Source organism: Colossoma macropomum, unplaced genomic scaffold (genome assembly GCF_904425465.1).
Source record: "Colossoma macropomum unplaced genomic scaffold, Colossoma_macropomum, whole genome shotgun sequence".
Taxonomy (NCBI): Eukaryota; Metazoa; Chordata; class Actinopteri; order Characiformes; family Serrasalmidae; genus Colossoma; species Colossoma macropomum.
This window is the reverse complement of record NW_023494805.1, coordinates 10,623,837-10,684,784: the sequence shown is the minus strand read 5'-3', so window position 1 is coordinate 10,684,784 and position 60,948 is coordinate 10,623,837. Positions and strand designations below refer to the sequence as shown.

General features: G+C 38.9%; 2 protein-coding genes across 2 annotated transcripts; both read right to left on the bottom strand.

Moving 5' to 3' along the window:
• Positions 1-12,971: 12,971 nt before the first annotated feature.
• On the bottom strand, positions 12,972-32,012 carry abcf3 (ATP-binding cassette, sub-family F (GCN20), member 3). Its single transcript, XM_036597186.1, has 21 exons — positions 31,879-32,012; positions 29,358-29,502; positions 26,409-26,485; positions 24,739-24,794; positions 24,257-24,354; positions 23,119-23,241; positions 22,181-22,447; positions 20,546-20,626; positions 20,268-20,327; positions 19,994-20,050; positions 19,150-19,172; positions 19,001-19,056; positions 17,990-18,190; positions 16,959-17,035; positions 16,836-16,880; positions 16,618-16,750; positions 16,290-16,378; positions 15,735-15,826; positions 15,411-15,543; positions 14,056-14,143; positions 12,972-13,650 (listed from the first exon to the last, which is right to left on the bottom strand). The coding sequence occupies exons 1-21, from the start codon at positions 31,949-31,951 to the stop codon at positions 13,492-13,494; spliced, it is 2,133 nt and encodes a 710-aa protein (XP_036453079.1). The 5' UTR covers positions 31,952-32,012; the 3' UTR covers positions 12,972-13,491.
• Positions 32,013-40,396: 8,384 nt separating this feature from the next.
• polr2d (RNA polymerase II subunit D) lies at positions 40,397-46,115 on the bottom strand. The gene is made up of 4 exons (XM_036597773.1): positions 45,882-46,115; positions 44,200-44,380; positions 41,802-41,897; positions 40,397-40,671 (listed from the first exon to the last, which is right to left on the bottom strand). The coding sequence occupies exons 1-4, from the start codon at positions 45,955-45,957 to the stop codon at positions 40,593-40,595; spliced, it is 432 nt and encodes a 143-aa protein (XP_036453666.1). The 5' UTR covers positions 45,958-46,115; the 3' UTR covers positions 40,397-40,592.
• Positions 46,116-60,948: the final 14,833 nt, after the last annotated feature.

Here is a 60,948-nt window from a genome sequence, read left to right as displayed (position 1 = left end):
TTCTCGTAATCCTGCACTGTCTGTTCCAGTTCCTCCTGCTCCTCCTGCAGCGACAGGAGCTGCGCAGAGCACAGTCAAAGCACAGGGGTGGAAAGAAGATCAGGGTGAAGAGAAATGAGAAAATGTAGCATAAAAGTATTTCAAACTATTTTTCCTCACTTTTTTAAATAAAACATTTTGATGTAGACTGTACACTTTGTGAAAGTTTAAAAATATACCTATAAATCATTCTCACATTTTAGAAGACTGAACCTAATTGGACTATTGACATCTCAGTTGTTTCTTAACCAGCTGTCCATACATTATTAAACAGCAAATTGTACAGTGTTAAAAGTTAAAGTTAAAAGTTTTTCAGGGTTAAAATTTTAGTGTTGATGAGAGATGATTGTGGAGTAGCTGATAAATCTCAGAGTCTGGTGTTATAGGGGAGTGTAAGCACACAGCAACTTAACCAGTGCTAAATCTACAGTGAGTGTTTAATTTAACACTGTCTCAGTGCATATTTAGGTCCACACCAATTTGAGTCAAAGTTACGCTTTATGAAGTTTTGGTATTTTACACCTGACAGTGTTATCATTTTAACACTGTCAGCTTAAATAGGGCTTCATTTGTGGCACCTTGAAATGGGAGAATATGTATAAATGGCTGTGATCCTCATTTGCTTCAATCAATGTAAATGTAAATATCAGGTGATATAGAAAAAATGTATTTTCACAATACACAATCAATATTCATCACAATATTTACTGAGGTTTCTAACATGAAACATCTCCAGCAGTGCCACAGATTAAAAATTACTATGAACACAATGATATTTCTTCCACATTTCACGCACTAGACTGCACTAAATCCAATTAAACAGGACTAACTATGCACTCTTTGTAACGACTGGTGCTGTTGGTCAGTGTTCTTTAAGTACTGACTATATCCATGATATGTTTGGAAAAGCAAGCTGTGATGTAATTTATCACAATAATGATAAATGTATTGTCATATTGCCCACTCCTACTGTAAATACCCTCAGATCAACAGTACCAAGAGCATAGTCAGACTTTCATTTCAAATCCACTGTGCTGGTTTATACAGTCTAAAAACACCACGTCACTGTCCATTTAATTATAGACTGCACTGTGTTTAGGAAATACAGAGTATGAGGCTATCACTCCCTGAGTTTTCACAGGTCTTTACTGCATGTTCAACTTTAACTACATCTTAAGGGAATGACGTTTGCTTCTTTGATTCTAGTGGCAGAGGCATTAACTCATTAACCAATTAGATCAGTAAAAAGGACTTGAACGAGCCCCAGGTCAGCGCTACAAGAGTCAGACAGCTTAGACAGCACACAGTAACACACAAATCAGATTTGGCTGGCTGGCTTTATGTTTTCAAGAGAGTGTATGTACACTGAGGCACAGTAGCCTGGGTTTTTTAAACACTTTTTGGCCACTACAGGGCTGTGAAAAAGTATTTGCCCCTGCCTGATTCTCTCTATTTTTGCATATTTGGTTTCATATCATCATATAAAATGTAGTATAAGACAAAAAGAACATGAGGAAACACAAAACACCATTTGTGATGATCATGTAATTTACTGAAGGAAAAAAAATTGCAATATCTATATACCTCCTAAACGTAATAGCTGGTTGTGCCACTTTGAGCAGCAGCAACTACAACCAGACGCTTCCTATAACTGGACATCAGTCTTTCATATCGCTGTGGAGGAATTTTAGCCCATTCTGCTTCGCAGAATTGCTTGAATTCAGCCATATTGGAGGGCTTTAAGGTCCTTCCACAGCATCCCAATGGGATCCAGGTCAGGACTTGGCCACTTCAGAACTATAATTCTGTTTTTTCTTCATCATTTATAGATGGGCTTGCTCTTGTGCTTCGGATTGTTATCTTGCTGTACAACCCAATTGTGCTTGAGCTTCTGATATTTCAGTAGGCCAGGCCACTTCTGGGAAGATTAATCACTCTTTCATGTTTTCTCCATTTGGAGTTCGGGTGTGTCTAGTTTAATGGATCCCAATTATCAACTAAACCTGATGACCTTGTTGATTGAGTTACTATGGGAGAGATTACTTTGTCATTTACACAGGGCCAGTTGGTGTTTGATTACCTTTTTTTCCTTCAATAAAAGAAATGATCATTTATAAACTGTATTTTGTGTTTACTCGGGCTGTATTTGTCTTAAATTACATTTTGTGTTAACATATCAAACATGTAAGTGTGACAAATATGCAAAAGTAGATGAAATCAGGAGGGGGCAAACACTTTTTCACTGCACTGCCTATAGAAATGCCCACCTTGTTGGTGCACCTTGTTAGTGAGCAGTTAGAAACTACAGATCTTTTTCCATGCACAGTTTGAGTTAGTCATCCTTTAGCCCTTCTTCAGTGGTCAGTTTCTGACCACAGGATTGGCTGGGTATGTCACTGTCACTGCAGTACTGAGAACGATCCACCACCTAAATGATATCTGCTCAGTGGTGGCCCACAGGTGGTCTCTTTCTATTGATAGATGATGTATAGTGGAGCTGATAAACTGCAGAAACATATGAGCTGCAGTCAGTAATTGTAAACCTACAAAATGCACCTATATGGTAGGCATTTCTGATAAAATGGCCAATGCCTGTAGGTACATGGTAGGTACCTAATAAAGTGACAACTCAGAGTATATTTGTGTGTTTTGTGTGGGCGGTTCACCAGCTGGCCCTCCTGTTTTCGCTGCTCCTGAATGCCCTCTATTTCCTCCTTCAGTTGGGCTCTCCTCTTAGCCAGGCTTTCCAGGGCCTGCTGGGTGTCCCGGGACAGCGCCCTCTCTTTCTGCAGCGCTCCCTCCTCCATGGCCACCACGTCCTCCAGCCCCTGAGAGCCAAGCAGGAACATGATCACAGACGGGCAGAACTACACAGACAGTTTTGCTCAGGGTGGAATCAGCACAGAAACAGCATCTGCAGAAATAGCTTTCACAACTAGCTTTCTCCTTACGGCAACATCACATATTATTAATTGTGAATTACAGTGAATTATAATGCCGTGAATATCAGCTGGGGTTTGCTACCAGATTTCACAGACCGACTTGGCACTACATTCCTTTGTACTTCTTCTAAAAACAGATAAGAACGTTACGCTGCCTGAGTGTGGTTTTGAAGTGGGGGATTATTTTCAGGACATAAGATCAAACAATGATTTTGGGCAGTAACATATTTTTAGCAATTATTAATGTAGGAGCACATTAAGCTGGACTTCTTAGGAGCAGTTCTGTGGAATAGTTCAGTGAAAAATCAAATTCACTGAATTTTGGACCCTACATGAAATATAATCATACATCCAAGACATGTATCTGAAATGTGCTTCTATAGTGGTTTAATAGAAGCTAATTTTTGCACTGGATCTATGACACTAATGTAATTAACACATAGTGAAAGCTTGTGCAAACTGCATGCCTAAATAATCTCACACCTGTCTCAAACTATATTGAGTTGTTAAGTAATTTCAGATAGACTTGTTAGCGGTTTCTCACCTGTATTACGTATTACTATCTACAAGAATGTAAAAAAATCAGGTTTTAAGATGGATACAACTACTGCTTTTTTAACTATACAATATACTTTTGTCTATAAAAGCTTGAATTTACCACATAAGTGCCCATGTCCTATATTTTATTGAATTTTATTTATGTTTTACTTCTGATGTCCACTTTTTATATGTGTGTGGTTTAATGTACCAAAAATGATCAGAATTCATTTTTACATGACAATTTTCCAACCTCTCTTCATCTGTTAGAATTAAACAGGCTGTTTTTGTTACTGTGTCTTTAAGACCAATATATGTAAATGAGTTCTGTTCTGATTGGCTGTCCTGTATTGTGCCCTATTTAAAAAGCACTCACAGCTGAAACACTTTCTAGAACTTCACTATTAGTAGGCGGAGCTAAACTGCTGTAGGCTGATTAGGAGGATAGATGTAAATGAGTTGGTTCTCATGACAGAACCGGAACAATGAATTTAAAATGTGTTTTTTGCAGCTTATTTTATATTTATATATATTGTATAGACTGGGGAGCAAATTGTAAGATTTGAAATTTGTTTGCACACTACCTCAAACTCCTACATTTAGGGGAAAGTTTAACACCTTTAACAACTCAAGATGATTCTAAGCAAATGTGTGAAGATTTAGACGTGCAGTATTAGCTTCCATTACTTGTTAGCTACGTTAGCTTTGTAACTCCAGTGCAGAACTAAAAAGGCAAACTACAGACACCAAGCATGTCTTGGCTGATCAACATTTGGAGTAAGAGGGAAATTGTGTAAACTGGATTTTTAGCCATACTACTCATTTTTTCTTCATTTACAGGGAATGAAATAACATGAAAAACATAACAAGACAATATTTATTGCTATGGCGATTGCAAGCAATCAAGCTCAACACTACTACTGTATTCAGATGTCACTGGTATTCCTACAGGCTGGAGTTGAGACTATCCAATACCTTACAGAGGATTTCCATCATTACTTTACTCTTTAAGATGTAAACAAAGTTAATGTGAGCGTTAATGTTTGATGTGAAATGCATCATTCTACAGAAAAGTGAGTCAGAATTGTGCACAGTGGTGGTGAGCACCCTGACAGGGAGTTATTACACAAAATAGTAGCAAATACTCTGCCTGATGCCTGAAATGTTGTTTTACTTTGTTTGAAATTGTTTTAAGATATGTGTCTGCCATTAAAAAATATTTTTAAATGAAATAAAATGGCTATGTTTGGATTGTAGATATAGTGACCTCGGGTTCCTATCACCACCATTGAAATGGTGTCTTATCAATGAGTCAGTTAGTTTCTCAATGATGAACAGTTTCACATCAAACCACTCTGAATGACTTTGTTTACAACTCAATGACTGAATTATTGAATTTCTCTTTAACTTTGAGATGGAACAGAGAGAATCATAAGGTGTCACTTTAATGCAGGGTTCTCCAACTGCTGTGCTGCAGTCACAGCCTCTGTTCTTCTGGGATCACTAAATGTTGGAACATTGCTTATTTTCTATTTATTTTTTGACAAATAGAACATAAAGAATTCTACAAATATACAACCAACGGCAGAGCCATACATCATCAGACCACACCAAACTGGAACATGAAAACAATATTCTCAACCATATCTTCAAACCATACAATCTAATATTTTACATAGTAACTTATATACCTACAAAAGGATATACACATCCACACACACACACACACACACACACGCATATAGGAGGAAAAGCCAGTTAATCATTTGTAAATTTCTCCTCATAAAGGAAAATTACTTTCTCAGTTTCTACAAGATGCAAACATTGGAGAAGTGATTTAAACTCCATTAAGAAGAGGGACGGTTTGGCTGAGAATTTAAAGGTTCTGTCTGTGAATAAAGAATTTAGCATGTAGAATGAAGAAAATAACATTGTACTCTAGAGACTTAGTGATGTTATCTTATTTGAACATTGCTGCATTCAGCCAAAAGAGCATTAGTGATGTCAGGTACTGATGCTGGATGATCAGTTCTGGATCACTCCAACTCATCCCAAAGGTACTGGATGAAGATCCATCAGTCCAGAGAACACAGTCCCACTGCCCCACAGCCCAATGCTGGGAGGGCTTTATACCCCTCTAGCTGACACTTGGCACTGGGCATGGTGACCTTAGGCTCATGTACAACTGATCGGGGTCATCCCATTGTATTGGTCAATGCTTTTCTATGGAGCTGTTGTGTCAGCAATAAGGTCCTTAAAGTAGCTGTGTTCACTGAGGTGTCTGGATACTTTTGGACATACAGCGTATTTATTTCTGTGATTGAATAATGTAGAACGAGAGGCAGGAGCAGAAGCAGCTCTAAGAAAGCCTACAGACTGAAACGAAATTCACCAGGACACCAAAACTGTGGCCAAAAAGATGCCAAACTCTGCCTGAAGCCACAACCCAGTTAAATTCATTATGACACCTGCAGTCAGCCAAAGAAGCAATTAGCTTATGATGCACTTTCACCCTCATTTTATCATTGCAGTTTTGCTGCAGTTTCATCAAGTAAAAGCTCTCATTCAATCCAACAGAACTATTGCCTATATTTTAAAAAATAAAATATGATGTACAGTAGGTATAGAACCTGACACTGGGCCTGAAATGAATTTCCAATGCAGACTTTAGGCTACAGTGTTCGTTGAAGGAGAAATCAAGGGGAAATCAAAATTTCTACAGGATTAAATGGTTAAGATGCAAACAAATTAGTTTGATTTTATGTGAATTGCTTCGATCTAGAAAGTGTTACTAAGTCAGAAATGGTAATAAGAACCAGATGCCTGAAGCATAAAGAGGGAAGGGGAATTTCACCATTTTCTCAAAATTCATGCATAATTCAATCAAAGAGATGTAAATAACATCATTCAGAGTGGTTTGATGTGAAAAGCTGCGTTCCAGAGAAACTTTCTGACTTAGGTTTTTTTGCCTACAATACAAATATACCCATTTTATTCGCCATTCAAATCCACCAGTAAACCTACATGTGTCCTCTGAGTTTTATCAACAATTGGATTAGTAATGTTGATGATGGTAAAATAGAGAAATACGAAGAAAGATGTTTTCTTTGGGGACTATTTTGTCATATAAAACCCTGCATGTACCTCTCTGCCATGATTAGGGATAAAAAAATGTGTTTCAGGTCAGAACTTTCACTCATAACGATTAAAAAATAATATCTCAGGCACCACTGTACGTGAGAGAGCATTTAAAGACATTAAATGATTCAGATGTCTGGTTGCTATCACCACCACTGTAAACAATTCTGACTCACATCAAACCACTCAGAATGACTTTGTTAACATTTTAACAATTTAATTTAGCATAAGTTTAGAAAAATGAGTCGAACTCCCCAAATGCCTCTAAAAGCAAAGATGGTTCTTCAAGGGTTCTTTAGCAAAGAAAATTATTCTATATAGAACCTTGAACACTCAAGGAACCCTTTGCATGATTAAAGCGTTCTTTGAATCATGAAATGTTTTTTTCATGTTGATGGAGAATGTGCTGTAGATGGTTATATATAGAACCTTTTTGAAAAGGGTTCTATATAGCACCAAAAAGCATTCCTCTCCTGTTACAATGTCAAGCTTGTTACAATACAAGAACCTATTTGGAACCCTTTTCTGTATATAACCATCAACAGCACATTTCTCCATCAATATGAAAAACCATTTAATGATTCAAAGAATGCTTTAATCATGCAAAGGGTTCTTTGAGTGTTCATGGTTCTATACAGAATAATTTTCTCCACTAAAAGACCCTTGAAGAACCATCTTTTCAAAGAGGGTACCTCACAGAAAGCTATTACATGAAAAGGTTATAAAAAAAAGTTGCCTGAGGCATCATTTTAAGCATAATGTGACAAATAAATTTGTTAAAGAAGAATTTTAATTACTATATATATTTTTTTACTTTATTGGTTTATGATCTAAAATGCTGTTATTGTGACTACATGGTAAACAGTGCTGCTCTGTCAGCACTTTTATTCAGCACTTGGGGTGATGACAGGCTAGTTTGGATCAGTTTTTGACAGAATTTTGTTTTGGGTCAGTTTTAGACTCAAAAGCGTGATGATTGATATTTTTTTCAAAACATTCCTGGTGGAGAATAACATGTGTTGTAAGGTAAAATAGAAAGAAAACATTTTTTTTTCAGATTTACATCTATTTCACAATCATCAGCAACACACATAAAACTCAAAAACATGTATATACATTCACTGGTCATTTTGTATAGCAAATAAAATGGCTATATTTGTGTATATTTGACATTGAGACCCCTGGTTCCTATCACTGCCACTTTAAAGAATTTAGAGTGTTGAAGTTTCTCTACAAACCACTTCACATCAAAACACTCTGAATTACTTTGTTTACATCTCAATGATGGAATACTGATGAAATTTGGAAAAATCAGTGGAATTGCCCTTTAAGATCTGAAATAATATAGCATGTTAAAAGATTTATTAAAAATCTGCCGTGACTCCAAATACACACATACACATTCACACATACAGTCCTCTGTCAACGTCTCTTGAAAACCCTTCTGGCCATAACAGGCGTGCAGCAGAATATGGAGCTCCTCTCACACAGTACAGTAGAGCTGAACTAAATCATCTGACACTCTGTCTGCCATGAGTAGCCCTGTGAAATCCAGGAGGTGGGGCTCGGCTTTGGAGGACCAATCACATTCAACTAGCCACTAAAATAGCATTGTGATGTCATTGGTGCTGCTACACTGGTGCTCTGCCTTTGCTCTGTAATGTACATAAAACCCGGCAAGCGCAGCAATGGACCAGCTCCTGCGCTGTCAGTGGATGACAAGGTTCATTCCTCACATGCGCCTGTACGTAACTGATTAAACCCAGTCAGCCCATCAGTCATATGACCGTCGTTTTTCCCTTTATGTCTATTACATAGTCTTCTAGCAAGGAATGATCAAATAACTGTGCATCCAAAGCCAAGATGAAAGATTCATCACAGTGAACCATTTTCCCCATGAGGCACTTGCAGTGCCTGCGTACAAAGCATACCTTGATTTCATTATCGTTGGCAGCCTCTTTTTCCTTTCCTTGTAGTTCCACTGAGTTTTCTCTGGAACACAAACGGAACAGAGCGATATATTAATCAAAAGCTGGAGCAATGCAAAGTCTATGGCTCTGAAGCTCCACAATACTACATGACATCTTTTTTGATTAGATATTAAGAGCTGCATGTGAAAAGCATTTATGTGCAACAATGATCCCGTTTTCCAGTGTGTCTTAGTGAAACAGTTTAGGTATGATTGTTATTTATGGCAGTATTAAATGAAGGAGAGAGAGAGAGAGAGATCGTGATTTACAGTCGCCAATATTCTCCTTAGTCTTTTCTGAGGGCCTTAATTTTCTGTCTTTTGTGAAAATCACTGACAGTGATCAGACCTGGGCATTTGGTTTGAACTTATGGGTTTTTTTTTTAAATCAGAATCATTATTTGCCAAATACCTGATAAACAAGTAATTTGTCTTGGTGCACATCAACATAAATGAAAAAAGCAAATTATAATATGTAATATGTATAAATAATCAAATACACACACACATTATATATATATATATATATATATATATATATATATATATATATATATAAATAAATAACAGTATGATGGACATCCATATTAATATATATATATATATATATATATATTATACTTATTTTTCAGTTTTTGACATAGTTTGAAAAAGTCTGTTGCCCTTTACATTGTATGTAAATCTCATGATAATTGGACCAAAAGAAATGACCCAAAATGACTTGGAAAAAAATTCTGGTTCCACTGACTTACATTAAAAGTAAAGTAGGTTTTTTCCTTCTCCTGTAAAGTTACCATTTTCTAGGTTTACAAGTCTGAAGGATTATGGAGTGTTATATAAAGTGCTTATGCACAGCGCAGTGTGCCTTCTGCATTACACCACCTGATAAATAATGCAGGCTATCCATACTGTGAGGTATATAATGAAAATTAATAATAATAATCTCTGTAGGATGAAGACATTGACAAATCACATAAAAACCACAAAAACGGAATCAAATCTTGATCTCAGGATGTAAAATCATATGAACCCCCCCCAAAAACCGTGTATCATTGCACCCACGCTGATTCCACTGCATAACTGAATTTCCTCCACTGGCCATTTCCCCTGTTACAGAGATGTAGCTCAGAGCAGCCCTTTTCTAAAGGATGCGTGTAAATCCGCCTCCTGCCTGCTGTGCGAGAGCCGTGAGTGACTCCAGCTTTACTGCTGAGCTCAGACGATGTGTAGCATCCATTCAGAAAATACCCAGAGCCTTCAGTACACTCAGTACACCACACCATCCATCATGCAGACAGGGCATACATGCGATAGGAGGAACTGCAGCTGCTCAGGAGTTCTTAGAGTTCTATACAGAACCAGTTCATGCCTAATAGGTTGTTTGCATGGTGCCGTTGCTCTCGATGTGTTGTATATGGTTCTATATAGCACCAAACAGGTCTGCGTTTGTTACGATGTCAAGCCTGTATGCAGTAGGAGAACCATTTATGGTGCTATAGAACCAATTTCAGCACATACAACACATTCTCCATCAATCTGAAGAACCGTTTCACCATGCAAACAACCAATTAAGCATGAAATGGTTCTGTACAGAACTCCAGGTTCTAAATTGCCTTTTCAAAAGAACCTCAAAGACAAATAATGATAATGATAATAGGCCACTTATGAATTCACAGAAGCACATCTGTAGCCTGTGGACATTATCTATGCATCCATGCATATTCATGTTGAGTAATTAATGCCTCAGAATGTCAAACGAACATGAAGTATCTTTTTCAGTCTAAAGCATTTCCCCCTTAAACCTGGTGCAGAGCCTGCTCGCCCTTTAAGGCAGTAAATCTATGGCTGTGCTGCTACAGTTTGTCACAAATCACAATTATGAACAAAATAAACATGATCAGATCTCAGTCACGACATCTCCCTCTCTCTCTCCCTCTCTCTGCATTGCACTGAGAGAAGATGGAGCGCAGGAGGGGGGTGTTGCACTGGTCAGTAAGCCCATTAGCGTGTTAGATCTGCAGAGCCACACATGCAGTCCGAAGGTAAAAGTGAATAAATGTGAGGGCACCTGGCGCAGGCTGCTCTCCGCCGTCCCGCCCTCAGACAGTCCAGGATGAAGCGCATCATCTTCGCGGCCTTATTCAGTCTGACCGATCATGCTAGGGGCGTCTCTGTGCGCGCGGATGACGGAGGTGGGCTGTGTCCGTGCTGCTGCTCCGCTCAGGGCCGCTCCGAGCTCTCCTTGAAAAATCCATTCAGCTCTCCTTGAGCGGCACGGGCGAGTCACGTGGTCAGAAAACCCCGTCTGCGGTGGAGACACAGAGAGCGCGCTGGTTCTAAACCCATCCGTATTCCGACCAGTGCCGCCTGTAGAGGTGGGCGGATCCGCACTGGCTAATCGATACTGCTGAGCTACTTTTTGAAGAAGTATCGACGCTAAACGTTTAAGAAAGAATCGAAATGTTTATCTTGTTATGAAACTGAATGTGTTTATTGCTGAAAAAGTGTTTTTTTTCCTAAACTGTTTTATCTTGGTAGACATGGCCAAGCAAGCTCTCCCATTGGTTAGGACTTCAGGAGCTGAACTGAAGTCCTAACTAGCCACTAACATGGTGAGGAACTGACAGTGAAATCAACCAATCATGTTTTTGATTTAGAATGGTTGGGACTAATTTTATATGTGTCTGTGTTTAGTTATTTTTTTATAAAATTAAATTATTCAATAAAACAATTCATAACAATTTTGGGTATAATGAGTTTTTGAAGAGCAAAAAAAAATCTGTCTGATAAAGAAAAAGACTTTTATTTCTCTAATAAAGGTGATATTCATCACATTATAGCATCAATGTTTTCTGTAACATTTTTTCAATCGCTCCCAACAATGTATATAATGAAAAAATTACAAGATTTTAATTCAAAGTGGTACAAAATCTGTTTTAAGTCAACTTTTGTTTGAAACATTTCTGTTATGTTGTGACTGGCTTTGCAGCGTTTCTCTATTTGCAACCCCTTTTTTTTTAATTGTACTGTGCATGGGGTCTTGTCAGTCACCACAGGTTTTACAACAAACCCTTCAATCATGTATTATTACATATTAAATTAAAAGTTTAATTCTAAACTATAATTATTTAGTTAATTTGTTTAATATATTAATATCATTTTAGTTGATTGTTGAATATAATCCATTTAGTGTCGTATGCACTGCAGGTATTGCCGCGAATCTCATTTCATTGTTAAGTTTTGGATAGAAACGACAGGATTAAACAGCCAACAGAAAACTATCAGTTAGGATTTTTTCCCTCTTTATTATCTTGGTAGACACAGCCAAGCAAGCTCTCCCACTGGTTAGGACTTCAGGAGCCTAACTGAAGTTCTAACTAACCACTAACATGGTGAGGAACCGACAGTGAAATCAACCGGGTTTTTGATTTAGAATGGTTGGGACTAAATTTGTGAGCAGAAAACATCACTTTAGGCCTTCTGGATGTCCTGGATGCTTCACCGACTGTGAATATGAGTGGTAGCCTTACGGATGCCTTTCGGTTACATGGGAAACAGCGGCTGTCCTGTGCCTGGGCTCTGAATCACTGTAGAACTGCTATGAGGTAAAATGTACATTAATGTCTGTTACAAGCTTCAAATAACACTGAGTTTACATACTTCTAATGCCAGTATTTAATCTAGAATGGCCAGATACCATTAGCTTAGTGCTAACGCACTAATTAAGTCCCATAATGGTGATAACAGAAATGAGCATTACCGTAGAGGTGATTTAGTCTTTTGAAGCTTCAACTGTTTCCATGTCCAGGTGACTGGTCGGCTCAAGAATGTAGAAGTTAGGACTCAAAATGAAGGAAACCATGTAGTCTTTTGAAGGCCTAGCTCTAGTTGTCGCAGTTCTCCATTTATTTCACTGTACTGATTGACTAACAGTGTCCTCTGTCCTTTGCTAAGATTAACTATTAGCCAATTCAAGCACAGGAGGCAGGGTTTGTCAGAGTACGAGTGGACTACCTCGACTCAATGTGCCATCTAATGAAACGAAACAGGGATTTAATGATTTTAGGAGGAAAAGGCCTATCAGGTATCAGGTAGTTGCTAGAGGGGATCAATTTACCTGCTTTAAATTTAGATGTTTCCCCTCCGTATCACGTAGTATAAAACCTGTTGGATGCCCTTGCTTTTCCTTTTCTGGTGATACCGTGTTTTTATTAAACATTTCAAGTTGTATTTGAGCAGTATTACTGGGCTCTAGTGTTACTGACAATGGGCTATACCTGAAAGCCCTACGAACAGAGCATTTTATTAGTCGATATACCCAAAGAAATAATTACAAAAGACAGAAAGCAGGTTAAAACTGATTGACTGACTGCTATGTTTTTATTAGCATGTTCTAAAACTGCCGCTGATAAGTACATCATTTGCATTGAAACACAATGTTAATGTTTATGTCCTCTTCGCTTTGCATTAACTACACCAGGCTCCGTTCCTGTTTGTGCGCAGAATTAAACAAAAGAACCTGTGCAGAAAAGTCCAGTGCATGCCGCCCAGCCTGCCCCCATGTCACAAAACCCATTACGGATGTGGCACGAACTGCACTGGGCGACGACAACATGATTTTGGTGCAGCAGCAGAGGCAGGTGGACTGAGCTGGTAAAAGAAGAGGACAGCAAACAGCGGCATAGGTGGGAGAAAGGACAGCAGAGATGGCACCAATTCGGCTTCCTTCAGTGGAGCCAGCCAAGTTGCTGGTCACTGGAGTTCAGATTGTATGCATGGAGTCAGTTAGCAGGTTGGGGTGGTGGCGATGCAGAGTCAGTTTAAATGGTGCGCAGATGACATAAGGTGCTTTGTCGGTCTGAATGTTCACAGGTAGCCTTCCCTCCGGAACTGCTCCTGCAGGATGTCCTTGTACTCGTCAAAGCCGCCGTCGATGCGATGCACTCGGCCGGCCTCGCACACCCAAAGCTCCTTACACACGAGTCGGATTAGTCTCTCGTCGTGGGAGACCAGCACAACACCGCCCTCAAGAGAACAACAGACCATCATAAATAACTATTGCATTATATTCTCTAAAGCATGGTCAAAAGTATTTTTCTTTAGTTATAAAATTAAAATCACATAAATAATTATTTCTCAGTTTTACTTTACAGTGTCAGCAAAAAAAAAAAAGAAAAAGAAAAAAGTTTTGACCCTTGAAAGGCCACGACTGAATGACTATCAAAATGTTCACTGGCCCATAAGAATATGAAAGAACAAGCACAAAAGCCTTGTTCCAGTGCAGACTTTTCTTTAGCCTGTTTTCTATTCTGTTCTGTTTCTGCGCCTTTAGAGTTACACTACCTGTGAAGGTGGTGCAATGGACAGACTTGGCAATGGGAGAATCAAAGTGATTTCAGTAAAGGAAGGTTAATACAAAAGTGGACTTACTTTGAAATTATTCAAGGACTTTGCAAGAGCTTCAATTGTTTCCATGTCCAGGTGATTGGTCGGCTCGTCAAGAATGTAGAAGTTAGGACTGAAAATGAAGGACAACATGTGAGGGTTTACAATGGGTCAGGATATAAACACACTCATAGCTTTGAGGAGTATCACTTATGGCATAATAATATGGTACCAAGGCCACTTTATAGCTCTGCTTATGGTGCAACAATGGCATAAAGTAATACCCAACAATAGTTAACAAATCAGGAGTGGGGAAAAATAATCAATTCTTGGATGCATTGCAAATCTCTCCTGAAAGATTCTGAATTGATTCACAAAACATCAATCAATTTTTATACAGGCTCTGTGTTTCCTCTACGGTAAAATAAACTCATGTGCATCCAGAGATACTGCACAGTGTGACTTGGAGAAGGGGGAAAATGTGTAATTAAAAAAAAACAAAAAGCAGTGTCTCACTAATGCAAGCATGTTTGGTAAACATGATCCTACAAATGCAACTTAGTTTAACAAAGACCTTTGCAACCTGCTGACAGGCTAGTCTAGTAATATTCAGAGTTGGACTTTAAGAAGGATTAACTGTAAAACTGCAACACACTAAGAAAAGTTATGTTACCGGAATGTCTGTTACAAACTCCATATGTCCACATCTAGGCTAGAACTGCTATGACTAGTGATAAAAACAGTCAAGGTCCAGCTTGGTACTAACATAATATTAAAAAAAACATCATTAGTAATAGTGTAGTGGTGTTATTTAGATCAAAAAAGCTTCTTATAAAGTTAAGGTAAAATTTCTACATTAAACCCTGATGAATATTCATGTGTGTACAATCATATGACCAAAACATTTCTGAAAGCTTATGAGATGACTGGTATATCCGATGCTTCACTATGTGCTTGAACGTCAGCTTCGGTGTGTTTCCACGCAGTGCTCTATGGCAGGAATTCTCAACTTTTACTTTAATATTTTATTAGCACCCAACATTTCCGATAAACACTTAGACTTATATAGATTATGTAGGCAGAGTTTAGGCTATGTTCAAATTAAACCAAGCTATTAATATTTGTTAATGACCTACAAGAAAAAAATCTTAATGTAGGCATCAAAAATCAAAATCTGAGATGCATCAAGAGGCATTTTATAATCTCATCTTGGCACTTAGAATTTAAATTTAGCGACTCATGAAGTGCCTAATTATTCTCATTAACAATTCTATTCTAGAACCATACTGAGATCTAGAAAAGCCAGTGCTGAAAGGGTTCATTTAAAACTTAACCATACTATTCTATAAATCATATATGAGTCCTTGAATCGTCACATCTGAAAGGCAGGGTCAAATTACCAAGGCATGGTCATCTGGGCAAAAGCCACACGGCTCTTCTGTCCTCCCGAAAGGCTGGCCACCGGTCGGGTTGCCAACTCTCCACTAATACCATATCTACCAAGCTGACGCCTGTATTCTTCCTCTGTCCGACCTGAATGCCACATGAGAGTTAGCAGACACAAGGAGGAGTTAAAAAAAATAGTTTATAACAACAAAATCAACAGCTTAAAAAAAAAAAAAAGTGAGTAGCCACAACGCCAGAGCATCTTGGCACTACCTGGATGTTCTCCTGCTATGATTTGAGAGCTACAGAATGAAAGCATTTTTATGGTCATACTGTACCAGGGAACTTGCTGAGAAGAAGCTCCACTGAACAGACGTTGAGGTCCAGCTGATCTACATGGTGCTGGCTAAAATAGCCAATCTTCAGGTTTCTGTTGGAAAAAGAGCAAAGTTCAGAACAAATGTTACTGTCTGCTTTTAACTTAAAAACAAAGAAAAAAAAAATGCTGCGGTTCACTGCTACAGAAGGAGAGATCAAACTTTTAGAGGCTTTGCTCAAATATGCATGGCTGACCCAAAATCTAAATTATAAATGAGGTAAAATGGCTTTTTTTAGTTAGCATGGTATTTTACTTTGTCCAACTACCTATTAAACAGCACAATGCTCACACTCTGCTTAATTCATATACAGGGGCTGGGCATAAAAACGCTTGATAGGAAAAGTTACAAGCCCAATATTCGGTTCAGTGCTCCCAAAATTGAAAATGTTTAAATATTTATTTAATCAAACAAAAAAAACGAGGAGCATGTAAAACAGTGTGTGGTCTTTCCACCTTCTTTCTTATTCTCACAGATTCTTAAACATCAGAATCAGCACTGTGGGTAAATCCTCACCTGTGGGCGTGTCTGGTTCCACTTAGGGGTGTGAGCTCACCCATCAGCAGCTTCAGTAATGTGGACTTACCAGTCCCATTTTCACCTACCTGCAAGGATATAACAAGAAGAAATATAGTAAGAACCATTAAAAACTATAAATAAAAGAAATAAAAGAGAAAAGAAATAAAATCATAGAAGTCATAACACACAAAAAAAGTGTTGTAATTTGTGGAACATTTACATAAACTCTATTTGGCTAAACTTAAGCATCATTGAAGTTACTCATTAATCAATCGTTGTGGAAACAGCATTTTCTTCAAGTTAAAGTCTCAGTGTGACCACTTACAATGCAGATTCGAGAGTCCAGGTCAGCAGAAACGCAGAGGCCTGTGAACAGACGCTGTTCAGGGCTGTAGGAGAACTCAACTTCATCTAGCTGCAGGATGGGAGGGGACAGCTTCTCAAAGTTATCTGGAAAACTGTCAAACAAACCAAGATAATGATCAGTGTTTTCTGGTTGACGGAGTAGAAAAAAAAGCTCATAAATGGACGATACAAACTCACCGTAAAACTACTTCAGATTCCTTTTCTATAGGCTTAAGTTCAGGGCTGCAACATACAAGATAAACCCCATAAGAACATGGTGCTGAACAGTACTGAAACACATGTAGATAGATACTGACTTACAGCTTCTCCAAAAGCTTTAGTTTGCTCTGCACCTGTGCAGCTCTGTTGGCGTTGTACCTGAACCTGTCGATGAACACCTGTTCAAACAAACACAAACAATTAGCCTGTGATTTCTACAAAACCATGGCATTGACTGGTATGCTTTAAACTGCCACCTGGCATGTTCACTCACAAAGCTAATTAAAGGGCCCCTATTCTATATTTATCCATATAATAGATATTTCCATTCTACATGTATGTATTTTTGCCTCTGAAGTCATCTTAGTTAAGCTGCCCTTTTTAGTCCCACAACGGGGAAATTTCACCTCCGCATTTTAACCTATCCATGCAGTGAAACACCCACATGCCCACTAGTAAAAGCACACACACCAGGGGCAGTGAGCACACTTGCCCGGAGTGGTGGGCAGCCCTATTCATGGTGCCTGGGGAGCAGTTGGAGGTTACGTGCCTTGCTCAACCTCCCGGTCACAAGGCTGGTTCCTTGACCTCCAGCCCACAACTACCCACGACTTACGACATTTGTCTATTTCTATGTACCAAAAACGTCGGGTACAAAAAAATTTTACATGACTATTTTCAACCTCTCTTCTCTCTTATATACAGGCAGTCTATTTTTCTTACTGTGCCTTTAAGACTGATATATGTAAATTACCTCCATTATGATTGGCTGTCTTGTAATTTGTCTTATTCAAAAAGCAGCCTGGGAGAAAACCACTTCTTACAATGTGATTTGGTGGGGCTAAACTGCTGTACGCTGAACGAGCAGACTGCAAATGTGCTGGTTTTTGTGACATCACATACACGATTCAAATCAATCTGTTAGCTTAGACCCCATACATGCACTGTACGGACTGGAGAGGGAACAGTACCCTTTCAAACTTTAACACTGTTTACATGCTTCAGCAAACTCTCAATGCAAAAATGTGAGAAAATGTGTTTTTTCATGATTTGGGCCCTTTAATGCATTCCTCTGATTTTACTTGTGTGTACATGTAAATCTATGTTACCTGTGCATGTGTAGGCGCTTATACCTGTATATGTTCTCTGTACTGTAACTGAGCCTCGTACTCCCTTTGCTGGTTCTTCAGTCTATCCTCTTTTGTTTTGATAAAGTTCTCATAATCACCACGGTAACTGTCTAGACGCTGCGAGTGCAGATGGATGATGTCGGTTGCAATAGCGTTCAGGAAGTTCCGGTCGTGAGACACCACAAGGATGGTTGACTGCCATGTCTGAGTTAATAAGTATAAACACACAAACACTCACCAGGTAAGGCACAGAAATAAAACTAACAGCAAATACAGCCTGGCTACTTTAACGAATGGCACACAATGCCAGTCAGAGTAGTTTATGACTTAACCTGGCACTATCTGAGTAGCACTTAAAGGGGAATTCCACCAATATTTCAACATTTCAGCACAATGAAATATATATGATGTTTAAGTCATTCAGTGGTTTGGCATGAAATGCTCAATTCTAGAGAAACTAGACTCATAATTGTTTGCAGTGGCAGTTATAGGAACCAAATTTCCGAAGAGTTTTTATACCTCTACAAGTTCCCAGAAAGCTATTTGTTGCCAGATGCCTGTTTTATGATAGTTTGAAATAAAGCTTTAGCATAAAACATTATATACAACATAAAACAGTCAGTAAGTAAATAAATCTGAGTCAGTAAGTTCTTTATGCAATGCTCCTCGCATCAATCCACTCTGAATGATCTTGCTTACATCTCGAGTGAATTATGAAGAAATTTTAACTAAATTGGTGGAATTCCCCTGTAACCAAGCACACAGCTGTTACTGTTGTCACAGACGTTGTACAAACAGTGCACAATGTGCTCACAGTGCACTGACTGGCTGAGTAGGAACATAGTCAGTAAGAATGCAGACCGCTTTGTGCCAAGCGGCTATTTTACACAAAAGAACGGGTATTAACTGCCCTTCACCACTAAATAGGCTAATGATTATTATGGGGTTAAATGAGCAGCTGAACTAGACCCAGAGAATTACTAAAATCACCAATCTTGGTTAGCAGAGACATACTTGTAAATAATTCTCCAACCACAGAATGGCTCGGACATCCAACATGTTCGTGGGCTCTGAAAAGTAGACCAAACAGTGCTGTCAGCGCTGTTAAAGGATCACCTCAGTAACAAAAACATTCACATCCACAGAAATGAGTATTTACTCACCATCGAGTAACAAAAGGTCAGGCCTGTAATGCAATACCAGAAACAAAACTGAGTTTGGTCACAGAAATGATCTTAATACTAGCCAAGAGCCTTTATGAGAAGAGTTTACTCTAAACTGTCTCAGTTGGTCAGTTTGTGTTCTACTTGTGCTACGAACAGAAGACAAAAACACATTACGGGACTCAGTCTGTACAATACTATCATTAAATTCAGCAATAGAACATGATGGTACTATAACAGCTTAGTGACATACAAATAAATAAATAAATAAATAAATAAACAATAATATTAACTTTGTGTTAAAAGGAACAACTTTGTATTAAAAAGCCCCAAATCACACATTTTTCTTGTGTTTTATTTTTTCCCAATAACTCAAGACATTTAAGACATTTGTGTGGTTTTATGCACCAAAAACAGTTTTTATTTATGACCATTCTCCCACCTCTTTTTATGCCTTAGACTTAAACAAGCTGTTTTTATTACTATGCTGTTGAGAATGATTTATGTAAATAATCTCTGTTCTGATTGGCTGCTCTGTAGTGAGCCTCAATCAAAAAGCAGTCTTTATAACTTTCGTGTTGTTTTATAGCTTCGTTAACAAATACAGACAATATGGACCAGAGACTGAACGGAACACTGAAACTAAAACAGTGTTTATGTAACGCAGCGAACTCTTACTTCAAAAAAGTGAGGGCAGCTTAGTTTTCCGTGATTTTGGCCCTTCACATCCAACAAGTTCTAACATAAATACAAAACGCTCTAATGCAGGATTTCTTTTGTAAAAAGCACTGCAAAGAAAAATAAAGACAAAGCAATAATTGAAAAGAAGTAAAAATGTACTCACTTGGCAAAGAGAGCTCGTGCTAATGCTAATCTCATTCTCCAGCCACCAGAAAACTCTCTGTGGAGGAACAAAGGTCAAGAAAATAAATATACTGAACTTAAGACCGGTAAAACTATCAGGTTAGTTGATTGTGCTGTCATTTAAAACACTGAACCAATAACAGCTCCACAGAAAATCACTAAAACCTTACATTTATAAAACAGAGCAATAAGTCAGCAAACAAATAGAAAATTAATTTATAAACATGTACATGCATTACAATTTTTTCCCTCACTTGGTTGGTTGCTGTTGCATCTTGGGTGAAAAACCTAAACCTGCAAGGATAATTGAAGCTCTGAGGAGGCAAAGAAAGACAGAAAGATTCATAAGTGCCACAAATTAAAACACATATTTGAGCACCATATCCGGATACAGACTGTTACAGATTATCTCTTCTGCCAAATGACTGAACATTACAGTCGTTTAATGGATAAATCAATTAAAAAGGTACACAGAGATGGATGATAAGTAAACTGAGCTGTGAACTCAATAGTACAACCAAATCTGCTTTACCTGGCTGGTGCCTTGTCTGCTTCAATTTCTTCCAGTCTAGCATAGATTTCTGACAGACGCACGCTTTCAGACCCGTCTGCCCTGAAGGGAGAAAGATTACATCAGACAAAATATTATCAGAAAACCTGACAGAGTTAGAGAGCAAGAGAAACTGTCTGCTAAGAGAGCTGCAACTGTGATTATTTCTACATTCAATAAATCTCTGGACTAGTATGTAAAGGAAGACACAAACTATAAATTATTTAATGTGTTCAATTGTTTAATAGTCAACCTGAAATCAAAACTGATCTTACTTTACTGTTAGTTCACCTTCCTGGTCATATTAAGCACAATTCTTTTAAAAGACACAATTCTTGTTTTTTTTTTCTGTTACCTTCCATCAAAATGTAAGGCGGCTCTAAAACTACTTGTTCTAATTTGGATTACGTCACCATGAACCAGCAAGCGGGCAAAAAACCTCCCCCTCCCACTACTAGGTTTTTAGTTTCCTGTTCCTCCTTATCAAACCTCAGTAAAACTAAACACAGTGATAAATACTGAGTAGCGTAAAAAACGTCAAGTACCTTGATGTGAAATTTTTGCCTCACTGCCCACGTCTAGAGTCACTACAATGGCTATTTTTATTTCTAACATATTTTCATTAAACATTTTCAGTACAAAAATAGACAATCCAAGAAACAAACAGACACAGGCAAGGACTCACAATTAATTAAAACTGATTCAACTGAACACGGTCCTGTCCCAAACTTTTCTGACTGCCGCAGACCAAGCGACCACAGTACCAGCCTTTGCTCGATTCAGTCAGCGGCCACTCCGTTACCATGACATCCATAAAATAGAGCGCAAAAATGTAGATCTTAAGTCCATGTTCAGTTCTGCATGACATTTCAAAATTGCTTTCTTCACTGCTGTCAGAGAAGCCATTACTATTTTCTTTTGACTGGGTTTCAAGTTAAGTACTGAAATATCACCGAGCAGAAACAAAGCTGGAGATAAAAACAGATCTACTTCTAAAAGAGAAGCGAGCAAGTAAGCTGTCATTTCCCAGAGATGCTTCACTGGAGGGCACTGCCAGAAAACATGAATATATGTTCTGAGAGCTTCTGAAGAGCATTTCGAGCAAAGTTTATCAGTGGAAAGTGCTAATTTTAGGAGTTAACTGTGCCTTCACAGGTGCTGCATGTTGGTCAATATCATTGTGTGGGTGTTGAGAGAAGTTTGGCCTATTCAAATCTGCATGACTAAGCAGTGCAATTTAGGAATTATATATATATTATATATATATATATATTTTTTTTTACTCATGAAAATAATCATCAAAAATTTCTGCCTACCCACCAAAACACAGTTTTACCCACAAAATCAAACCAAAAGCAGCTCAATTTGGCAGAAAACCACACAATCTGGACATGACACCATTATTAGGCACAACAACGCCCCCTGTGGTGCTCTCAATCTGTCAAAACGACTGCATGTATTACACCATACAATTATATGCAATTAAAAGAAAAAACCCATGTGACTGTTTTTAATTTGGCATCATCTACTTTGCTACAATCCTAACATTTAAAGGGTCAATGGTGCTCTCTTCTTGAAAACAGTACGCTCTGTCATAAGTCAGGGTTATAAACTCACGTTCCGTTGGAGATGTGGGCGTTGAGCTTGCGCTCCTCTGCAAGCAGCTCCTCTCTAACCGTGTCGCTCTCCAGGACGCTCTGGAGTGCTGGAGTGTCGTCTCCTGCCACCTCCTGCTCTACGTGCAGTATGGAGATGTGCGCAGGCACGCGCAGGCTGCGGCTGGCCAGCATCTTCAGCAGCGTGGTCTTCCCCAGGCCATTCCTGCCAACCAGACCGTACCTGCGTCCACTCGCTAAACACAGCTCAGCTCCCTGCAGCAGAGACCTGCAGCAGAGAACAACTCTCAGTACATGCAGCGAGTGGGTCAGCATACAGGACACAAACACATCAGAATTAATAACAACAACAACAACAACAACAACAATAATAATAACAAAACAAACAAACACAAAATATTGCAACATTCATAAGTATTAATAGGCAAAAAGAAAAGCCATGTCAAACCCAAAAAAGGCCACTAAAAACAAATAAATACCTTGCATATATTTAAATATATATAAATAAGTAATTATCACATTTATATATTACCAGGCAAAGGTTTGGACACACCTATCTATACAGAAGGTTTCATTTTGTCCATATCTTACAATAATAATAATATAATAATAATAATAATGATAACATTTTGACCCCACTTGTCACAACACAATTGACTGGCTGAAATACATTAAAAGCAGACATTCCACTAATTTGCGTTTAACGAGAAACATTGTAATAAGAATGATGAAATGATTGTGGCTCCAAAAGAAAACTAAAAACTATGTGCATAAAATTATTCACTTACATTTGTTTTAGACATAAATTAATGCACAGGCATCATTTTATACTTGTGTTAGTAGCACTGGTAGTGTATATGTATCTACCGAAACAACAGCAAAGATTGTCATATGGTCAGCATGTATAAAGTATCCAACAAATACAGAAATTAGACTCACCTCTCTCCAAAAGACACATCGAAGTTTTCTATGCGGATGTCGTAACTGCGATTCTTCCCAGACATGTCCACACGGCTCTCTTTCTTACTGCTAGCCTGGCTGGCAGAAGCCTCCTCCAAGACCCTTGATGTAAATTTATAGAGCATTTAAAATGCATGCCAACACATATTTATAAAAGGTAGAAGCTTGGACTAAATCGACCTGCATTATAAATACAGAAAAGCGGTATTGCTGAATTACAAATGCAGGAAAATTACACAACAACACAACTGTGGGTCAACGTTGATGTAGCCGATGCCAATCCATAAATATTTATAGATTTTTTTTCCTATTTTTTTTAAATAAGACTAAATCTATTTTTACCTTACCTCTGCTTTACAGAGAAACGTAACGTGTTTCTGTAGGGCTACAAATGCGGTTCATTTAACTAAACTCACATTTTAGAACAGTACTCAGGCGTCACCTAAACATTCTGCTCTTCCGAATGATAATAAACACATCATCAAATATCGTTTTTCAAATATCTGTCAAATCTAAACATCTCTCCAATGCAGACATTTTATTTTTGAGCAAATACCTCTCAATGCTGATAAGATTCTGAGATCATCGTGTATCACTAAAGAAAATTAAAATATTTACCATATTAGCTCAGTGTCGCCTAAACGCTCAGTTCTTCTGAAGTACAACAAAAACATCCAATATTAAATTTAAAATATTGGTTGAATCTAAACATCCGTTAAATGCCAGTATGATTCCAAAATCATCAAGCATCCCATAATCGGTTAGGATAATCAAAGTATGCCCAAAAAACTCCTCAGGATATTTTTAAACATATAACAAATACAATAAAAGCGTTGTGCACTGTGTTATTCTCTATATTCTCTATTTACACATTAATGTGTAAATAGTCCCTCCAGTCATTTATGTGTTCAGTTCATTTTTAGAATAACTCTTAATCCTTCCAAACTAATCTAATGCTACTGTGAAATCTGAGGTTGCACTGTTGCCTAAAGAATCACAACAAAAGAGAAGCATTGTGTGATTTACATTCCTTCAACAAACACTTCAGTACATTGATATCAATTCAACTTACTAAAATCTCATCTACAGTGTACAATAACAAAAGTGTGGCACTTACAGTGGGTTTGAGGGTTTCTGAGAGTCTTTTTCATTTCTCCGCTCATGCTTTGCCCTCAGTTTGGCCTCCGCCTTCTCCAGCTTCTTGGCATCCACAGTCTGAGCTCATGTTTTTTTCAGTGGGAGGAAACCACAGCAAGATGAGCACCAAAAAGCATCTTTTCAATCCAGGAGGCCACATTATGAAGCAGAATTCACTGGTTAATGAGCCAAGTGTTTGGATATAAGAAGCGGCTTTGTTAGCACCCTAATTTTAACCCATATGTTAGCTTGACAACCTTGTCCCAGAGGACGGTACACTTCATAATGTAACGCTCTCCTCCCTGCAGTTAATCTAATAAAGCTCTTGTGTTCAATCAGGTATTTCAGAGAAAGGAAATGATTTAATTGTGCATACTAAACCAATCTAAACCTTTAGGTTAGGGCAGACAGAAATTAAGAGATGTTTTTCCAAATAACAGAAGTAGACAAAGTTTATCTTACCGTACTCTGGGTTCTCTTCACCATCCAAATGCCCTGCACTTCGTTTGCAGCTGATCCTTATAAAACACAGAGCAGATGAGAAAGATAGAGTTGAGCATTTTGTTTTAACTTTGTAAGCAGCACAGGTAATCTTTCATTTTTGTACGCTGAGCAAAACTGCTTTATATTCAATCCTCCAAAAGCCTTGTTCTAGTAGTTGATTTTTAATGGTGTGTGAATCCATGAGGGCTAAAAATAACCCTCTGCTCTCAGACTGATGCCTGAAACATCGAGTGAGTTTACATGGACTCAATAATCTGATTTCTGCAGTTATCTGATTACTCAAATGGTCATGTAAACAGCACACTGCAATTTCTTGGATCGGTCTAGAAATCCGATTAAGAAATCCGATAAAGAGAGCTGGATTTTAGCTTAGTAATCAGATTTCTCAGTGCATGTGAACTCTTACTCTGATTTCTTTTGTTTCTCTCAGTCTGCGCATGTACGAAAACAGACAGCAGTACCGGAAACAACCAAGCAGCATTGCCGCAACACGGCAGCAAAACACTTTTGGGGCAATGCTGAAACCGAATACATGCTTGATGAAATGAAGGATTTAAATATTCTTTATCTTCTAGATGTATGATCATATTTTCAAGTAAAGCGACACAATGTTTACTTCTTTATTTTTTTTTAAAGCCACAGCTTGAAGTTTGAGTTTTACGCCACGTCGTCTTCTGTGAGTTTACTGGCCGGCTGCAAAGCAGAAATCCAATTACTGTCTGACTCATGTAGACCTAGAGTTTTCACATTATCTGATTACTCAAATGCATATAAACGTGTTGATGAGATTACTGACAAAATTTGATTCTCTGCAGTTATCGGATTAAGTGCATGTAAACACACTCACTGTTTTATTACAGTTTTGAGATAAGGTTTTGTCCTAAAACATGCTTTTTCAAAATCCATTCATGGCAGAGAGGTCCATGCAGGGCACTACAGGGACAAATAGTATCCAAGAACAAAGTACTTTATTAAAGAACATAAAAAACCCAGAAGACAAGCGTAGTTTTAGATATAAAATGGCGTATTTGCAATGCGGACATCACAACTCCTGATTCTTATCACCGCCATTCTAAACAAATGCAAGCTGGGAAAGTTTCTCTACAATGACCCATTTCACATTAAACTACTCTGAATGACTATTTACATCCCAAAGATTGAATTATGCATAATATTTGAAAAAAAAACTGGTGGAATTCCCCTTTACACACTTCAATAGGAGCTCTACAAACCTGTTCTTAGCATGGATGATTCAAGACAGGATAAACCCTACTCTGAAGCAGACTAACCTACAGTTGCACTGAGCAGATCTGTTTCATCCTGTCTGAGATTTAATAGCACATTTCAAAGTTCACAATGTGACCCTCACAAAATCAAATTTTAGGCATCAGCACTGGTACAAAACGTTACTAAACGAGAATTCTGGAGCAGCTCCAAGAACTACAAGAGATATGACTGAGCCAAAATGATCTGACAGAGAATGACCAAGCAAACAATGTAAGCACTGAAGTTAAGTTTTGCTGACTGTCTTCAGTTTTCAGTACAGTATGTGTGGCCACAATACCCTGTTGTACTCACTGGAAATGTACAAAAACCTGGTAAAATGGATGAATAGATAATGAGCTTACCAGATTCCGCAGAGATCTGAGACAGCTGCACAGGAGCATCGAGCAGCACCTGCCTTTGGTTTGAGTGGCAGTTAGTCCTGCAAGAGATACAGAGAGATGACGCCAAGCCACAAAGAGACACTATACCAAGGATCAAGTGTTGTTCTGGCTGACCAAGGAACAACTGTAACAGTTAACTCATGCCGCGGAATTCGACTCTGTCAGCCTGGCGTGAGGAACTTTGTGTAGTTATTCCTTGAATGAACCTGTAACGGTACCAGCGGTGCTCTGCTCTGTGTCGGTGTTTTCCCTGCTCTAACGCCGCGGTCATGCTGGACTGTTTCGTGTTCAGTGATTTTTTAAATACATTTTAAAGCCTGCCAAAAAAAAAAATAATAATACAATTTCCAGTCCAAAATAACCCAAACTCAAATATGCCACATATTAAAATACAATGACTCCTTTCAATCTGATCTTCAGACATTGTCTCAGAATTTAACACATCTAAAAAAAGTCAGATATGCCACTATATTTAGCACCTAAAATAACAGACTGCTTATTGTACCATACAATTCATTTGTGAAAAATAAGCTGCAAAAACCTGTTTTGAATTATCACTAATAGCAGCGCATTTATGTATGTCCCCTATTCAGCTTAAAGCAGCTTAGCCACAACCGTTCATGTCAAACCTATAATGAGTGTGGAAAATGGCTAAAAAAAGAAAAAACAGAAGTAAGTCTGTTTTTTATACATAAAACAACAATAAAGGTTGTAAGTGGACCTAATAGGGAAAAAAATTAATATGCTGAAAAATATAATGTAAAATCCTGGGCCTTTAAAATGCATTTTAGACTTTTTAATTATCCAAAACCTTTAGAGATGTCAGATGAGTATGGGCAGCGCTGATGTGATGTGGTTTTGGAAGGGAACTAGCTAATTAACTAGTTTGTTTTTCCAGCTGTTAGCTATAAGTGATATTATGTTGCCTGGGCAGCACTTCCTCCATTTAGGTGTTTTTCAGAAAGAAGACACCACAGATGGTCCTCTTGTTTTCTAGTGGCTCACACATCTGAGGTTCACAAATTTGCAGGGTTAAAGTCCACCTGGATGAACTTGGAGTGACTGCAGCTTAACAATTCCACATCAAGGAAGAGCTTGTTAATTAGTTCATTATTTGCATCAGGTGTGTTGGGAGCAGAGGAAACTCTTAAATGTGCAGGGCAGCAGTACACCTGGGCCAGGACTGAGGCCCAGTCAACACGTACATGGGTGCTTTTTAAAACAGCAGTTTTCCTCCTTCAGGTTTGAAAAAAAACATATCATCCACGCACTGTTTTTAAAAAAATATCCAGCCACGTGAAAAGCTGTCAAGAACAGGACAACACTGACGTCCTTAACAAACTACAATTTTCTCGTCATTCTTCTGCAACAACCACTTCGTTTTCAGTGTTGTCCCAGCAACTAAAGGTGCGACTGGGTCTGGTCCAAAACCAGCGACTCTGACGGCAGGGTCTGTGTCGTGGGAGTGCTGGAAATAGCAGTGATCTCTGATGCGCAGTGGCGTCAAACTCAACCAGTAAAAGGGCCATATTAAAAAATCTCATCAAACCCATGGGCCAGAGAAATTTTTTTTTTATTTGATTTTTAATTAAAGTTGTGCTGTAACCCAAACTGACCGTTGCTTATTCTAAATGTGCAAAAACTTCAACAGTAAAATACAGACACTTGTAGTAGACCTTGAAATATTACATGAACACTTGAAATACTCAAAATTTAAATGTCCCCAGGATATCAGTCAGTTTAAACCTACCTATTTGCTTAAACTAGACCCCTGGCATCCTTTCTTTGCTGCAAGTTCATTAAGACTTAAGCTCAGTTTCTGAGCTGCTGAGATGATAAGTGTTTATGTTGGTTGAACTGCAGCTGAAATGCATTTTGGTGACATGACTGGTATGGAATTGTGTACAATTGTGTAGAATTGAGGCGTAACTGATGTCCCCTAGATTGTTGTTGGGGTAGGAGAGTCGGAGAACATTATGCTGCAGTGCATACTGGGGACTGTAGTGCAGCACATTGTTAAACAGGCTAATATTAATAGAAAATTAAAATACTTCTGCTGGCTGGATAGAATTGTGTGGCAGGCCTGATTTGGCTCAAGGGCCTTAAGTTTGACACGTGCTGCAGCGCATAAAATCATCCTCATGTAAACAGAAGAGATAACAGTGCACACTCTTGATGATATAAGCCAAAAACTCTGTCTTCCTTTTCTACCTGGCAACACTGAAATCTGAGTTTCTGAATATTTTCACCCTGGAAGGAACTTCGCAAAAGATCAGTTTTCAGCGACCTAAAATACAGTTTGCATGTGGACGAAAGGCCAAAATGCACAGAAAAACCTGTTTTAAAAAAATACCTGTGTATGTGTGGATAAGGCCTACGCTTTGATAAATTTGTAAACAATTCTTCAGATTTATAGTTAAGCAAGCTTAGAGAACACAGGGGCCAATTAAAAGGAGACAATAACGGGTCAATATAGAGCCAGTAAAATTTCTAAATAAATGAATGCAAAAGGCAGCTACTAAAAGTTAATTTTACAGGATGCAACAGGATCCAAGGCATCTCTTCCCTGCATTTTTACCTTCGTAACTAAAACACTAGTCCTTACAGAAGAGAAGACAATGTGTAATCGTGTGAATTACACTAAAAGTGACCAGTTGTTTGTGTATCCACGACTTTTTGAACCTTATCAATGAATCTCTCTTGAAATTTGAAACTTTGTACATTTGTTTTTACACTAATATAATATAGTATATTGATTTGAAAAGTATATATTTACATTGTGATTTCTGAAACCTATTTAAAGTTCTATTTGGTAGACATATTAGTCTTGTCTTGTGTTTCACTTTGATGTATAAAACATTATTTCATGCATTTATGTGTCCCAATGTTTTAATAAACTTAAACACTTACAGCTTGAGGGTGTTAAACAACTGGAGACAGATACTTCGGACGTCATCTTCATTTTTATCAGCAGCTACCTCCTGGAGAACCCCACCGATGGCATCGAACACTTCCTCTCCATCTTCAAAATCAGAACCGCCACTGTCCAGCACTCCTGCAGCACAGCAAGACACACAGCAATCACAGGGCGTCCAATAGGATGTATTGCCTATAGACTATATGAGGGTTACCTTCTGGTCCTTCTGTTCTTACAAGCAAAACTGATTATAAGACTCAGGCAGTCTTGTGCACGCAAAGCAATGATGGCCCTACGGTTGTTGAGAAGTGGGGATGTTATTCAGAACTCTGGCGGAGTTTCTTCCATCAGTTAGAAAGACCTTTAAATTGTATAAACTGACTTTCGCCAGAAGAAGCTATTCATATTCCTCAATTCTTCATTATCGAAGACCAGAGACAAGCTCCTCACTGGTGCCCTTTCCTTGAGAAACTCATTTAAATCGAGGAATTCAATTAAAGTAAAACCGATCCCATCAGGGTGGGCAGAGAAATCAAGAGGAAAAGGTCATGGATGTTGTTAGATCTACTGCTTGTACTCTGGACTTCCTTTATTAGCTTCTTAAATAACTTGAATGCCACACTTTGGCCCACTGGTGACCTGATATTTGTGACCATCAGGAGCAGAACAATCGTGACATTTCACTGCAATTTCCACATCTGCCCACACTAATTTCAGTTCTGTTAATCAACGATAAATTACAAAACTTCCTCACAATCCATGGTGGATTAATCATTGTGAACTTCCACGCACACAAACGCAGCAGAGAAGAAATCAGTCGAGTTTTCATCATCAGCTATCCGCTATAGTTTTTAAAATATAATGACAGACCTAGAGGTCCAGCTGAAAGGAATGATTCACCAAAAAAAATTTTATTACCCTAAACACAGCCAATCAGCCAAGACATGTTCGAAGTCTTGACATTTGCATCTTTAGTTTTGTGCTGAGGCTACAACTATAATATAATAGGAGTCTAATCGGACCAAAACAAGTTTACTATTAGTACAAAACTGAAAAAGCAACTTTGGATATGTTTTTTTTAACTGCACATTTTATTATTTCCTTGTTTTTTGAACTGTTTGCTGAACTGTTCCTTTAAGTAAATGTACAATACTGACTCAATGAGAAGCAAATGTTGCCACCAAAACACTATATTCAAATGGAAGTAAAAACCATAAAACTCCTCCAGTACTGAGCTCCCTACAGAGCTGCAGTGGAGCTTCTCAGCACATCCAGCATCTATACAGCTCATCAGCACAAGGACTTGAGTTTGTTAGATGGTGTTGTTCTCCTTATGGCCTATTAAAAAACAGATAAACCTCAAAAGTGAGAAGTACAAGCAACCGTAAATGAGTCCTGCTGCTGAACCTACAGAACAGAATGAAATTAATCCCAAAAAATGAATAAGAAGCTGACTAACTGTGAAGGATTCAAACGGAACTGAACAAAGGGCAGTTTTAGAGAATCTGACAGCTTGTCTTGTGGGAGGTAACGTAATATCTGACGAAATGGCCAGACACTGCTGTCTTAAAGAGGAACTCCTGTGATATATTTTTTTTTAATTCGACATAATTAACGGTTGAGACATAAAGACAGTCATTTAGAGTGGTTTGATGTAAAATGCTCCGTTCTAGACAAACTTGCTGAGTTCAAACTGGCAGAACTGTTCATAGTGGTGGTGATAGGAACCAGACGTCTGAAGAGTTTAATGTCTAATGTCTAAAAGCTCTCTCACAGAAAGCGATTACATTAAATATTTAGATGTATGCTGACTGATGTCTGACACACTGATTTATGATAAAGTTTTGGCTTAAATGTATTTTAATCATTTTCTTTTTGTTCATTCAAAATAGTCAGGCAAAATAGTCCCCGAAGAGAATTTATTTTTACCATTATAAGCATCACATATGAAGACTCAGAAGACACGTGTAGGTCCACTGGTGGTTCTGGATAGTATAAAAATGGCTATATTTGTGCTGTAGACATCTGGTTCCTATCACCACCACTGTAAAGAAATTTGAATAGATTTCTCTATAATGAGCCACTTCAAATCAAACAACTACTTCGTTTCCAGGTCAAATACTGAATTACTCAGAAATTTGGGAAAAGTGGTGTAATTCCCCTTTAGTCAGAAAAGCCCTGCCTGACTAACCTCCTCGGGCTGCCTGACGTTAGTTACTGAACGTTAGCGAGCTAAGGGGCTAGCTAGCTGTCTGCCAGCTCAGTGACCATCTAACAAGGCACCTCCTGACCTCTACACAACCCACACTCCGCGTGGATTTGGTAAAATACCGGTTTAAAGACCCCCGAGTCTCTCTCTGAGGCGCCTGAACGGTCCGGCGCCGCTGACTAACGTTAATACGGCCATGTAGCTTAGCTTAGCCGGCTAATCCGCGCCCACAGACCGAACCGCTCTACCAGACCGTGTAGACTTTCGAGGCCCGGCGGAGAGCGGGCCCGCGGAGCGAGGCTTACCGGTGATATAGTCAAATACTTCGGTGTCAATTTCGGGGAACTCGCTCTTCAGGATGTCCACGTAGGTCGCCATGATACGAACCGGTCCCTGCCGCTGTGGAGCCTCACTCAGCTGCGCTCCCACACCGCGCCGCATTGTGGGAAATGTAGTATTACTGACAGCGCAGCCGTGCTAGCTGAGTAGCTAGTTAGCTGGCTTTCAGAGGAGTGGCCAACACACATCCTCAAGCGAAAGTAGTCTAACGTTGGTGAAATAATGAAATAATGAATAAAAATAACGCATCTTTGAGTAGGAATGCAAAAGTACCAGGTCAAAAACACCCCTTTTTTGGGGTAAAATAAAATCATAACCCAAACAAAAATCTGATCTATGTCAATATGAGTTTTAAATATATGGCATATATTAGTATATATGGATTTCCCTTATGTTTAACTAATATTAGTCACATATGGACATACTTGTGACATATATGTGACATATATGACAACTTATCTGAAATTAGCCATTTTCAAATATGGGCCATATATTGCAGCCATACATCAACATATACAAACATACACGTGTATCACACATATTTATCAATATATGATAGAGATCATTATTCATATATAATAATTATTCAATCAAGTGGTCAAATCTAAACTCTCATGTGAGTGCTGTTGTTAAATGAAATAATTCACCTCACTAATAAAACTGTATATATATATTATGTCACTCATATATACTGTGTTACATGACATAAGGTTTTTGTGCATCTTCTTTGTTTCTTCTACATTTTCTAATGATGTGAAAATTAGCACAAAGGCTACATAACTGAATTCTAAAAACATACTATCTGTATATGGCCTAATATATTCTAATTTACTGTTGGTTGTCATAGTTTTTACACAATGCCCTTCTCCCTCAGCAGGAGAACCAGGTTTGCCAGTAGAGGGAGCCACACACTAACCGGCTAATCCTTTTATTGACAGTATTGATCCTGGAAAGTCATTAATCCTAATACTGATAGTATTAATCCTAGATTGTCAATTAATATAGTTGATGACTAGATTTATTGGAGGGTCAATACAGTCATAAACTGTTACAAGCCAGTTAATGACCGTATTGATTCTGGATAGCCAGTTAGTCATATTATTGACTGTGTTGATCCTGGATAGCACTTTAATCCTGTTGCTGATGCTATTGATCCTGGATAGCCAGTTACTTGCTTTATTGATTGTGTTCATCCTGGATAGCCAGTTAATCTAGTTCATGACTGTATTGATCGTGCATAGGAAGGTAATCCAGTTCATGACTGTATTGATCCTGGATAACCAGTTAGTCATATTATTAACTGTCTTGATTTTGGATAGCCAGTTAATCCAGTTCATAGCTGTATCCATTGTGGACAGCCAGTTAGACCTTTTATTGACTGTTTTAATCTATATTATTGGGTTAATCTGGTTTTTGACTGTATATATCCTGGATAGCCAGTTAGTCATATTATTGATTGTATTGATCCTTGACAGCCAGTTAATCTAGTTCATGACTATTGATCCTGGATAGCAGTTTAATCCTCTTACTGATGGTGTTGATCCTGAATTGCCAGTTACTTGCTTTATTGATTGTGTTGATCCGGAATAGCCAGTTAATCTATTTTATGACTGTACTGATCCTGGATAAGCACTTAATCCAGTTTATGACTATATTGATCCTGGATAACCAGTTAGTCATATTATTAACTGTTTTAATTTTGGATAGCCAGTTAATCCAGTTCATGTCTGTATCCATTCTGGATAGCCAGTTAGACCTATAATTGACTGTTTTAATCCTTGTTAATGAGTTAATCCAATTCCTGGCTCTATTTATCCTTGATAGCCAGTTAGTTATATTATCGATTGTATTGATCATGGACAGCTAGTTAATCTAGTTCATGACTATTGATCCTGGATAGCAGTTTAGTCCTGTTACAAATGGTGTTGATCCTGAATTGCCAGTTAATCTTGTTCATGACTGTATTGATCCTGCATAGCCATTTAATCCTGTTACTGATAGTGTTGATCCTGAATAGCCAGTTACTTGCTTTATTGACTGTGTTTTTTCTGGATAGCCATTTAATCTAGTTCATGACTATGCTGATCCTGGATAAACAGTTAATCCAGTTCATGACTGTACTGACCCTGGATAAGCAGTCAATCCAGTTCATGGCTGTATTGATCCTGGATAACCAGTCAGTAATATTATTGACTGTTTTGATCTTGTTTAGCCAATTAATTCAGTTCATGGCTGTATCCATTCTGGATAGCCATTTAGTCTGTGGGTTCCAGATTCAGGTGGTCAAATGATTTGTGTCCAAGTATTAAAAATGACAAAAAAGCTCAAAATGATAAAGCTGAAAATCTGCACTTTGAGCTTATAATCAAACTTTTTAAATATATTAAATATTAATATAATATATGATAAAAATAACCTTATTGACAACAAAATACCTATAAACCTGACTCTATATCATAGTGGAAATATACATAAGTTTAACATCTCTTCATTCAATTGCCAGCCAAAGCATTCTTGTTTAGAATATGCATACAGCCTTTACCTTAAATAGGACATATTGTGCATTTGCTACGTTAAAATACATAAGGCTAATCAGTTCAAAAAGTGTAAGGAAAACTCATGGATATTATTAAACGTTTCTGTTTTAACAGTAAAACTGTTGAGAGAAATAATTGTAGATTTTTTAGGAAGATAAAGATAAATAGGAAGATAGTAATAGGCCTAGAAAATAGCTTTGTAATGCACTATGTGTATTCTTTTTCCATTTTTAATGCTGCTTGTAAAAATGTTTAGTTACACTTTATTTAGATAGTCCACTGTAGATGCTGTAGCCTGTGTGTTGTCATGCACATTTTATCAGTTGTCTTTAACTCCTGTAATTATTGGTCAGTTTCTGGGACTGCTGTTGACCAGACAGTGGTAGATCAGTACGGTAGAGACACTGATATGGTACTCGTATGGTGGCCCTAACAGTGTTGCTGGATTTTTACACATCAAGACCACCACTGTGTTGAGAATAGTCCACCATCCAAAAAAGTTACAGTTATATAGGCCTAGAGGATGGCTCACACACGCATTCCATTTTACATTGATAAGCTGTAATCTCTGACTACATGATGGTGATTCTCAGTGATGGATGTACTCTGATCAAGCATAATGGTATCATGTGTTTTCTTGGGTATTTAATTATCATACAGATTGGATCACATTCCTAGTGGAATGATGATTGTGAAGACATCGCTCCAGTCATTTGAAGATGGAAGATGGCTTGATAACATCGTAATGGATGCTCAAATGTGGTATATAATTTTTTGTTTGTATGTTTTTAATTTGTTAAAAAAATATATTTAAAAAAATTGAGAAATGTGTAAAGTAGGCTTATAGTCTTCATCAGCCTTCATGTTAGCATTTCTTTTTATAAAATACTACAGTAATCAGACCTAGACATGCTGTGAAAAATCTTTATGTGTGTATCTCATAAAATTAAACATACCTGAAGAACACGGAGCCAATAAAGGAGATCATTGATTTCACTTATCTCTGTCAACTATGAATAACCTGAAATTATCAAAGGAGAGCCCTCCAATGGACTGGTGACCTGTCCAGGGTGTATCCTGCCTTCCGCCCAATGACAGCTGGGATAGGCTCCAGCACCCCACTGCGACCCAGAAGCATAAGCGGTTTAGATGATGTATGTATGTATGTATGTATCAAAGGAGATTCAAAAAATGTAGCTGTAAGCTTTAGACACTGTATAGTATATATATATATATAATTGTAGTGCATATTATATACACAATAACATGATTCAGTCATGTGCAAAAGTTGGAATGCTCTTGTTCAGATGAGGTTTTGTTGACTTTCTAAGTGAAAATAAGGTAACACATCTACAGGGAACACAAATACAGGGTAAGCACTTAATTTCTATTTATTTGCTGAGTTTACTGTACTGAAATGAAATAAAACAATATAGATATTTGCGCAATTAAAAAGGACAAGAACATTTTATGTTTGTTTTTCTTTTTTTAAGTGTTGAATTCAGCAAATAAACAGTAACTGTATAAAATGTGCAGAAATGTGTTCTCTGTGGAGAATGTGTACTTATTTTCACTTAGAAAATCAATAAAACATGCAATTTGACAAGGGGCACCCAAACTTAAATAAATAAATGATACAGTGACTGTTATTAATTATTTTGTGACTATTCTATTATGACTTGTTTAGTAAATACTATGAACGATACAGTAACTAATGTGAGTGATTTAGTAACTTATATAAATTATTCAGTAACTATGGGGAATATGTCACAATATTAAGCTCAAAATATGACAATAACGACCCTGTACAGTTGCACAGCTGAAGACTCATAAAACAGAAGATTGTCAAAAAATTACACTTTCAAAACTGGAACAATTTGTGTCTTCAGCCCCCAAATGATGAAGTGTTGTTAAAAGGAAAGGTGATTTAACACAATGGTAAACATTCTCCTGTCACAACTTTTATGGAATATATTGAAGGCATCACATTTGAAATGAGCATTTATTTACAAAGAACAATGGAGTTTATCAGGTACAACATACAACACTGTTTTTATACCATTTTTATTTAATACAGGTCAAACATAATTTACAAATCACTGCTTTCTGTTTTTATTAGCATTTCACATACTGGAATTGGGTTTGTATTATTATAAACCATAATCTCAAAGTCAGATCCTGGAGGGCCAGAGCTCTGCATAGTTTTGCATTTTTCTGTTCTTACACAACTCATTGTTTTGTTATACTTAATCAATGTCATTCAACTGAATCAATAAGTCACCATTCATTCCACTCAGTAATCACTTGATCAACTGAAAAAATACTTTTAAAATCAACAATCAATTAACGATTCAATATAAGAAGCACACATGGAATTGCAACTTGATAATATTGAATGATTCATGGAATTGCAAGTTGATAATATTGAATTATTAATCATTAAAAACAAATCACTACACAGAATAATGGTGATGAATCTGACTTAAAATGCATATTTCAGTGGATTCAGGGTGGTTTGATGTAATATAGTTCATTCTATATAAACTTACAGACTCAGATTTATTTACAGCTGTGGTGACAGGAACCAGGGGTCACGAGGTCTACAACGTAGAATATAGTCATATTATTTACAATTCAAAAATCAGTGAACACATCCTCTGAAATTTTATAGGTAATGCTTACATAATGGTCAAACCAAATGGGTGCCTTGAACATTCATGAACTGAATTAATAGACTATCTAGGATTGATACAGTCATGAACTAGATTAACTGAACATCCAGGATCAATAAAGTTTTAAATGGATTAATTGGCTAACCAATTGTCTAATCAATAGTTATGAACTACATTTATTGGTTATCAAGAATCAGTACACTCATTAACTGGATTGACTGACTATCCAGGATCAATACAGTCAATAACTAGGTTAACTGACTATCCAGGATATATACAATCATGAACAGGATTATGTGACTGTCCAGGATCAATAGAGTCATGAACAGGATCACCTGACTCAATTCAGTCAATAATAGAATTAAAAGGCTATGCAGGATCAATACAGTCATGAACTGGATTAACTAACTATCCAGGGATGGATGCAGTCATGAACTGCCTAAACTGACTATCCAGGATTAATACAGTCTTGAAATGTATTAACTGACTATGCAGGATCAATAAAATCAAGAACTGGATTAAGTGATCACCAAGGATCAATGCAGTTAGTAAGTGGATTAACAGGCCATCCAAGATCAATACAGTCATGAACTAGATTAATTGACTATCCATCATCAGTACAGTCAGATACTGGATTTACTGACGTTCCAGGATCAATGCAATCTTGAACTGGATTGAATGACTATCCAGGATCAAGGTAGTCATGAACTGGATTAAATGTTATTCCAGGATCAATGCAGTCTGTAATACAATTAACTGGCTGTCCAAGATCAATACAGTTATGAACTAGATTAATTGACTATCCATCATCAGTACAGTCAGATACTGGATTTACTGACGTTCCAGGATCTAAGCAGGACTGAGCGACTATCCAGGATCAATGAACTAGATTAATCTACTATCCAGGATCATTACAGTCATTAACTGGATTAACTAACTATCCAGTATCAATTCTGTCAGTAGTAGGATTAACAGGCTGTCAAAGATTAATACAGGATTCATTAGCTAGATCTAAATCTCAGATTAACACAGTCATTAAAAAGGATTTCATGCAGGTTCCAGAAGAAATATAGTCATGAACAATGTCCAGCTGACTATCCCGGATCAGCAGCTATTGGCTACACAGGACAAGCAGCTCATCATACTGTGAAAAGTACTACTAAGTTTGCTAGCATACTAACTAGATAAGCTTTAGGTAGATCCTAAATTGATCTGTTAGGTATTTGTGAATGTTGTCAAACATATCCTTAAAAAAATAACACTTTTCTTAGTTTTACTGTTTGCTAAACACAACCTAACTAGCCAGATAGCCGGTTAGCAATGCTACATGGTAAGATAACTGACTGGCCTATATGAGAGACTCAACATTATCTATCCACACTATCTCATAGTTGGTGAAATGACTAGTAAAATTTTGTACCCATTTGTTTTATCATAACACATTTCAGTATAGAAAAAGCTCATAAACAATGTATTTGTGGAGTTGCCTGTTGCTCTGCACGAGCGGGAGGCACTGGTAGGAATTTGAAAAACAGCAAAGGCACAGGCTGATGGTGTCCCAAATCATTGATTGGACGATAGCGGTGTTTATCCAGGAAAGGAGAACAAATGATTATCCAGGATGGGGCGCCACATAACGTGCCTGGGGGAGTTAGGAAAAGCTGGGTCTTATTTAAGAATGTGTTGTGCTTGGTTCAGTTGAGTATCATACCAATACTGACACTGTGCATCACGTCCTCATTCTTCTTTCTCAATGTTCAAGGGCGACATCAGCAGAGGAGACAGGGGGGTAGGCAGGAACAAAGAGTCAGTTTGAGTGCCAGAAGGCATCATGAGTAAGGTTTGTCCAAGAAAAAAGCAACAAACTACTTATATTCAACGATAATGGTTATCTCCCAGAAATGTAATACTCTTCCACAAAATATACTAGACACATCTCCACTAATATAAACGTCCTAACGGAGCTTGTTATCTGCCCATTACTCAACATCTTCCACCAAATAAACCACTGGATATTAAGTTGTGGGTTCCTGTCCTTTGCTTCTGTTAACTGTAAGGTGTCTTACCTGTTTTAGAAATGTGTGTTACTTATTGTCTCTGAAATTTTTAGCTTCCTCCATTTGCCTCCTGGTACTGTGACAGCACTTAACACAGAAAGCTTTCAAGAAAAAAAGGAAATGTGTTATTTCTGGCATCCAAAGCTTTGTCTATGGTAGCGTACCTCCACTTTTCCTGGATAAACTCTTTTGTAATCAGTAAAGGCATTTACATGCACTCAATAATCGGATTTCTGCAGTCATCCGATTATTCAAATGGTCACGTAAACACCATACTCCGATCTAGAAATCCGATTTTAAAAATCTAATAAAAAAATCTCATTTTGGAGCGACGCCGAAACCAAATACATTCTCGATGGAATGAAGGATTTAAATATTCTTCATCTTCTCAAACTGTGGCCCGCAGAGGGTGAAATGGGATTGGGCCCAAAAGTCCGGGGAGTGGAGTGAGGTCTGGCTTTTTCACATGAATCACAAAAATCCTCAAAACCAGACAGACATCTCGAGACCAAGCAGTGACTCCTGTGGGAAAGCCAGTGGAGTATTTTCAGTGAAAACACGATAGACTGCAGCTCCAATTCCCGGTCCACATCTACCTCGTACATTTCTATTCCCTCCCTCTTTTTTTGTAACATCACTGCAAGCTCTTTTATTTTAACATGTTACGTTATGGTTTTAACATAACTGTAATTTTGGTTTCTGTGATGCTTTGAGGCCCTAATTCTCAGGTTTTCAGTGCCAGCACTTAAAAAACAAAAATAAAATTGCATTTAAAAAGCTGATTTTAGTTTTCCTGTGGGCCGCTATGCTTTGTATGTATGAACAGGTGGGCCTTGGGGTGGAAAAGGTTGAGAACCCCTGTTCTAGATGATGTATGTTCATATTTTCAGGTGCAGTGGCGCGATGTTTTAAAAAAAGAAAAGCCGCAAGTTTTACATTCTGTTTACGCCACTTCTTCTGTGAGTTTATTGGCTGACTGCAAAGCAGAAATCCAATTACTGTCTGACTCATGTAGACCCAGTTTTTCATGATCTGATTACTCAAGTGCATATGAACATGTTGATCAGATTACTGACAAAATCTGATTTTCTGCAGTGATCGGATTATTACATACATGTAGACGCACTCACTGTTAAATCATGCATCAACAATACAGATCCCTTGTAAGGACTGCCAATGACAAATCGGCTTAAAAGTGGTCACGCAAGGACATCAAACTCTATGAAAACATATTTATTTTGTTAGCTATGCAACACTGCTGCAACAAAGAATGTAGAATCCAGTACTAGGAAAGAAATGACCTCTGAATGGAGATCAGGGAGAACACTCAGTCTCTAATGAAACAATACAAAATAATGGCTTGACGCACTTTGTGGGTTATGGCCTTGACTGCACAACAAAAAACAGGAATGACTCAGTACTGAAAGCTCCGTTTCGTCTGAATATCATCCAGAATCTGCTGCAACTCCTCGTCCTCAAATCGGCCTTCCAAGCTAGAAAAGAAGGAGAAGGAAAGTGAGTGAAAGCTCAAAATATTTCATTAAAATCTTTAAAACTCTAAGGTAAGAAACAAAATCAGCTCAAAATAAAGCTAGATAAAAGTCACATCACTTTGCCCATTTTTGCATTTTTATTTATTCAGTTTATAAACGTCCTTGCATTGGTGGTTCAGTGGTAGAATTCTCGCCTGCCACACTGGAGACCCGCGTGCGATTCCCGGCCAATGTAACCGCACAGTGGTTTCGGGGCAGTCATGGGCTGGAGGCTGGGGAACCAGCCTTGTGACCGGAAGGTCGCCGGTTTGATCCCCTGAGCCGACTGTATGTGACTGAGGTGCCCTTGAGCAAGGCCCCTAACCCCCAACTACTCCCCGGGCGCCGTGGCTAGGGCTGCCCACCGCTCTGGGCAAGTGTGCTCACTGCCCCCTAGTGTGTATGCAAGTGTGCTCACTGCCCCCTAGTGTGTATGCAAGTGTACTCACTGCCCCCTAGTGTGTGCGTCCGTGGCGTTTCACTGCACGGATGGGTAAAATGCGGAGGTGAAATTTCCCGGTTGTGGGACTAATAAGGGTCAATTAACCTTAATCTTATCCAGAGCAACCTCCAAAATGAGAAAACAGAGCGATAGAAAGTACCTGAAGACAATGCAAGCATCCATAAACAAAGAGACAGGATCTCAATCACAGACTTATTAGCTCCACTGATTTGGTTAAACAAATAAACCAGGTCAACCAAGATTTTTTAAAGTAAAGAAAAAATAAATACAGAATGCAGAAAGATCTTAATCTAGGCGAGTCTTCACCCCAGCAGAAGGAACTACGTGACTGTACAATGCGGAGTTCAGGAGGAAGAAGCAAGCAAACTAAAGCAGCAAGACCTATAGCCATGGCTAGATTTTAAGGAAAGACATGTCAAGAGCCCAGAAGAGGAACACCAAAGCTGGTGTGCAGGTGTGTAGTTCTGAACCAAAGTGCAGAGTCAGTGACGAGCTGAACCCTCTGATATATATAAAAATCCTAACAATGGAAATGTTTTTAGATCCTGATCTAAAACCGTCTTGTGTCAAAGAAAAACCATAAGCACTTTAAATGACGATGTTTTCACATAAAATGAAAGGGACTCACCTTGGAATGAGTGCTTTTGCTTCTTCTGCAGCCTCTGGACACAGATTGGCTAAACTTGCCAATTCAAATTTATGTAGTTTCTTTTGCAAGAGTAAGCTGTAAAACAAGAAAAAAAGTTGAAGAAGTGGCTCTGAAGTGGTTTCACTGACAGAATAACATCAGTTGCTAGGTGTCAGTAACTGCCAATAATTTTTGTAAGCAAATTCTGTGATGATATTGCGTTATCAGGAAATTAGGAAGAACCAGAGCATTATATTAATGCCTCAGTGTTTCCCAGTCATTGTGCTGGAGTCTCCCTGCTCTAACAAACAGAGTTTTAACATAGAAACTGACTGATAATAACCTGTGCTGGGTTTCCAAAGCATTTTAGTGTTAAAATCATCTTAACTGGCAGAGAGTGCATTCGGTGTGATGCTCGCTCGCCATTTAAGAATCAGTTTTGTACTAAGATGGCTGCTTTATATAGAGATACTTTCCAATGCAAAGAGATTTCGTTTGGTAACTTCATTTCTTTTGAATACCTCAACTTCATATTAAAGAGTGCTCTCAGAATTTTATTTGTAGTCATTCACAGACCCCGAAAATACTCCGCAAACTTTACTCAGCTGAACTACTGTCAGTTATCTCCATTGACTACAACTTTATTTTAAGGGTGGTTTTAACCTTTATAAAGTTAATAACATGGACAATAATGCCAAAGAACTTTTTGCCCTGCTTCACACATTTGGTGTTATGCAGGATGTGAAAGAGTCTACACACTCGAGGCCACACACTGGATCTGGTTATTTCTAGAGGGCTCAATATTTCTGCAATTACAGTTAAGGGCTTGGCTCTTTCTGATCATTTCTGTGTCTTCTCTGACTTAATGATTTCTCCAGATATTCAAACAAGCTCTGCTTCTGTTAAAAAAAGGAACCTGATTGAGAGTACTAGTGCCCAGTTTATGGAGGCCATAACTGTGTCACCAAACATAATTGCTGAGTCAGTTCATGTACTTGTAAATTACTAATGTCATGGATGTTGTTGCACCAGTAAAGGCCAAGACAAACTCTGAGCAAACAGTAACCACCATGGAGAAACATCATGATGTTAATAGCTCTGAAAATAGAATGGAGGAAAGTTGATCGCAAGTGGTGAAAAACTAAACTTTGAATGCATAATGATTTCATAAACAAAGTTTTTCTGCTTTTAACTTAACTTTAACTTAACTTTAACTGTAGGAATAGACTGTTACATTTCTCTAAGATGATTAACAGTAAAATCAACAACACACTCGTATAAAGGTGTTAAATGATAAGGATTAAACACTGAAAATATCAGTTCTAGTATTACCAAATCTTAGTGCAGCATTTGACACTATAGATCACAGAATATATGTCTCTGCATACTTTGTTAGCCCCCTTTTTCCCTGTTCTTCAGTGGTCAGGGCCCCCATGGACCCTCACAGAGCAGGTACTATTTGCCAACAGAATCCTGTGGGCAGCGTCTTGTGACCACTGATGAAGGTCTAGAGGATGACCAACACAAACTGTGCTGACACACAAGAGCTGCTGTCTCTGACTTTACATCTACAAGGTGGATCAACAAGGTAGGAGTGTCTAACAGAGTGGACAGTGAGTGGACACAGTGTTTAAAAACTCCAGCAGCACTGCTGTGTCTGATCCACTTAGCCCAGCACAACACACACTAACACCCTACCACCACGTCAGTGTTACTGCAGTGCTCAGAATGATCCACCATCCAAATAGTACCTGCTCTGTGAGGGTCCATGGGGGTCCTGACCACTGAAGAACAGGGTAAAAGGGGGCTAACAAAGTATGCAGAGAAACAGATGGACTACAGTCTGTAATTGTAGAACTACAAAGTGCACCTATATAGTAAGTGGAGCTGATAAAATGGACAATGAGCGTAGAAACAGAGGTCATAATGTTATGCCTGATTGGTGTATGTTGATGTCAGTGAATCATTTTTGCCAGAGACTTGTCTTAACTGCTTCTCTGCTATGACAGCTGACTGGGAGCTAGCATGCTGATGGTAAGAGATAGTTTAGCCAGGCTTGGCAACACACAGAATGTAGCTCATGCTTGTGCTGTGTTGTAAATTTCGTCTTGACACATTTTAGAACGCAATGGCAATGTGAAACCCTGTGCGTGGCTGGAAGTGCCTTCAATCACGTACTCACATGAAGTAAGTTTCTGTTCTTAAGGTGCTGGAAAAGACTTGAGTAATACTGCCCATTTTACTTTTTATGTGTATTGTTTTTCTCTCTTAAGCTTTTTGCTTTTTCTTCTTGTCATTTTTTTGCACTTTAAATTTAACTTTAAATTTTATTTAAATTGACATTAAATTTAACGTGAACTGAAATGCAACATCCCCGCAATAGAACTCGGCCCCTGACCTGCGCACACTGGCGATGGTCTCACGGTTCTTGAAGCGGCTGAAGCGTGCCGTGTAGTTCAGCGTTTTCATGAAGACCTCTGAGAGCTCCTGCTCGTCCTCCGCACTCTCGTTCTGCTGCTTGCGGTGCTCCAGCAGCATGTGCACCTCCGAGTTCAGGAGCGTCTCTGCATTTTCAAATTCTGTCCAAACAAATGTGGAACACATCATCAGTTAAGCAGAAAAAAGCGACACACTGCAGAGAACAGCATCCCTCCAACTTCAGTGCAACACTGCCTACATACAAGCCAGTGCTGACATTCAGAGAAGTGGCTCAGATGTAGGGTGCGGAATACTTACCGTAACTTTTACATCACAATATGTTTTTCTGAACATACTGTGGATGTTTTCATGCCTAAAGAACACTGAACAACTGCATTTAGACCAATTCAACCCAACCAATTATGCTGTCTTTATGATGAAACATTTTCAGTGTTCTTTAAGCAAGAAGACATCCACAATGTTTTTCTGAATTGCATGTTTCATCATAAAGACAGCATATTTTGTCTGGTTTAATTGGTTTAAATGCAGTGCAGTGTGTAAAACTCAGAATAAAAATAACTGTATTCATAGTTTTTGACAGTATTTTTTAAGTGTAGCATTACTAGGATTTTTTTCTGTAATTTCTCAGGTTGTCTTCAGCTGGTCTCAGCTCAGACCAGGGTGAGATGCTCTAAATCATGTCTAAGAGATGTAAATGAAGAAATGAATTTATTTACAATAAGGACTGACACAATCTGCATCAGACGAGATTGGAGTCAGCACATTTCTGCTCAAAACATGATTTTTTTTTGCAGATCTGTTTTGCAATTTTATGACATAAACAATGTGAGGCACATAAGTGCTCTTGCACTGTATGTGAATACTGTGGCTACACCTGCACTTAAATGTTTGAAGCATACTTATACAGGCCCAATTATGCTAAATAGTCTGTTGTTTCTTACTGTCAGTGTAGCACTTCATTTGATTCATGTTAACAAATTAAGCATGTGACTTCACACCGAACAACTGAAAATGCCAGTCTGGCCCATTAAACCAAATAATAAGGTTGTTTATATTACAAGGCTGTCGAATAAAATGTCCTGATATCATGTGTTCATTTACCCCACACAGTGTTTATAAATTGGCCCAAGAAAATCAGCCACTGGCCAACTTGGCTATAAAGATATCGGAATCAGCCATTAAAATTCATGATCAGTCAATCTGGGTTCATTCCCTCTTGATAATGCGCAGGCATTTTTCCGTTTTTTGATGTGCACCACTTTGTGTTTTTGATGCGTTTTGATGTTTTGACTATCTCAAAGATTCTAGCTTATTATGTGCATAACTGTAATGCAAATAAACTCTCCATTACAGCAATGTTAGCTAACAGTCTTTTGTTTGTTTTCAGACTTTTAAAGAAAACTAATTCTATGGTTAAATACAACTCTGTGTTATAAAACTGTAAACACTATACTTGTGTATTGTTTTTCAGATTTTTGAAGAAGACTGACTCTACAGTTAGATATAACTCTGTGTTATAAAGCTGTAAACAGTGTTTTTGGGGTGTTACTCTCAGACCTTTGGGGAAGACTGACTCTACAGTTAGATATAACTCTGCGTTATAAAGCTGTAAACAGTGTTTTTGGGGTGTTACCCTCAGACCTTTGGGGAAGAGCAGCTGGGACGCGTCCTCCTCCACATCTCCGACGCTCTGAGGTCCCGCCGAGCCGGTCGCCATAACGCTCTTCGGGGGGAGAGGAGATGAACAGACGGTGCCGAGTCCGCCGGAGGTTTAACGCTGATTTTAAAGCAGTTTTCGGTTCAGTTTCGGAGGAGAAGAGTTCAACCGCAGCGCCCAAACCCAACAACGCACACACAGGATCACGATGGCCCTTTCCGTTTCCGCAATGGACACAGAGCTGATTTCAAATTAAAAGTCCCTGACTCAAAATTTAAATTTACGCTTGGGCGAAATTAGATTTGAAAACACTAATATAAAATAAACACAAACAACACACAAAGACAATAAGTGGTGTTTTCACGTATGTCATTGTGTTCGTTTAACCGCTTCCAGCCCTCTCCTCACAGCAGCCCTGTATTATTAGTGATTCCCATCCAATGTTTAATTTGGATAAACTCCTCTTTATGTTAAATCGGGTCACTTTTTGAAAGGCAGTCTCTGCGACGCATCGAAGAGATATCCATCATATAGACATTTAACCAAATGTTTTTTTTTATGACAAATTATTTGCAAAAATAGAACATGTTTAGGTCAAGCTCAATCATCATGGATGGATAGATGAATGGATAGATAGATAGATAGATAGATAGATAGATAGATCAGTTTATTAATCCCAGAGGGAAATTCTTTTATTCCAGCACACTGTAATCCCGCATTTTTGTTTTACTCAAATAAATTACGTCTGTTGTACATAAAACTCGGTATACCCCACACATTACTCAACAATTTGAAGTTAAGGGAACGTTTTTGATGATTTTGTACACTCAAATGGCATTTTTGAGTTGAATTAACTTACTGCTATTTAGTTTAATCTGTTGCTATGGCAATTTTGAAACCCCTCATTCAAAAGATGACGACATTTCTGTTGGTTTTTAATTGTTTCTTTCTCATTAAAGTTGCTAAACAAATGTGTGAAACTGAGTGAAGCTAAGTAAGCTGTGAAATACAGTTACATGTTCGTTTTGTTGACACGACCTTGTTGGATAAAATGTGCTTCTTTCCCATTGGCTCTGGGCTCCATCTATTTGCACATTGAGTGTTTCTTTCCATTTGTTTTACTCACCGTCAGTGTGCTTTCATTCCACCCAGGCAGCCTTTCCTCAGGCCGTCGTCTTTCATACATGTTTCACTTAGCTGTCTGACATTGAGTTGTTGGTTAAACGTGAAGGGTTTTGTTCTCGATGCTGATGAGTGGGTTTGTGTTGGTCAGTGACCGCGTTAAACAGTAAAAATGGACTCTTAGCTGTTTGGTGGTCAATGTCACTTAGTTAGGAAACAAATCTCAATTGCTTAATCAAACATACAGTTCAATTGCAAAAATTATAGTTAATCTAACGCAAGTTTTCATTACACGTTACTTAGTTTTTTAAAGGCAACCGGTTTCCTCAAATCTTTCAAGTAAATTCAACTTATCCGGGCTTACAGTGTAGTACAAAGCACAGTAAAGAGCAAAACAAGAGCAAAATGAACAGGAGCAAAGTACCGTCCTACAGTATTTACAGACACATAATAGAAAGTAAAGATAAATAATAGAACATAATAAAAAACATACTAAAAACAATAAAAAATAACGTGCAGTATAAAAATAAGAAGTAAATTGTTAATGAATACCATGCAGTTGACAGTGCAGTGGCGCATGTCCCCTCCAGTGAATGAACAAGTGACTGTAACGACAACCACTGTTAACAGTTGTGCCATGTGACATTATGGATTCGTGGACAAAGTGACAGTGCAGTGTGTGATATTTGTGGACAAATAAACACAGTGGCAGTGCAGTATGGAGCAGCCTGGCCTCCAAATAGAAAACGACCACATGAGTCGATTGTGTTTGTTCGTTTCTTTGTGTGATCATTGAAATGAACATGTAAAGGTGTTTCGTGATTCAAATTGTGAATTAAAGTTATTTTATGTGACAGTTAATTCCGGCCCCGCAAGCTGATTGGTTGAGAAGCGTTCAAACCGCGCCGTTGTCAGAGAACCTGTAGAGAGGAGAATTATCCCTCTGCAATGTCTTCCTGGTTTCTCAAACGCTAGAGGGCGCTCCCGAGCGAGTCCAAAATGAATGGGTTGATATGGAGCATTTGAGCAAAATCATAGTTTATAAATGCTTAAACATTTTTAATGTAAAAGAAATCAATCATTTCCTGAATAAAGAATAGCATAAAACATTTTAACACCACTGTTACATTTTTAAGAGCTTTTAAACTCGAGCTATAGGAGTTTAAAATGGCGCCTCATCTACGTTCATGACGTCAGTGAGCGCGAACAGCCAATGAGCTGCTCTGCTCGCCAATCAATTATCACGCCCTAGCAGTAAAACCCGCCTCCTGCTGCTCAAAACCCGTTTGCTGTAGAAAAAAGGAAACATACAGGTGAGATTTCTTTGTTTTTTTAGTGAAATACATCCTTCTGCCTTCTAAAATTAAAGAACAGTTCTGGGCGAGTGATTAGAAACTACTTTAACTGTTCGTTTTTAGCCGTTGAGCTCCATTCACTCCCATTCATTGAGGACTCACTCGTGGGCGCCCTCTGCTGATTAGCAGTCCAGTTTTGATATAACGGGGGAAATAGGAAGTGGCCAGGCTCCTCATAAACAGGTTCTGCTGTTGTTTCGCCATACAGCACGTTTTTTTTTCACAAACACTGTATCACTCCGCTGAGAAGCAACAACTTTGACAGGATTTAGTGCAGTGAAAGCATAAATAATATAATGAACCAAGAGGGGAGGTAACTGCCCTGAGACAGAAATAGAAGAAAACAAGAAGAATAGAATAGAAGAAAACAAGAAGAATAGAACAGAAGAAAACAAGAAGAATAGAATAGAAGAAAACAAGTGGTCGAGGAAAAAACCGAGTGTGAGGCGAGGTTAATGTGTTGGTCTGTGTGGAGCTGGAGAACGGACTCCTGGCTGCGCAGCGACTGAGCGGAGTTCGTTACTCTGACGTAGCAACGAGCTGCTTGTTGACGAACTATAATTTGGCGGAAGGAACCAAATCACAGCCGTGATGTTATTTCGCGATAACACCATGTTCTATTGCTATTACAACAAACACCACTTTTGAGGCAACATCTCACTTTTGTTTTCTTTGATGAAAAGTTGAATACGACAACGACTTTTACACACAAAGGTGTAAAACAAGAAAGCTGCATTCCAAACAGGTCCAAACAGATCCAAACAGGTCCAAACAGATCCAAACAGGTGCTCTCTCCAACTAGAATATGATGGAAAACAGCTTCAACATTCAGTTTAGTGAAATTGAAGGAACAGTTCAGCAAAAATCAAATTTATACCATTTTCCCCTTACCCCATATGAAATTGATCAGTCAAGACATGTTTGGAGTCCAAATTTTGCTTCTTTAGTTTATAACTGGAGCTGCTATGTTAATATTGCTAACAAACATCAGAAGTCAGTTGTCACCCATTTCATCTCCACTAATCCGTGTCCAAAACATCTCTTAACCCGCTTCAAACACATCCATCTTTATACACACGTCTCCCAGATTACTCAGTGTGGCCAAGCACAAATCATGGTTTTGTTTGTTTGTTTGTTTGTACTTTCTGTCTTTTTTTGGATTTGACCTATGCCTACGGCTACGATTTTGGATCACAATTCAACAAGTAAAGACTTTTTTCTCTTTTTTCATCCGTGAGCATCTGAATCCTTCTGGCACTTTACAAATGCAATGACGAGCAAATCATTTAAACCCAATATTCAATTGACAATGGAACAAAGAAAAGATATCCCATGTTAAAAATGAGATTAAAAAAAATGTTTCTTGAAAAATATATGCTAATTTTGAATTTGGTGGCAGAAACATGTTTCAAAAACAGTTTTGACAGAGGCATGTTTACCTCTGTGTTTCATCACCTCTTCTTTTACCAACAAGCGTTTGGGAACTGAGACCAATTGCAGTAGTGTTGAAAGAGAAAGGTGCTCCTGTTTTTGCTTGATACAGGATTTCAGCTGATCAACAGTTCGGGGTCTCCATTGTCATATTTTTCATTTCATAATGCATCAACTGTTTTCAGTGGTGACAGGTCTGGACTGCAGGCAGGTCAGTTTAGCACTCTTTTACTATGGAGCCATGTTGTTGTAATTGTGGATGGCATTGTCTTGCTGCAATAAGCAAGGCCTTCCCTGAAAAAGATGTTGTCTGGATGGCACTCCTGTACAATCATGGATGATGAAATCCCCAAGTTCTTTGGTATTTAATGTTGAGAAACATTATTTTTTAAACGTTGCCCACACAGACTTTCACAGAGTGGTAAACCCTCCCCAACTTTACTTTTGAAAGACTCAGCCTCTCTGGGAGGCTATTTATAAACCCATTCATGTTACTGACCTGTTGCCAAATTAACCTAATTAGTTATGAGATGTTCCACCAGATGTGTTTTTTTTTAGGCATTACATGACTTTATCAGTCTTTTGTTGGCCCTGTATCAACGTTTTTTTTTTAAAGTGTTGCTGGCATCAAATTAAAAATGGGCATATATTTTTCAAAAAACAATAAAATTATTCCGTTTCAACATTTGATATTGTGTCTTTGTACCATTTTCAGTTAAATATAGGACTTTAGGTGTGCCAGACACCAAATATGTCGACATTTGTGGTCAAGGGAAAATCTTTTTTTTCTGTTATTTTCTATCTAATCAATACATCTGATAAATTCGATTTCTTACACCTCTGCTTGAAAAACTGGTAGCTAGATAAGTGCTATGAGATGATTGAAAACCAAATGTCATGTCATATATCTGTTTGATTGGTCAGTCTCTGCTATATTATCTTTAGATCTAAAAGGCCTTTCTATAACCTCTACATTAGTTTTATACATGTGTGTGAACTGGGCTATTCACAAACAGTAAAACAGCCCAAAAAATGGGGCATCTCCCCAAAACCAATTTTTCCAAACCACTACAACAAAAAAGCCCAATTGTGCAAATTTGGCAACCCTGTTAGAAAGAATATAGTGCTAAAGTGTTCGTAGAGGTTCTGACAGTTAGTTCAGAACGATAGTACAGAGACATGAGAAACATGAAGAGAACTGTAACTTTATTGTTATTATCAAATTCCAGGACAAAGTGGATTACACCATCAGCCCTTAAAAATCCATCTTGGATTAAAAATATTGGTATGCCAATTAGGCCCTTGAAGTCATTCTGTTGAAAATATATATGTATTGCAAAATATAATTATACTTTGTTGCTTTAAACACAGAAGTAGACAGAACAGAATCACACTTCAGTTATTGTTTAGTCTTTGAACAAAACAGAGCCTGTGCTTGAATAAAGGATACTTTTGGAAATGAAGTAATGAGAGAAAATGCTATAAAAAGGAAAATAATAACGAAAATGAGAAATTGTTGTAAATAATAAAAATTTGGCCCTTTCACCAGGGGAGTATTCCACAAAACAAGATTTCTCACTTAGCCAGATAACTTAAGCCCAAAGATGACAACTGTCCAATGGGAAAGTCCCTCAGCTCTTTTCCCATTGCACAGGCTTGACTTGGGCTTAAGTTTCTTGCTAAACAGAGAAATCCTGCTTTGTGGAATATCCCCCAGGTATGACATCTATCAAAACAGAAAAATTGCATCAAATAATCCTGCATGTTTTTTTCATGCAGTACAATGTTTGTTACAGTGTAAATAAAAATAATACAAAAATGAAAACATTTATTCCAAAATTAATACCTTTATGTTTCAAGAATGAAATGTATTCCATAAAAGTAAACAAAACACTCTGATAATCACTTGAGTTTGATAACCACTTGAGTGCTGAAACAGCGCCACCGATGCCTCATTTCTCGTACTGCAGTTCCTGACAGAGAGCCTAAATGAACCTGCTGAATGCTGGAGTGGAGCTGTTATTTAAAACCTCCATAACTGACCTGCACAATAGAGTAAACCCTAACTGAGGTTTCCAGGTACACACGATTAGAATTACTTGACAGTCAACACTCAGCAAGATTCTTCAGCTTCTGTTGCTGCTTCTGTTCTGTTAGTTTCCTCAGGTTTAGCTGTGAAATACACAGTAAAGATAATTTCAGAAGATCCTTTGTTATGATTTAGGCAATTGATTATGTTTCAGACTAAAATAGAAAACTCTGTCTCAGTGAAGCTGAAAGTTTGTCTTTCTCCCACAGGAAGACTATCGATTCTCACCTCGAGCTTTGTAGCATTTGAGCGCCAGTATGATGGACACCAGCAGATACGGAGACGCTGCCATTAAACTACTGAGCAGACTGAACACTGAGAATGAAGCTCCTGAATTGGACAGACCTGATACACACAAACACAATACAATCATTATTATCTAGTACAGAGATTAGTGTTCAAATCAAATCAGATTTATTGTCACATCACAAGAGTACAGGGACACAGGTGAGTGAAAAACTTGAGTGCGAGTTCCACAAATTATGCAGAGAACAGTATTTACACATAGATAAACAAAACTATAGATAGGATAGAAGAATAGATAAAACCAATTAAACTAAAATATATACATATAATCTTACACAATAACTTAAAAATAATAATATTGCACCGAGACATATAATATTGCACTGGGAATGTAGAGTGAGTGTAATCAACTATATACTATATATAGTAATGGATATTACAATGCTATGTAGATGTGCAAGTAATCACACTAGGTGTGGAGGTAGAAGATGGTACAGTAGGTGGCAGAGTATTTAGTAAAGTGCAAGGTACAGGAAGTTAAGTGGAAGCGCAGGGGGAGAGTATTGTCTTTGGATAGGTATTCAAAGTCCAGCTATGCAAGTAAAGTGCGGGAGTACAGTGGGTGCACGTACGTGTAATGGGAAGGGTTGGGCTGGGCAGAGCAGTGATTACTGGCTGTTCAATAGCCTGGTTGCATGGGGGAAGAAGCTGTCTTTGAGCCGACTGGTTCTGGCTTTTAAGCTTCTGAGCCTCCTACCACTCGGCAGCTGAGAGAACAGACAGTGACTAGGATGGGAGGGGTCCTTCATAATCCTTCTGGATTTCCTCAGGCAGCGACTGGTGTATAAATCCAATAGGTTAGGGAGCTGAACCCCGGTGATGGACTGTGCTGTCCGCACCACCCTCTGCAGAGATTTCCTCTCACGAACAGTACAGTTCCCGTACCAGGTGGTGATGCTGCCCGTCAGGATGCTTTCCACAGTGCAGGTGTAGAAGGTCTTAAGGATGCTGGGGTTCAGGCCAAACCTCCTCAGCCTTCTGAGGAAGTAGAGGCGCTGGTGGGCCTTCTTCACCACCTGTGAGGTGTGCACTGCCCATGTCAGGTCCTCGCTGATGTGAACACCGAGAAACTTAAAGCTGCTGACCCTCTCTACCGCAGTCCCATTGATGGAAATCGATGGGTGTACTGTCTCCTGCTTCCTGAAGTCCACGATCAGCTCCTTGGTCTTACTGACGTTTAGAGAGAGGTTATTCTCCTGGCACCAGTTTTCCAGGATTTTAACCTCCTCTCTGTAGGCCGATTCATCATTGTTGGAGATCAGGCCCACAACTGTTGTGTCGTCAGCAAACTTTATGATGACGTTGGAGCTGTGTCTAGCAGTGCAGTCATGGGTGTACAGGGAGTACAGGAGCGGGCTGAGCACACAACCCTGGGGGGCTCCGATGTTGAGGGTCAAAGAGGAGGATGTGATACTTCCCATCCTTACCACCTGCCGTCGGTCCGTCAGGAAGTTCAGGATCCAGCTGCACAGTGTGCTGTTCAGACCCAGATCCCGGAGCTTGCAGTTGAGCCTCGAAGGAACGATTGTGTTGAATGCTGAACTGTAGTCTACAAACAGCATTCTCACATACGTGTCCTTCTTTTCCAGGTGGGAGAGGGCAGTGTGCAGGGTCAGGGCGATTGCATCGTCGGTGGATCTATTCCGCCTATATGCAAATTGCAGTGGGTCCAGGGTGGCAGGCAGTGAGGAACAGATGATATCTCTGACCAGCCTCTCAAAGCATTTGCTTACGATGGAGGTCAGGGCAACAGGTCGCCAGTCGTTCAGACAGGTAATACTAGCTGTCTTTGGAACTGGCACAATGGTGGCTAGTTTGAAACTAGCTGGCACGACCGAGAGAGACAGTGAGGTGTTATAGATGTCTGCAAAAACTCCTGCTAGTTCCCTGTAGCAGGCTTTAAGCACTCTCCCGGGAATGCCATCTGGTCCTGCTGACTTGCGTGGGTTCACCCTCTTGAAGGCTTTGCACACATCAGCTACGGAGACGGAGGGGGCGTTGGGATCAGCGGTGGGCGGGGCGCTCTCCAGTGGTGCTGCGGGAATTCCGTCGAAGCGAGCGTAGAAGTTATTAAGCTCGTCCGGCAGATCAGCGCTGGTACTGGGCAGAGTGCGAGAGGCAGTTTTATAGTCAGAGATTGTATTTAACCCCTGCCATAAGCTTCGTGTGTTGGCTGTGTTGAACTGTGCTTCCACTTTCATTCTGTACGCACGTTTAGCTGCTCTGATGGATTTACGGAGAGCGTAGTTGGATTGCTTGTACTCCTCCGTATTTCCCGCTCTGAATGCAGCGCTGCGTGCGCTGAGGGCGGAGCGAACCTCACAGTTCAGCCAGGGCTTCTGATTGGGGTAAACGCGGACTTGTCTGCAGGGCACTACGTCATCAACACACTTGCGTATGAAGGCGGTGACTGTGTCTGCGTACTCGTCCACGCTGCCCGACGAATCACGGAACATTTCCCAGTCCACATGATCAAAACAATCCTGCAGCATAGCGTCTGATTGGTCAGACCAGCGGCGCACCTCCCTGGTAGTGACCGGCCCCCGTTTCAGCTTCTGCCTATAGGTGGGCAGGAGCAGGATGGAGGAGTGATCTGATTTGCCGAACGGGGGTCGGGGGAGGGATTTGTAACAGTTCCGGATGCTGGAGTAAACATGGTCTAAAATCCTGTCTTTCCGAGTGAAACATGTTACGTGCTGGAATAATGTCGGACAGTAGGTTCGCAGGTTATTCCGATTAAAGTCCCCCGCAACAATAAGTGCAGCCTCCGGGCGCGCGGTCATCTGCTTGCTGATAGCCTCGTGTAGCTTCCCGAGCGCGAGGTCCGAGTCCGCCTGCGGGGGGATGTACACCGCGGCCAGACAGAGTCCCATTATCTCACGGGGCAGCCACGCCGGCCGGCAAAACACGATGAGATATTCCAAATCCGGCGAGCAGAAAGACTCGATGAAATGTACATTCCTCCGATCACACCAAGCGTTATTGATCAGAAAACATACACCTCCTCCTTTGCTTTTCCCGGAGAGCTGCTTGGTTCTATCGGCGCGGTGCAGAGAGAACCCGGCGGGTTCGATGGCATTATCAGGGACCTCATCGGATAACCACGTTTCTGTGAGGCAGAGAACGCTGCAGTCCCGGATCTCTCGCTGGAAGGCGACCCGTGCATGAAGCTCACACAACTTGTTTTCCAAGGACTGCACGTTAGCCAGTAATATGGTGGGAAGAGGCGGCCGATGGGCACGGCGTCTGAGTCTGACGAGCACGCCGGCTCTCTTGCCTCTTTTCCGGCGTCTTCGACGGGTGCGTGGCCGGGCGGCCCAGATGAGTGGCGCCTCTCCAGTGTTAGTAAACAAAGGATCGGCGTTATGGAACTCAAAGTCCGGTTTCCGGTGAGTGATCGACGATCTGATTTCCAGAAGTGTTTGTCGGTCGTAGGTGATAAAACCAGTAACATTTAGTGCAAAAAGAGTTAAAAACAAACACAAAAACAACAAAAAACTGCAAAAGTAAGCGGGAGCTCGCAACACGGCAGCCATACTCGGCGCCATCTTGAATCCACCTATGTTGGATGTCCATTTTTTTAGTGTTGGATGCATTCTCATGATAAAATAAAAATGATGTATGTTTTAGATGTTTTTCTTTTTTTGAATGCAGCAAACCTCTGACTGAGATCCAGCTCTGTGGTGACTCTCCTTTCTCTGGGTGTTTACAGTAGTAGAGACCTTCATCTGACTTTGAGACAGTATGGATGGTCATCTCTCCTGTAGTCTGAGTCTGGAGGAGTGATCCATTCTTATAGAACTCAGCTGTGAGGTTTGAGGGCTTTGTGTGGCGATATAAACAGCGCAGAGTCAGAGGATCTCCCTCAGTCACAGGATGAACAGGACTGTCCAGAATCACAGCGCCATCTACAGGAAAGTGTAAGACAGTGGTCACCAACCCTGGTCTTGGAGGTCTACCTCAAAGCGAAGTCTAGTACCACCCACTATCTGCCACACCTGCTCCAGCTAATGAACTTCTTTAGAAGTCTTCGCCTGGCTGGATCAGATGCGTCTCTGTTAGGGGCGCAACATTTATGATGCAAATTGGAACTAAACTCACTCATACTAAACAACAGAAAGTGTTGAGGATACATTAATATATAATATGTAATATATAATAACAGATACCAAAGATTAAGCACTGGAATTGATCTGTGTTCCTATGTGGAGAGTGAAAACAGAATATACTAAAATGCGCTCCATTTTTCAATTAAAAGAACACTCACTGTGCACTGTGATGTTGACAGGATTGCTGCTCTCTCCAGACTCAGACTCACACCAGTACTCTCCAGTGTGGGATGTGCTGAGGGAGCTGATGCTGCATGTAGATCCTGTAACTGATCCCCAGCCTGATGAACAATCTGACACCTTCTCACTGTGTGTGTATCGTCTCACTCTCCATCCAGTAGAGTCACTCTGTCCCTCACAGCTCAGTGAGAGAGAGTCAGCACTAAAGTGTTGAGATCTGCTGGGACTGACCATCAGAGACACCGCAGGAGAGATATCTGAAAAGTATAGAGACACACTGTGGAGGATCATGCTGCTAATGATTGGCATAACCAAATTTACACAAATCAACTGTTTACTGAAAGAACAGGTTTAAATAAATAAAAATATTGTAGGGGATGGGATAAAAGGAACAAACACATGCGCGATTTAAGCCAGAGTGATGACCAATTCGCTGGCAATACAGGGGACATATATGAGGTGTAATGGAGGTCCTCCAGTGGGGTGGCACATACGGCTAGAGATGTAACTGCCTGAGTTGGTGTGTGGAGGACTTGACATAGGACAGTGGACTAGTTAAATGAAGTGACCACTACAAAAGCAAACCCTCTGCCATGGAGACATGACATCTTGGACTTGTCAGCCACAGGCAAGTAGTTTTCTATGTGAGACTTGGCTAGTGGCTGGCAAATACCAATCCAACCAAAACACAGATAAAAGACCATTTCTGTTACACATCAAGGCCCTTTTGCATTTTAATGTTCTTCTCTATGGTTTGTGCAACTTTTCAACATTTGATGGAAATTGTCTTGGAGACCTTAAAATGGGTTACTTGCCTGGTACACCTTGATGACGTTGTGTCCAGAAGGACTTCTAACAAGCTAAATATCATTAGATCTTGTATCTGACAGCACCCTTATGATTCCCCTGAGCAAATGCCACCATCAACCTCTTTGAACAAGTTAAAATCCATCTCTCACTATTTTTTGGATACAGTTTTACCTTCTCTCTTAGCTGCTTGGCTATATGGGGGTTCTGCGTCTTCAAAATTCAGCAGGCAGGATTGTGACTGGAACCAAAAAGCCATTCTGCCATCCGTCCGCCATTTTAATTTCAATCTAATCAGCGAAGTTCAGAGTGAATTTTAGAGGTTATTTCGTTTGGTTTTCTGTTTGTGATGTCTGTTTCACTGGGTTGTACAGCACTGAAGTCAACATCTGTTGTTTTAAACTTTAAACTTTATTACTAAATAAAAAATTCAGGCAAATATCCCATCTTTGTCACCAAAGTGTACTATGGTTATTAAAGGTATTCAAAAACTAAATCAGATGAATGACTAGATTAGTGGGTGTCTTCTTCGCACTCCCTGTCTATTCTCACTTTGCCACATTCTAGCAAGATCTTACCCTACTGCTATTTGATATTGAGGTTTTACTACCCTATAACATACAGATTATACTTAATGGAAAAATATTTTCCCCAAAAACAGCTCTGACATACTGTATTACAAACTTGGTGAAATGTTGGTAATCTGGTCATCTATCTTTCTGAAACTTAACTTTACAGTGAAGATATACAAGCAGTAAACTTACCCTTCACAGTGAGATTAAAAGGGTTGCTGAGTTGTGATGATGAGGGTCTGTTATCTCTCTCTCCTCTACACCAGTACTGACCCTGATCCTGATCTGCTGCTGAACTGATGGTGAAGGTGTTTTTCTGATCTTTAAATGCTGCAATCTTACTGCTGCCTTTATACCACTGATATCTCCAGTTACTGTAAGGCTCTATCTCACACTTCAGAGTGACTGACTCTCCAGTGAACATAGGACCATCTGGTTCTACAGTCAGGGTAGCTCTGGGTAGATCTATAAAAAGAAGAGAACAGCAGTGCATATTTAGGGAACTAGGAGTCAAGTCCATTACTGAAAATTACAACATCTGTTCACATCTGTATTACTGTGATGCTGAGATTAATGAACACTGAAGAGATGATCACACTCACCTGATACAGTCAGCATAACAGAATCACTGATCTTTGAGTGCCCTGAGTTTCGTATGTCTTCTCCACTGCAGGTATATTTACCACTGTGAGACTCTGTAGCAGGGCTGAAGCTGAACTCCTGTGTTGTGCTGGATGAGTAGAGCATGTTATTATCCTTATACCAACTGTATTTCAATTCAGTGTCTCTTCCCCACTGTATGTCACATCTGAGAGTGACAGCCTCTCCTCTGAACACATGTTTATCAGGCTTTATGGACAACACAGCTTTTGCTTCACCTGTGGGAAAAAAAAATCACTCTGAATAAACCATTCATATTCATAAGTTCTAGTCATGTGACTGTTCTGTCCTGGCTGCCATGTTGACGATCTAGTTTAACAGCAGACAATGGCAAACAATCACTAGAAGCAAGATATAAACAGAAAAAGACATTATTGGTGGATGCTACCCCCTTTCATTTCCACTGCTTTGTTACACCCAGAAGCACAAACTGTAGCCCCACAGTAAAATAACTAACTTAAAAAAGAATTAGGTGTTCAGACCTTAGACATTTACAAAGGTTTATGTTATGATGTATATAAACTCAGGGCATTGATTAAGATAGTATTAAGCTAAATATATACAATATCATCATTTATAGGGTATTCCGTATTAGGTGGTGGCTGTCCCAAACCCTAACCTTTATTTTGAATTGTCAAAGGTTTTATATATAACTTTTTTATATATTGCTTAATCAGTCCAGCCGTACCCTTTCTTCTGATGGTCACCAAACACAAACTGACTCTAAATAACCCTGAGCTGGGCAGAAAATAACACAGTAAACACACACACACTGTAACTGAAGAACAACAACATAACAACAGTAAACAGTCTGTATAGCAGGCGGGGGAGGGCCAAGGCTACAACACACACAACCACAAAGGTCCCATATATATATATATATATATATATATATATATATATATATATATATATATATATATATATATATGAATGTTCATTCCATATTTCCTGTTTGGCTTGCCATAATATATATATATATATACACATTATTGAATATCTGATATCTGATCTGGTTTGATTTGATTGGCTACCATTTTTACTGAAACTACTGAAACATTTGGTGAAGACGGTAAAGAATATTTTCCCGTTTTATACAATAGTAGAAAAACAATAATCTTACCTTTCACTGTAAGAGTAACAGTATTGCTGGGTTGTGATGATGAGGGTCTGTTATCTCTCTCTCCTCTACACCAGTACTGATCCTGATCCTGATCTGCTGCTGATCTGATGGTGAAGGTGTTTGTCTGAGACTGATAGACTGCAGTGCTACTGCTGCCTTTATACCACTGATATCTCCAGTTACTGTAAGACTCTATCTCACACTTCAGAGTGACTGACTCTCCACTGAACACAGGACTCTGTTTGGGCTCTACAGTCAGTGTAGCTCTGGGTAAAGCTGTGGGAACTGAGAAGCGGAGAGAAAATAACTCAAAGTGTTTATCACTCCACTAGAGATTAAGCCTTTAGTTGTAGAAACCATATTTAAAGACTTTTTCGTCATCTTTTTAGAACGATCACACTTCAAAATATACATCAATAGTGTTTGTGTTATATGTTGGTATTGATTATCTAATTTAGCAGAATGATTATTGATGATTTAATGAATAACGACCTCACCCTTTACAGGGAGTGTAACAGAGTTACTGTACTGTGATAATTTTGGTCTGTCACATCTTTTCTCCATATTAATTTTGCATATATATATATATATATATATATATATATATATATATATATATATATATATATATATATATATAGTATAGCAAGACAAACAGGAAATATTTCATGAACATTGATATACAATGAACATTGATATATATTGAATGAAAGTCACTGTTGAAGGGTTGAGGATGGCCAACAAAAACTGTGCATCAATAAATGGGCATTAACAAACTCCAGGTGGAGCTTAAAGGAAAGGAATTCTGATAAAGTGACCAGTATGTATACACAGTGATCCCTTGGGCAGAGTGATCTGAGAGTGGCTGATATACGATGTGAAGCTACAGATGGGTGGATCTTCAATATGTACACAATTTGACATGGTGCAGAAGAAGAGTCAGATGAGGCCATGATTTCTGTTTGAAAAATGCTCTTTTACTGAGAGCAAGGGAAAACAATGGCACTTGAAAAGCAACTGAAAATTGAGGTAGGTCACTCCTAGCCCTACTCTTTCTTCTGATGGTCACCAAACACAAACTCACTCTAACTAACCCTGAGCTGGGCAGAAAATAACACAGTAAACACACACACACACTGTAACTGAAGAACAACAACATAGCAACATTAAATAACAACGTAAACAGTCTGTATAGCAGGCAGGGGAGGGCCAAGGCTACAACACACACAACCTCAAAGGTCCCTGTCTGTCTGAACAAAACATTTTATAAATTCTAGTATTCATTTTTTATCTCAAT

Bases quoted from the DNA above. Each gene is read 5' to 3' on its own strand.
- abcf3 (XM_036597186.1), bottom strand. From the start codon at position 31,951: ATGGCGACCTACGTGGACATCCTGAAGAGCGAGTTCCCCGAAATTGAC. The intron at 26,486-29,357 runs GTAAGTGTTTAA...TATCTCTTGCAG, and splicing joins TTGTTTAACACCCTCAAGCT to GACTAACTGCCACTCAAACC. The intron at 22,448-23,118 runs GTGAGTCTAATT...TCTCTGCTGCAG, and splicing joins GATGTGTCTTTTGGAGAGAG to GTCTCTGCTGCAGGGAGCTG.
- polr2d (XM_036597773.1), bottom strand. From the start codon at position 45,957: ATGGCGACCGGCTCGGCGGGACCTCAGAGCGTCGGAGATGTGGAGGAG. The intron at 41,898-44,199 runs GTCAGGGGCCGA...CTTGTTTTACAG, and splicing joins ACCATCGCCAGTGTGCGCAG to CTTACTCTTGCAAAAGAAAC. The intron at 40,672-41,801 runs GTGAGTCCCTTT...CTTCTTTTCTAG, and splicing joins GCAAAAGCACTCATTCCAAG to CTTGGAAGGCCGATTTGAGG.